This window comes from Jatropha curcas, chromosome 1 (genome assembly GCF_041381405.1).
Source record: "Jatropha curcas cultivar XTBG-Jc1 chromosome 1, XTBG_Jcur_1.0, whole genome shotgun sequence".
NCBI classification, from domain to species: Eukaryota; Viridiplantae; Streptophyta; class Magnoliopsida; order Malpighiales; family Euphorbiaceae; genus Jatropha; species Jatropha curcas.
Window position 1 is genome coordinate 27,373,148 of NC_143151.1, and position 71,557 is coordinate 27,444,704.

A 71,557-nucleotide genomic window follows, 5' to 3' on the forward strand; every position below is an offset into this window, starting at 1 on the left:
ACAATCTCACGCATAGATATTATAGTATACGTCAGATTTTGAAATTTTAATTTAAAAAATGTCTCTTTGATCTAAATTATTAAAATAATATCAGTTGCCTTTTTACTTAATGCGGCTTTTATTTTCTGTTTGGATGCTACTGTTTGTTATTGACCTTTCTTTTTCTTCTTTTTATTCTTCTTGTTTCAATGGTAAGCATTAACTCTGCCTCCGGCGGCAGGACCGGAGTGAAAGTCCTCATCTGAAAATCAATTTTTGTTCTCCGTTATCATTTTTGTTCTTTACTGAAAAATTAATTCTTGTTTTATAATTTCGTTGTCGTTTTCACTTTTGTTCTTCACAGGGAAAATCGATCTCTATTCTATTATTTCGTCTTTGTTTTCATTTTTTTAATCATCTTTTTGTTCTTCTTCTTTTTTATATTTGATTTATATATTTATATAAATGAACGACACTTTGAATTATTCATTTCCATTAGTTCATTGTCCCTCAAAAATAACTTTTTCATTGTGGCAATGTAAGATTATTGGTAGTTAGAAAAATTAAACTATGAAAATTGAAGACATTCAAATATTTTGAAATTTCAACTGAATTGAATTAAATTTAATTTACAAGTTCGGACCTTTAATAACAATTGGATCAAGAATTATATTGATAGTATTTAATAACAAAATGCATTGACTAGGTTACTAAATGAAAATATATAACACGTTTGTGAAAATCAAGTCATTGATATTTTTTATTATTTGTCTCCCACGCATATTAAGCATCATTAAGAAATATATATACTTCGGAATGAAAATAATTTGTGAACTACATGAATAAGAAAAAAAAAGAATTAGTTTAAAATTAATAAATTTTATCAAATTGAAGCTATTTTTTGAGGTAATAACCAGCTAGCCATTAAGAAAATGTTGAACACCTAGAATACAAAACCTGTCACCTAGTGATCAAAAATTGAATTGGAAGTACTAGTAGAAGGGACAATAAGTTTTTAGCTTTTTGTTTTATTTTTGTGTAACTGTAAACTTTGTTGTGATCCAAAGGACAAGGCAAATATCATTTGGAAGGTAAGTCTAAATCCAAAATGATGGGAGGAGATTCAATTTGAGGATTGGGATGGTGATGTCTAATTTTCTATGTCCAGTCCATTATTGTTGTCCGTACATTTGTGAGCCATTTCTTTTGGAGCCTACAAACTGAGGGCTCACTTTCAATTTTTCAAAGACAAGCAGTCATGTATCACGCATGGGCGGCTTAAATTACAGAATTAATCTCAATTATGCAACTTGTTATAAAATTATTATAAAATGATTTTCGTACCTCAAACATTTCTATTTGAAAATCTAAATATATTGATACGCTGATTTAAAAATTAAATCATAAAAAAGACTAAAATAATATTTAGTATACAGACCCACTGATTTACTTTTTTTAACTTAACCTAATGAACTAAAAACTCACGGTTTTGCTCCCTTTTCACCGATAAAAAATCCCTCACTTGCACAATTGCTCAAAAATCCAAAACTCACGCTTGTGAATCTCTCTCTCTCTCCACCAGAATTTAGCTGTTTTTTTCATTAATGGTACAAGAAAAAATAACTAGCAGTTATGACAGAGAGTTAAGTTCATCTTAAAATTTTCTTTTCTAGCAGCAGTTGACCACTTATTGGAATTTATTATTGTTAATAGTGCTTAATGGCTGTCTTCTTGTCAAACCGTTTATCATTCATACGCAAAAGAGATTAGATTTAATTTTATTTTATCTTTTTCTTTTCTTAAAAAAAAAAAATCTATCTTTAAGAGAATGGGTAGGTTAAGAATCTTGTTTGCTTTAAAAATACCATATACTATTTCTGTTTTATAATACTTTTCATATTTGAGAAAATAGTTTGTTCCAAAATACTTATCACATTTGTGGTTTTAAGGAGTAATAAATATTTTTTTCATATTTACCCTTTATATATGACTAATAATTATTACTTTAATTTAAATATTTTTTAAATTAGTATTAAATTAAGGACAATATAATCAATTTACTCAATAATTTATTGCAACTTAGACAAATTTAATGATTTTCTTAAGAGATTTGAAATTTCAAATATGACAAAAATTATGGAACAGAGATAGTAGTTAAAAATTAGTTAAAATGTGATAGAAATTCATGGAGAGAGAGACACACACACAGTAGATAGAGAGTGAGAGTGTTCAAGCCCAATTTAGGATTTCTAGGCGGTTGTTCAAGTGAGGGATTTTTGGATTAGGAGAAAGAGGAGCAAAACAATGAGTTTTAGATTTATTGGATTAAGGCAACCCAAAATAAATCGGTAGGTCCCATAATAAATATCACTTCTATCCTTTTATGGTTTAATTTTCAAACTAGGTTGTTACTATATTTAAGTTTTTAAATAAAAGTGTCTGGGGTATAAAGGTAATTTTAAAGTGATTTCGCAAAAAGTGGCATAAGCTATGGTATATGGATCTCCATGACAGAATGCTATACATGCACTTAACCGACTCGGTTCTAAAAATTATTAACGCTCGATTTTTACCTCTTATGCTCGATTGCATGGTTTATAATTTACATATTAGGCTGCATCTTAGAATTGAATTTTTAAATTGAGTTAAAATCTATTTAAAGTCTAAAAGTAAGTAGTAAAAATCCAAAAATAATTAGTAATTACTTGAGGATAAATTAGAAAAGAGTTAGCATAGGAAAAAAAAATGAAGAGATTAGGATTAAGGAGAGAAGAGAAGTCCAAAAAGAGTAAAAAAGTTAAAGTCATTGAAAATTATTTTTTTTATACAATTGTATATATTTTCATTGAATAAATTAAATTACAATATAAAATTATGATATTTTGATCTTTTTAGTAACTTTTTATTCTATTCTTCATATCCCTATAACAATATAAAAGAATAATTAATAATGATCTGGTATTGGTGGTGGAGTGGTCGTTGAAATGGTGGTAGAGGTTGCAGTGGTGGTGGTGATGGTGATGGAGTGGTGATTGAATTGATGATAGTGGTTGAGAATGGGTATGAGTTTTGAGGAATGTAATGGGTTTACATAGATTTTTTGATGTAATAAATATTTCATCAATTTAAATAATGAATATATACATGTAATCTTAATTACATTACGAGGTTAAAAAAACTTTAAAAGATTTTTTTTTTCTCAAAAAAACTTTATTTGGGGTTTTTTTTTTTTTTTTTTTGCCATTAACGTCGTATCTTAACTTCCGGAAAACAATTTTGGCTATTAATTACATGAGTTTTTGGAATGATATGAATATTATTTATCAGGCATTATGAATTTTAGTCAGATTTGAATTTAGAATTTTAGTATCCATGAACTCAGAAATTCACTTAAAAAATAATATTGACATTTTAGATAAAAAATTAACTTGGGTACTTTTTTCTGCCTCTTTTTATAAATGTAAAAAGAACTTATTTATATTACATCTATATTTCTTTAATTAGAAATTCCTTGCAGCATCAACAACCTGACAAATATAACAAATTAATGGAATTAATATTAGGAAATTGAAGTTTTAATTTAAATTACTCATAGGCTAAGTCAAAAATGAGATCAAGTTACAATCAGAAATTTTGTTTAATGGCCAAATCAACTCAATCAAATAAAAAAAAATGTAACAGTGAGACAATTGAATTATCTGAAATTAAAGGTTTTTTCTTATTTCTTAAATAATAATATCATACATTATTGATATTATTAAAATTCGTTTGGATTGATAGGATTGTAAAAAAAAAACTAATAGAATTTCACATTCATCGTTGGATTAGAAAATAATATAATCCATGGATTTAAAAGATATTTTTGGAATAAAATTAAGTAATTTAAATTACATTATTAATTCCTTAAAAAAATTAAATTATTAATTAGAAAAACAGTGAAATTGAGAAAGTTCCACGTGAAACTTAGAAAATTCCACACGTAATTTGGCTATTGGTTGAAACCGAACCATCACCAGCTACCTACTTTCGTCCTCAACCGCCACGCGATGATATCATATCAAGTTGATGATGTAAAATGAAGAATCATTTCGAAGGACGGAGGATCGTTACTGAAAAGTTGAATGCAGCACGCGACTTCAACGCGATTGGGATAATATTTTCGTTAAAAGTACATAATAAATTAATAATATAAAATTAGAGACCGCCTCATCTAAAATCTAATATCTTTGACAAACCCACAATTCCCGGTTGACCATGTTAAATCACAGTTGGAAATATAATTATTAATTAATCCTTGTGTTTTTTAAAGTATAACTGAATCCTTTTTTATTTGTTTTCTTTTTTGATACTCCCAGCATAGATAATAATAAAGGGCCATACAAGGTAATTAAATCATCATGCCTATTTTGAGTATTTAATTATTATTCTTTTAAAATTAAAGCTTAAAATAGAAATGACAGCTATAAAATAATTGTTTAATTTAAAAAAATAAAAAAGAAGAAATTAATTATTAAATTGATTGGATTTGGAGAAAAATAATAATTATCATTGTCAAAAAAAATTTAATTAAAATTCAAATGCTAAATATTAAAATATATAAAATATAAAAAGTTGGCTGAATTTGAAAAAAGTTATTAAAATATATATATCACGCAACGCTACAACGAGAGAGCATAGCATAGCAGAACGCCACAAGCTTTCTTTTCTTTGTCCACCTTGTCTTTTGGCGTTAAGAGCAGGACAAAGTCACACCGTCCAATAAAAAATAGAATCAAAGGGTTAAAAAACCCACGACCACGACTAACACAAACTCACTCAAAACCTATTAACACCAAATTCTCCAAAAACCTAGAACCACTACAACGGCCTTTTATAAACAAAAACTCCCTCACTGTCTCCCCCCACAGCCTCTCCTTTTCTTCTCCTTTCTCCTCTGTATTTCCATGGCGGCCACCGCTACTAATCTCTCTCCCCTGTCTAAACCCTCTTCTTTCAATTCTAAGCCTCAGATACCTCTAAAAGCCCCTCTTTCTCTCCTCCCCAAAACCCTCCTTAAACCCTCTCTTTTTCATCGTAGACGATTGTTGTGTCAAACCCAGAATAACCATGCCGCTTTTGCCTCTAAATATCCTATATCTGGCGTTATTTCCGCAAATAAAGAATATCCGGATGATTCTTCTTTCGATTCTTTCTTTGATGATGACGATAAGCCTCGTGAAGAGTGTGGTGTTGTGGGTATCTATGGCGACCCTGAAGCCTCTCGTCTTTGTTATTTAGCGCTTCATGCTTTGCAGCATCGCGGCCAAGAAGGGGCTGGTATTGTTGCTGTTAATAATAAGGTTTTGCAATCTGTTACTGGTGTTGGTTTAGTTTCTGAAGTGTTTAGTGAGTCTAAACTTGATAAATTGCCGGGTGATTTAGCTATAGGTCATGTTAGATATTCTACTGCGGGGTCTTCTATGCTAAAAAATGTTCAACCTTTTGTTGCTGGATATAGGTTTGGGTCTGTTGGGGTTGCTCATAATGGGAATTTAGTTAATTATAGGAAATTGAGGGCTATGCTTGAAGATAATGGTTCAATTTTCAATACTAGTTCCGATACTGAGGTTGTTTTGCATCTGATTGCTATTTCAAAGGCTAGGCCTTTCTTTCTAAGGATTGTTGATGCATGTGAGCAGTTAGAAGGGGCTTATTCGATGGTGTTTGTCACAGAGGATAAGTTGGTTGCTGTTAGAGACCCTTATGGCTTTAGGCCTTTGGTTATGGGGAGGAGGAGTAATGGTGCTGTTGTGTTCGCCTCTGAGACTTGTGCTCTTGATTTAATTGAGGCTACATATGAGAGAGAGGTTTATCCTGGTGAGGTTTTAGTTGTGGATAAAGATGGGGTTCAATCACTTTGCCTAATGAAGCACCCTGAACCAAAGCAATGCATCTTTGAACATATTTACTTTGCTTTGCCGAATTCAGTAGTATTTAGTAGGTCTGTTTATGAATCAAGGCGTCTCTTTGGAGAAATTCTTGCCACTGAGGCTCCTGTTGATTGTGATGTTGTAATTGCAGTCCCTGATTCAGGTGTGGTGGCTGCACTTGGTTATGCAGCCAAAGCAGGTGTTCCATTTCAACAAGGATTGATAAGATCACACTACGTTGGAAGGACTTTCATTGAGCCATCACAGAAGATTAGGGATTTTGGTGTTAAACTTAAACTTTCTCCAGTGAGGGGAGTATTGGAAGGGAAAAGAGTTGTAGTTGTGGATGATTCAATTGTGAGAGGAACTACATCATCGAAAATTGTTAGGTTGCTTAAGGAGGCTGGGGCTAAGGAGGTCCATATGAGGATTGCTAGTCCTCCAATTATCGCATCTTGTTATTATGGAGTAGATACACCAAGTTCTGAGGAGTTAATATCTAACAGGATGACTGTTGACGAGGTCAGAGAGTTTATTGGGTGTGATTCACTTGCCTTTCTAGAGTTGGATAGCTTAAAGAATTCGTTGGGTGCTGATTTTCCGTCGTTTTGTTTTGCTTGCTTCTCTGGGGTATACCCTGTTCAGCCAAGGGGAGTTAAAGTGAAACGGGTTGGTGATTTTGTGGATGATGGGTTGAGTGGACCTGTAGGGGCAATTGATGGGGGATGGGTTCAAGGGCCTAATACTCAGAATTTTGAGAAAGTTAGTGATGTCCAGAAGTTGTCATCTTTGTAATGATATATTGTTCCGTGTTACATCCGATTTGCAGAACTCATTGGATTTATGATAAACTAAGAAGTAATTTACTATTGAGGGTATACGCGTGCAATGCAGAGAGCGGCAGACATCTCCAGTTATTCTAATATAACCTTTATACGCTTCCTTGGATTAATTGAGGTTCTGGAACTAGAACTTACACAATTTTGTTGGGTCTTTTAAATTTTGGACCATTTAATTATAAGAAGTACTGGTTCATCTTTCTTCGATGCCTGACAATTTTGTTATAAACCTCAATAAATTTTAGGTTCTTATAATGGTTTCTGTATGCGGTGATAAATGTTGCATCACTTGCTTGGTACAAAGTTTCAAGTGCATATGTAGAAGATTAAATATAGAGAATTGATTCATTCTTTGACTGGCAAGTTGTTCATGATTCATAATTATACATTTGATATTATTTTAAGGGGAGACATTGTTATATTAGAACTTCTGGTTTCATTTATACATGTGGTTGTTTGTCCATGAGTTCATAATTGCACTTGCTTGCTTTGTTTTCTGGAGGGGATTGTGCAATTATTGGATTTTGATTCAGTGAGGTTTGATAATTTTGAATTGTACCCTTTATATTTCCTCTTTTTTTCTTTTTTCTGTTTTTTCTTTTTTTCTGGTAACTTGTACCCTTTTATATTAATGCATTGGTCTCAAGGTGAAGTGCAATGTTCTCGATAAATCCAAGATCATGCTCTTCATGAATCTTCTACAGTATTATTATTTTGGTGCATCATCTGATTTATAACTTCGAACTTTTATCTGATATTGACTGTTTTCTTCCTGTTTAGTAATGAGATCAAAGGTTGTTAGAATAGGAAGATTAGATTGTTGCCAATGGACTGTGAAGGAGTTTGGACAGAGTATACAGTTTCTCTACCATAAATTTTATTCCACAAAATTTCTTTCTTTCTTTTATTATTTTTTTTTTTTTTGTTGGGCAGGGAGGAATTTAGCAGTATGATTTTTCAAAGGAATGCACATATAATTAAATACCAAAAAATTATTATTATAGAAAATGAATTATATAAATTATTTTAACAATGAATTATCAAAATTTTTTCATTGATTTTGCTTTGGAGAAACATAGTTGACAAGGAATGCGAATATTTGTTGTTTATATTTTTTTAAGAATAATTAATGAAATGTTAATGTCTTTTACGATGAGAAAAAAAAAAGAATTTTGATTACTAAGTAAAACTATTGCTTTATTCCCAAAATCTTTTCATATTTTCATTAAAATCAAGACAGTTATATACAATGAATTTCTGCTTTGCATCCATACTGAGATAGAGAAACGTACTACAGCTTCGGTTAACTTGTTTAGTAGCTAATTAACAATTAAAATCTAATGTTACAAAATAATTTCTATATCAATATAGAAAATTAATTATCTTTACCATAATTTCACCCTAAAATTAATTACTAAAATTAAAATTTTAATTTATTAAAAATTTTAAAAAATTAATAATCTTACTTCTTAATCCATTTCAATCTCTCTAAATTTTTCTCATAATTAATCGTATGCCCTGTTATTCAGAATGTGCAATTTGTTATTATTTTTGGGAATTTCTGTTATTCAGAATGTGCAATTTTGTTATTATTTTTGGGAATTCAATTTTGTTGCTTGCTCTTTTATGTTTACATATTAAGGCAACTGAAATGAAAAACGAAAAATATGATATTACAGTTCTATCAATGTCTAAAATAATTAATAATTTGTACTATAATAACATCCAATAGTTCTCTAAAAAATTGTTAAGGATTGAAAGGAATTAAAGAAAGAAAAGATGGATGCTGATAAGAGTTCCTTGTTGGGCTTCAAGGAGACAAATTGCTTAGGCAAATATCTGGGTATCCCTCTTGTTCAAGGAAGAGTTAAGAGCCGATCTTTTGCTTATGCGTTAGAGAATGCTGACAAGAGACTTGGGAATTGGCAGACAAAGCATCTCTCCTTAGCAGGAAGGATTACAATAGCTAATTCGGTGGTAGCTGCTACGCCTCTATATGCCTTGCAGACTATACGAAACTCCCGATTCAGGTCTTTAGAAAAAAGATGCAGAAGCTTTGTCTGGGGATCCACTAATGATCAAAGAAAATTAGCTTTGGTCCCGTGGCCGGATACCCGTAAGCCTAAACAGCTAGGGTCCTGGGCTTTCGCCATTTATCTTCTCTTAACGAAGCTTTTCTTTTTTTATGAAGTTGGCTTGGGGGATTTTGATGGATAGAGATGCTCTTTGGACAGAAGCTGTTAATTAGTAAATGTAAGGTTCCTCTCGACTCTTGGCCTATACTGTTGATAGGAATAATGCCTCAAGGCTTTGAAAAGATATCAGTAGCGTTTGGCAACAGTTTTAGAGAAGGTATTGTTTGGTCTGTTGGTGATGGAAGAAGTGTTAAATTTTGGAAGGATAAATGAGTGAAGAGATGATATCACTCTTGTTGATGTAGCTATTGGTGTTATTCCTCCTCTAATGTCAGATGAGCCGGTTGCTATGTATGTTACTCCAGAAGGGGTGTGAAAACCAGTTATTACCGAATTCTGTTCTAGCGCGTATAGCTTCTATTCTTCCCCCATGTCATGATCGTGATATGGATGCTGCTTTTTGGAATTTGACTAGCTCTGGTTCTTTTTCGGTAAAGTCTGCTTGTAACCTGATTGAAGGTCACAGTGTGTTTTTATGGCTTGCTTTGTATGACAGATTACTTACGGATAAAGAGAGGGTTAGGAAACACTTGTGTATTTCCTCTTCTTGTGAGCTTTGTCTGGGATATGATGAATCTCCTCTGCATGTTCTTGGTAATTCTAGTTTTACAAATCAGGTTTGGAAGAGTTTATCCCCTCCTTCTCCCTCGAATTTTTTTTTTTTTTTTTTATCATCAGCATATTTCTTTAGAGTTACGAATTCTTAATAATCTAAGTTGCAGAGAAGTGCATCAGAGTGGTTCATCTTGGATTCTTAATAATCTAATTTTCCAAATCAATATTAACATTAAAACCAAATTATATTAACATTAATTACGAAATGAAATGAAAATTTAAAAAAAAAAATTATAGTAATTATTTATAAGAAAATTTTTAACAAATTTTATAGTAGTTATCTATAAAAAAAATTTTAAAATAGTAATTATCTAAATATAATTATCTTAAAAATAATAATTAAATAAGATAAAATAATTTAAAATGTTCAAACTCATAATAATAATCTATATATATCTGTTAAGAGAATTATAAATAAACGTTAAAAATATATCTAACTTCCAATCAAATTGGAGAAAAATAAAATAAAATTTTAAAAATTCCAGACGGAAGGAGAAAATATCTAAAATTTTCGCTTGGTCTCAAGCATGGATATCCTTTATTTTCTATTTAATTAACTGGTACTTTAAAAATAAAATTTTCAAAATATAAAAACATAATTATTTTATAATATTAATGTGTTAATTATTTTGTTTCGAGTTTGTATTTGAAAAATAATCAAACTTCAATTTATGTTTGAATTTAATTTGCTTTATTAATGATTGAGCTTTGATTGAGCTTTTATCGATTTGAATTCAAGCCGCAGGAGCTTGAATTGTTTCAGCAATATTTAAACAATATTTCAGTTAAAGGGAAAAACTTGCATGTACCATCAGTGGTGGACTAAGACACATGGACTGAAACATCACGTAGATAGCCATAAGCTATAGCATGCAGTTACTTCAAAATCACAGAAATATTCCTAAAGCACAAGAATCATTATTACTTTTGCCTGTTGCATGATGGCACAAAGCCAAATCTATATGAACCGCTAACTATGTGTGTATTGCCGCTTTTTAAAAAAAACTACTATCAAATAATGACATTATATTGTTTGATTTTATCAAGAAATAGTTGCCCAAAAAGAATGAAATTGACAGTCCTACAGAAATTTAGCTATTAGTTAAGCAAGATGCGGAGAACAGCAAGCCCGATTGTAGATATTGAGACAAGGGTACCAATGCAGTATTTAATCACATCGTACTTTGCTTGATAGTGTATTAACAATTTTAGCTCTCTCAATAAAGCTATCCATAATTGTATAAATTTTTTTCAAATAATTAGTATTAATTTACTCCAATATCTCAAAAATATAATCATATATATGTGCGTTCTTAATTCAGTAATAATGTCAAGTCATGAATATATAATACAAGCTAATTATAGGTAATACATGAGGAGATTAATGTAACATGCATATATATATACAAGCAATGCAAAGCCTTCATTTTGATTATTCACGCGATTAGTTCTTCACGAACTTTTTTACCTGAACAATATTAACATTTGCCATAGTCATGTAAATATTAATCTTATGATGATTTGATAAGACATGTGATTAGTAAAAATACATATTTTTAAATTTTTTTAGTACAGATAAACATTAACAAAGTAAATAGTTTTTACTATATTTTCATATCTAATTATGTTTATACGTAGATAGTATTGGGCAATAGATTTTGTGCTAGCTTAAACTCTATCTCTATTAATTTTTATGTTCGGTAATATAAATATTATAATCTATCTATACTATATATGTGGGAATAGGGTAGGAAATAATGGATTCTGATAATACTCTTAATGAAATTTAAATATTTTAAATAACTTTAATGGTGATCAATTAAAAATTATATTTTATTAATTAATTGGACATAATTTATTAAAATTATTTTTTAATAAATTGTTTATTAGTTAATAAATAAATATAGAAAACTTAGCATTTCAAAATTTTCAGTCTTATTTTTTTAATTTATTTTTTAATAAATATATATGATAACGAGATATTTAAGAATTTTATATTCTTATTTTTTAAAATTTATTTTTAAATATTTGATTCTATTTGTATTATAATTTAAAATAGTTTATTTAGAAGAGATGAAAAAAAATATATCTTTTTATAATATATATATATATATATATATATATATATATATATATATATATATATATATATATATATATGTTTGTGTAATTTGTTTGGATTTATTTTTTTAGAAGGAAAGCAGAAGCTTTATTAATAAGTAAATCGTCTAAAAGACGAGCTCCTACACAGTTGGGAACAATGTCCCAATAATGGAGGCGAGAATAAAAACAAGAGGCCCTTGCCAAGGTATGAACCACCTTCTTGTTGGGTTGCCTACAAGACCAAGATAGTGAACTATCTAATAAATCACCTACCAACACTTTAGGATGGCAAATAATTAAACCAAGACGTGCACCGAAAAAATAAATTTTTAAATAGAATATACATAATTAAGCTTTTTTTAAAATTTTTAAATTTATACTTTTTAAAATTTATTTTTAAATAAAATGAACATGTACGTATGAGATAATAAATAGTTAAAAATTTTAGTTTTAAAAAAATATATAATATTTTATTATTACATCTATGTATCTATATATATTAAAACATATGTATAATTAAACATGTACAATTAAAATGAATTTTAAATAAATAACGCTATAAAAATTGAACTGAAGTGTATATTAATACACAAGGCTGTTTTATTAATTAACCGTTATATTAATATTAGTCTCATATGAGATTTTATTTTAATATTATAAAAATCTAAATAACTTAAGACAAAAATTATAATCAATATTTAATACTATAAAATAAAACGAGTATAATAATAAGTAAAAGTGAGCAATACTTATAAAAAAAGTTGAACGAATACAAATAACGAATATAATCAACATGTAATGTCATCATAAAAAGACTAACAGTTTTAAAAGGTTAAGATAACAACTAATAGCTACTGCAACTTCTAATTTAAGACCTAAAAGGTTAAGATAACAACTAACAGCTACTACAACTTCTAATTTAAGAACAACTTCTAATTTAAGACCTAATCAGCTACCAACTAATGGCTTAAAAACAACTAATTACATGTCAACTAATGGCTTAAAAACAACTAATCACATGTTGATCCTTAACAGAGGAGGGTGTTTAGTTTTAAGTAGTTAAGTATTTGATAAAATTATTAGTTTATGTATTTGGTTAATATGTAATTAAGGATAACTTAATTTGTTAATGTGACAGAAAAAAAAAAAAAAAAAAAAAAAAAACACATTAATTAGCACGAAACATGAGTTTTGCTAAAAATGAAACCACTATTGACAGTTTTAAAAATTATAAAATAATAATCATTTACATTGTCAGATAGTAATTTTAAAATAAATAAATAATCTTATTTATGATTGTTGACTTGTTACTTTCGGGACTCATGATAGGCCAGAAAAATACCCTTACCAAGGGGAAGAAAATACCTATTAAAATTCTGATTTTTTTCGGCTCATTCACCTAATAAATTCTCCTAATTTCAAACGCAAAACATTACGTAAACTATAAAAATATACGTCGTTATATTAATTTTCATATATAAATATATTATCCCAATTATATTTGATCATTTGAATTATTTAACTGACAATGTAGTGTTAATAACAATGCTATACAAAGTTTTTTTAAAAAAATAGAAGAAATGGGTTTTTAGCAACTGTTTTCTAGTAGCTAAGATCAAAATTTTAATTAACTAAATATATACAATGTCTTTAAGCAGTCTTCAATAAATAAGGGAGATGAGACTTGGGAGCATTTATTGACTATAAGAGGATAAAAAAAAAAAAACTGAAAATGCCATTTCTACTCGACGCAATAAGTCCTAATCAGCCTTACCATTACAACGACAAATACAAATTAAATCAAATATACCTATTAAAGAATCAGAAATTTCATTTAAATGGTAATAGATGGAGATTGAACCTGGGAATTATTGTGTGTGAAGCCTCCGCCTTATTAGGTTAGCTTCATAGTTTTCTGTTACTTCAAAACAGGTTAGGTAACCAGATTGCTCCCTCTTAAATAATGATGGAACTAATTAACATTACATATGTCTCTCATAGAACCAGGTGCACAACAGGCCCGAAAGAAACAGATTTGAACTTCTAAAATCAGAATCAATTTCCTTCAGGAAATAGGCTAATGACCTCAATTAGCCATTTTCTGCTCGATCATAAGCGTTGGACTTGTGTTTTGGTGCAAAAGTAAAGCCATCGGGAACCTTGCCAAGCAACATTTCAGAGATTCGAATCTGCAAAAATGGTAAAACAAAGCAAATCATTGAATAATGTTGCTTGGGAGCTTACAATAGCATCAATTAGCAAGATATAAAGCAGTGGCATACCCAGTCAGCAGCAGAATCAGAAGCCATAAGTGTTTCAAGTTCATCACGACCAAAATAAGAGGGTGGGCGCCAGTTAATTCGTTGGGGAATCACATCCAAAAGACCTACAGGTATATATCTACATGTGTAGCTAAGCCATTCCAACAAGAAATTCCTAGTTGTCTCCACTCCTGCACATGGTAAGAAGAAAAGATAACAATCTTCGTTTTTTTTTTTTTTTTTTTTTTTCGCCTTCCAAAGGACTAGCCACTAATTCAACTGAATATTTAAAGTGTCCATACAAATTTCTTTCCCTATCAAAGAACATACAAGTCTTAGGTCTTGTTCAAGTTATGCATGCAACCTGATAAACAAATGTCTTAAAGTTACTCATGATGAAAGCTTTTGAGCAGAACAGAGTGTTCCAGAATTTGTAGTAGAAAATAAATGAAAGAAAACCCAAAAATCCTATACCATCATTACATGCATGGTGAAACGCCAGTATCAGAAGCCATAAGACAGCAGTTTAATACTGCTCAATGCAATGAAACTACAATAACTTAAAAAATATGTTTAGCACATGGGTTGTAACAAAATATCATATAATCCAACTCTCCAAGTAAAATATGATCCAATAAAGTATATCAGTTCATTTAACCAAAAATGCATACCTTTTGCATCAGAACCCCAATGTTCGAGGCCAAAATGTACATAATCTTTCAAAATATCCAATCGTTCTCCAGACGTGATGTCCCAGTGCCTCTGTTCCTTGATTTCAGTAAATATCCAAGGCTGAAAAATGCAATTCATGCTATTTTCAGGAAATAAAAAACTGCCTTAAACAGAAGCGTGCAAGAAATTGAGCTATTTATAAATACCACATACTCATTGAGATGGACAAGTCCAATTGCCAAATTACTAACCTTGATTAGTGCTCCTCTAGCTATCATGGATGAAGAGAGGTCAGGGCAGTCAGACTTGTGATTGTTCCAGTCTGTATATGAAAAGATGTCCCCATTTCCTAACACTTGAAGAGATTCTGGTGCCTTTCTAGCACACTGGTATATGTAGTCCCAATCAGCAAGCTTGCTATACCGTTGCTGGCGTGTTCTGCCATGTACTGTTACAGCATTGGCCCCCCAGTTACCAATATCAGCAATTAACGAGTCAATACGATTTTTTCCTTCAAAGAAACCTGTCCGCACCTAGAGGAACAGAAAAATGAAGAATAACACATCTAGATCAAGCATCGGAAGAGAATTCAAACAGTGAACAAAGATTGAACCACAGGCAGGAAAAAAAATGAAGAAAGAAAATTTTCAGAGTAAAACTGCAAAACAGCAAAACTTAAAAATAAAACTTGACATCATGACAGTATGATTGTGAAAGTGAAGTGGATCAATATATTTGCAGTATCATTTCATTGCCAAAAATTTAATTTACCTTGACAGTTATAGGCCTATCCACTGTACCAGAAGCTGCTTCTATAACATTTTTCATTCTCATTGGTTTTGTAAGAAGAGATGATCCAGCTCCTTTGTTAACAACAATATCAATTGGGCAACCCATATTTATATCAATGAAGTCCACCATACATTCCTTATCTATGAGCTCAACAGTTCGTGCGACAGTATCTGGATATGCGCCACATATTTGTACACCAAACAAATCCTCAGATGAATGACGTCTCAGCAGTGCCCATTCTGAAGCTTGACCCTACCATCATAAGAAAATTTGTTATTCAAAGGTGTTAGGTGCTCACATTTTGTTCATAAGTGTTAGGGGTCACAATGAGAAGCATAATATAAACTACCAAGACCACATAGAGTATTGCAAGAAAGAAGAAATAAAATATAAGACACAAATCATTCAATATGCTTGGTTCTTTGCTAATCTAGACTAAAGATTGTGCCAGGATTGGTCATGTATTCTACAACCTCAGCATGGTTATACCACAATGAGCACATGACAAAGCTAATGAGATATGCCATAAGTGGCGAGCCCAAATTGATGTAGGCCATATCAATCCTGGCAATAATAATGGAAAGTTAAAAGATTGCGCTTCTGGGGAAAGCTAATCATCTTTGGTTGCAGGCTTTGTGTATTTTAGGAGAGCATAGCATCAACACTAGAGAAGTAACATTTTATTCAAATCTGCCCGGCTGAATAAAAAGAAAAATTGCAATTAAGATGAATGAAATGAGTTAATTAACAAAGCAGAATATATACTTGCAAAAGATTTGTGCACATTGCCATTTCACCACAAGTTACATCAGCTCCTAGTACTTTGCAAACCCTTCGGAAAGGAAGATTTCCTACAGTGGTCAAAGGTGCAAGATAAAGCTTTCCTCTGAAGTCAAAGAGCTTCTTCTCACGGGGATGTGTTTTCAAACTCGCATCTGTTTCTGTGAATGCACCATCAGCAACAACTTCTAATTCTGGTATAGAACTGTTCCCACCACCTTTCTCCAGGACACTCAATTCTGTTGTAAATTGAATTCCAAGTCAGTTACACATTCGTAAACACAACTACACAAATAAACAATATATACTTCCAGAAAAGCAATAATAAGGAACAAAAGCCAAGACAACCATTTGCTTCTTTCCCAGTGCAACATTTTTCTTCAACTGACTTGGTTTGCTTCAGGGGCCCAGTCTCATCAGTTGTTATCCCATTTGCTGCATTATCCTCTATTGGCACTTCTGAAGTGCACTGTTCTACTTCTGGTTCTGAACTGTTCTCGGCATGTTTCCCTGGGACACTCAATTCTATTGTAAATTGAATTCCAAGTCAGTTACACATTTGTCTACACAAATAAACAATAAATAATTCCAGCAAAGCAATAATAAGGAACAAAAGCCAAGACAACCATTTGCTTCTCCACTATGGCAACATTTTTCTTCAACTGATTTTTTTTTTTTCAGGGGCCTAGTTTCGTCAGATGTCATTCCATCTGCTGCATTATCCTCTATTGGCATTTCCGAAGAGCATTTCGATTTATCAGACAAATCATTGACCACTTCACAGCCATTCTCAGCAGTAACATGAGACCCATTTGCAAGAGTCTGATCAGCTCCTTCATCATCCCGCCTTTTGACTCGTGAATTGCCAGGTCCCTTAGAGAAAGACAAAAAGACAACAAGACAAGTATTAGACAGTGAGACAAAGTGACACAAATGCAATATCAGCAGAACCAAAACATTTTTCTGAATCCGAGATAAACTGTTTTTAATTATAAAAGGAAAAAAAAAATAAAGCAAATAAATAGTAAAAGCAGTGCTTATGAAAATAACTGTAAACAATAGACTAAGCATACTGAAAGTGAAAACTCAATCAATTCATTCTTTTAAAGAAACTTTCTTCCAGCAGATGAAATCATCACTCTTAAAACACCAAGTTCCTATTCACAACAATCTACATTTTCAAATTAATCCCTCAAACAATATATTTACACGTTCTCACATTTAAAATATTATTCTAAATACTATAAATGTCCAAGGAGATATGAACTAAATATAACCACACTTAGAAAACATAAATTTATTACCATAAGCCCAAGACACTTGAGTTTGGCATCTGCCTTAGGAAACCTCATTTTATTCTTCCACAAAAGCTTTTGAACATCCTTCTTCAGTCCATTAATCTCAAAGCCTTTCTTTTGCACACTTTCACCATTGCCTGCAACAGCCACACTATCTTCATGTGTACCATAAAATCTACAAGCCAAGCCATAAGGACACGGCTCATCACCATCCATAAATGGACATTTCCCCTCCAAATCAGGCGGTTTCTACATTTCACAACATTTTATCAATAACACTTTAAATTGGATGAACAAATTAGCATTTAGGTACTGGTTATTGTCATATTATAATACCTGAGCCTTAAATGCTTCTAAATCATGGCTAAATCTGCATTTATCTCCATAACGACATGAATTAACATCTTGACTCTTTGCTATCTCAGGGCATAGATGCTGTACGGACTTCTGTACAAGTTCAATTCATTCAAATAACTAAAAGTTGATTTGAAAAAAATTAATTAAACAGAATTTAAACAATATTAGTGAGACCTCTCGGCGTTCGCGTTTCATTTGACGTCTGGACTTCTTTTCTTTGGATACTACAGTCCACTTGGCGTTGGCGTCGGCGTCGGCGTCGGAAGCTGCTGTTTCATTTTGGTTAGTTCTGGAAGGTGGAGGACGAAGGAACTCTTTTTTAACTGGAGCTATGGCTTTGGCTACAAGCTCCTCCGGTGTTGACTCGGCCATCTTTGGTCGAGTTAACTCACTCAGAAGTAACTCAGTGGCAATGGCGGTTGGGTTCTCTTCGTACTTGCATTGGGTAGGAGCTTTTTTTTTTTTTTTTTCTCAAAAATATAGAAGACGGTTTAGGGTTTGATTAAAGTGACAACGGAAACGACATAAGATTGTTAACGTTTTCCCATTGCCGCGAGAGTGCATAACTCGAGTGGCCATTCTTTGTGCATCGTGGAGGTTTTTTTTTTAGGATATTAAATTATAAACTTTTTAATATTTTTACTTAAGAAAAAGTAATTTATCAAACATAATTTTTTCACTAATGTCAATATTTTTTTGAGAATTATTTTAATTTGATTATTTTTAAATTTAGTAGTTTCATATTTTCATAAATTAAAATTTTCAAAAATTTTAATAACATGTTTTAATTTTTGATTAAAGTGAAATCATATTTGATGGAGCATATTCTAAAATATAATTAAAATCTAAAACTAGTTTACAATTTACAAATTAATAATATGAATACTTCACTAAAACTGATAAGAAAGCAACTGTTTAAAATAAAAAAGTTGTACATTATTTTTTTATTAATCATATACTCACTATTGAAAATGTTTAACATTTTCATAGCACAAGTTACTTGTATTTATACAAAAGATATAAAAATATAATACTTGTAATTATAATATACAATTTCGGGAATTGTAATTTAATAGACAATTTTATTTAAAAATGATTATAATTATTTTAATGAGCATTAAAATTGGTTTATATATATATATATATATTTTTAAATTCATTAGAGGCACAATGGAATAAAGTAACATTATGCGCTACACAATAAGATTAGCACTACACAATAGTCCTCCTTTAAACTCACCAAATTGGTGAAAATAACTACGTTCGAGAGGACTTAGAATTAAAACCTCTTACTCCTCACATTAGTAAAAAGACCAATCATACCATCATCTGATTAGAATTGGTTTATATTTAACTCATACTCAACTCAACATGTTTATAACTCATTTATACATTTTTTGAGGGTTTGATTGAAATGATTCATATCTAACAGATAAATTGTAAGTATTTGATAAATTTTTAAATCAATCACTGACAGGTGATTAGATTTTAAATTAATCGCTCAGTTGATAAGCTTTTTAAATTAATTATAAGTGTTAATAGAAGTTTTATTCAACTGTTAATTTCATAAATTACGATTTGAAAAGAGTATTTGGTTCACTAGTTCATATGATTCATACATGTAATAATTGATCTATATGAATGTACCCAATAGCTATGTTATAAGTGTATAATAAGCTTTTTAAATCAGAAAGCTATATGTGGAGTTCTTTCGTAACAGCTAGTTATAAGTTATCAACTAGCAACTACTACTATCATTTAAATCAAATAAGTTCAAAATTTTCTCATACAGGCTGTTTTTTCAATGATGTAATATGTGAACTTAATGATACAATATGTGGAGTTCATAAATTGCATGGAAATAATTATTAATAAAAACATATTTTTTCAAAATTTATTATGATCTTTTTATTTATATTAATTTAAAAATACTAATTATTTTTTTAAACACAAAAATACTAATTATTTATTAAATATTATTTAAAATTTTAATTAATATCTTTTGTCTGTGTAATATACTAAAATAAAACTAGCATATTCATTTTAATATTTAAAAAAAAAAAATGCATACATCATGATATATAAAAATAATTGTATCATTACTGGTCATTTTCCATTTTAAATGCAATTGATAACAAAATTTTTATTAAATATCATTTTCCATTTTAAATGCAATTGATAACAAAAATTTTATTAAATACCAATATTTATTAACTAACCACTCTCAATCCTACCAGCAAGCGCAATTGATTAATATAAACAACAACACCAAACGCTCTTAATAGGTTGGATTGAATCAAAAAATCATTAAATGTACTTTAAAGCAATAAATTTTACCCAACTCAACTCGCTAGCAACTCTATTTATATCGTTTCTTGTTGAAATAATGTACGATAAAATTTTAATAATTATTTTTTAAAATTATTTGAATAATATTTATTTACGTATCATTTAATTATTCTAATTAACATAAAATTTTATTTTCCAAAAAATAAATTACTTAAAACAACAGATCAAAAATTTTATTTTAAAATTTACAATCACACTAAAATACAATAAGTTGGTGTGATTTTAAATAATTTTGTAAGTTAAAAATTTCAACACATAAATTATTTAAAATTCAGATATTAAGTTTTAAAATTTCAATTTCAATTTCAATTTTACCAAGCATCATTAATGGTTGGATTATAAATACATTTAAAATTGTAAATTAAATTAAATTTAGATAAATTATAGTTTAATTGAGACTTTAAAGTTATATTTAAACAAGTCAAATTTTAAAATTAATAAATATCAAAACTCCTAATTTAAAGTGATAAATAATATTACTAAAAATCAGTTACACCACCTTCATTTCCATTCTCTCTTCCCTAAAAGGTTTGAATTTCATGGAATGTTTTGTCTCTTCATTTTTTTAAAATCCAAAAATTAATTTTAGTATTTACAGATAAGAAACTTATTTTCTCAAAATAAAATTAAACAATTAAACCAAAAATGGGAAAAAAAAATCACATATCAGTAAAGTCGCAAAGAGCTTTTAACCAAAATTAATTTGCAAAAAAAAATCAAGAATCGCCTTGGTTTTTTATCCCTCTAAACAAATAGAAGTTGTCAAATGCTGTAGGCCAGAAGCAAAGCACAAAGCCTCTCAACTAAATGTATCACAATAATCACTAGGCTTGCTTTCTGCTGGCATCAAATCAGAAAATAGAACATAAGAAACCTAAAACCAGACAGAGCCATGTAAGCAAATACACAAGCAAATTCCATCACTGAAATAAACAAAGAAGAGTTCCAATTCAACCCTTCTAGCATCTCAACAAAACATCAGGTCTAACAAATGTTCTCAATATGATGTGTATATCTACTAGAAATGAATAAAGGCTATGATCATAGACAACTTATGTATTTTACTTTGAATGGTGATCCGAGTTGGATATGCAATGCAGTTCAAATTTGTAACTACAACAACAGAAGGACTTGTAGAAGAAGAAGCTGGAAAACTAATGAATGAATGCACTGAAGAAACAAATATGAAGCACAGGAATTATATGAGATATATATAAATATAAATAAGCAGCAAGCAGCCATCTTATCCTCTTAGCAACCTATTGATTGGACTCGCCATTTGAGGTTGAACTTCCATTCTGTTGTTGTGGCTGTGGCTGGTGCTGCTGCTGCTGCTGCTGCAGCTGGTGAATATTAATTTGGGAGGGTGATTGTTGCTGTTGCTGCTGTAGTTGATGTATATTGAGTTGAGAAGGCTGTTGTTGCTGCAGCTGGAACATTGAAGGGTTTATGGAAAGATGCTGAACCATGCCCTTGGTTGGATCAGAATCCCCACCAAGCTCTGCAGTTGCGAGCTTCAATCGTCGGACTTCAGCAGTAAGTGCTTCATTCAGAGCTGTTTCAATTCAACATAATTAAGCATGGGCTATCGTGCAGACCAGAACATTGCGTAAAGAAAATAAGTGGAAGAATAGAACAGGTACAAAATAACTTCAAAAACAAGCCCCTTCCCTCTCACAAGGGTGCCAACAAAATAGCACACCAAACAAGGAAACACACAAAATTTCAAATGGCTATATGCAGTACAACACTAGTAGTCTATCTAGTAATGTATTACTAAAGTGCAGAAGTAACATGATGTTGAATCTCTGAAGACTTAATTTACAGCCAGCAGCACTTGGATGTGAAATTTGTTCTGATTGCATTTTAGAAATTTCAACCTTCATGTCAGGGTTTTAGGTGTTATTGCCACCACACAACTGACAGAAATGGAGACAGAGGAAGGTAACTTTATATCCCGTTCACTATTACAATTGTTTAGGTAGAATTCGCAACACTCTTATTGTTCTTGCACATATTAGCAGGAAATCATAAACCTGCTGCATCCAAAGTCAAATCAATTGCAATCTTCATCCTTAGAAAAGAGACGGGTATCTCAGAAGTTATTGTAAATGAAAGTTGGTTATTCCCTATTTCTCACTGCCAAAAATAATAAACCTACTGAAATTTACTCTTCACTTCTTATTGAATTGCAATCACCGACCATCCGCGCAGGGGCAGTGTGGGGGAGATCACATAGATTTTGGCAGTAGGATGTGCAATTAATGGCTAAAACACGTGTCGGTCACTTAGTGGTGGTATACCAAAATAATGAGCTTAAATTTCTGGACTTCCTTGATATTATCCAATAACCAAACTTTTAAGCCATTACAACATGTGGCTGTCTAGAGTGGTTTAGTGGATTAAGAAATTCTTAAATCCAACAGTCCTGTCTTTCCAAATAATACATTCATGGTGTTGGCTTACCACTGAATGGGTGGACAACACACAAGACATGCACCGATGTACATTGGATTTGTATGCCACAAAACAATAAACCCAATGGAATATTATTGAACTGAAAATGGAGGGATAAAGTTCTTATACCATCTCGCAGTTGTGCCTGTTGCTCCATTGCTTGGAGACGAAACTTCAACTCATTATTCTGGTTTGTCAGCCCAACAGAATCTCTCTGGATGTAAAGTAGAAGGCAATAACCAAAGAACTTAGAAGGAAGAAAATTAGAGATATAACAAACCAAATTTAAGTATTCCAAATAGCCACCTGCAACAGTGTGAGCTGAGCAGACAGGGTGGTAGCTTCTGTCTGCAGAGTCTGAACCTTATGTTCTAATTCTGAAATATACCTCATCTTCCTTTCCTTGGATCGGGCAGCTGATTGACGATTTGCCAAAATCCTAGAATGGGCCAAACAATACAGAAATAAAAAACCGAAGTGAGGCATTTGGACAAGTCATGTGAATAACTACAGTGAGGCAATAAAGTGCAGGTACCTTTTTGCACGCTTAGGATCAGTTAATGCAATCTCAGCAAGTTTCTCATTTGCCATAATTTTCTTCAGCTCAGCACCACTGAACTCACCATTCCCAAACTCCAAGCTAAACGCATTCCCATCAATGGAATTGCTAGGAGATAATTGTCCTGGGCGTGTTCCTGGTGAAGGTGGCAACTTTGGAGACTCATCACCAAAGTTCAACTTGCCCATGAAACTATCCATCGAAACACTTCTGTAGTGTCTGGTAGTTGGAGCAATATCACCTCCAGCAGACCTTTTGATACCCTCCCTTTTGTCTGTTGAAGAACTCAATCCTGCCCTTGGCAAGCTACTGCCACTTTCATTCACGCTGCTCTCTGCCTCATTATCACTGCTATCACCTCCATTAGTCTTTGTCCCACTAGCTCTACTATCCAAATCCTCACGATTTTCATTACCATTCTTATCATCAGTTCCAGAGGAGTTCAGTGCATCAATATTATCCAGATTCATGTATGCAGAAAATAAATCATCCACAACTTCACCTTCGGATTTTCTCTCACCCATCCCCTCCACACTGTTATCACTACCTCTCTCCCATTCCCTTTTCACCAACTGAGCTGGCTTAGCCACCCCTGAATTCTCCTTCCCAGACACTGACCGCTCCAGAACACCAGAACCCCTCAATGGAATAAGTGGTGGGGAAGATTGCATCACATTAGAAAACCCAAATGGAATATCACTATTAGACCTCCTATGCGCCTTTCGTGGAGGCAAGCTCTCACCAACTCGAGACGTATTACCCCTATTGAAGGGTGAGGGTGGCAATAGAGAATTAGAATTTGCATCCCTTTCTTCCATAGACACATCATTTGATACTGGGTCCGACCCAGAAGTTGAAGATGAATCACGAAAAGGAGCTGGGCTTAAGGGTGGCAGTGCATCAAGAGAGAAAAATGATGATGGTTGTGATAAAGATCGTGAATGGGTGGGTCCTGGGCTAAAGTTCTGAGAACCCAGTTGCTGGTTTGCTGGCCTAGACACCGGGATCTGGGAATAAGGCGAAATGGGTGGGATCTGATTGGGATGGGAAGGTGGTATTCCTACTCTTTTGCTACTATCACTGCTAAAATTCTGTGCAAAGTGTGCAAAATGCCTAGCACGCATTTGGGTCTGGTTCAATTGGGGAATATCAAGTTGGCTAAGCGATGAAAAGGGTTGTTTAGGCATTGAAGATGATGACTGTGTTGTCCCAAATGAAGATTGAAGCCTTTGCATCATTTCACTACTAGCTTCTTCAGTATCACCCATTTTTATTTTAGCTTAAACAAAATCTACTAATCTATATTTCTGTAATGGCCCCTCAAAAATCCTCTATTTATCACTCCAAAACCCTCTAATTATCACTGGAAAACCCCAATTGAAGATTAACCCAGTTCACTTTTTACCAAACCCCAATCAATAAATCAAATGAAACCCCTTAAAAATCTGCACAAAACAATAAACCAATAAGAACAATCTCTAATAAAACAAACAAGATATACTTTTCTCACCAATGGAGTATTTAGGAATACCTTTGTTAGCTTAGAACGGTCATTTCGAGCAAAATGGAAGAAGCGGCAGCTTATAATTCTTTCGATTTTAACCTTTTGTTGATTTTGATGGCGGAAATGGCAAAGAAAGATTGGTAAAAATAAAGAAACAAGAAGAAGCAGCAGCAAGAAACCAAGCAGGCGTATTTCTCTCTCTATCAATCTGTTGTTTTTCCTTCGTATCTCTCCCTCTAGAATTTCACCTTCGCACTCTGTCTGTATTTTCTTCGAGTGTAATAAAAAAAAAATGAAAAGAGAAATGGAAAAGAGTGTATCTGGCTCTGTATTTTTTTTTTTTTTTTTTTTTTTGAGTGAGTTTTTATTTTTATTTTTATTTTTATTACTATGTTTCTAAGAAAGACGAAGACTACGACACGGATTTCATGACGGGAGGAACGCGTGAATTTAATAGGAATTTCATTTAATTGATATTTGAATTTGGGATGAATTTGCATTTCATTCCGACCTCATTTCTCTCCTTTGTCTCCGCAGCTTATTTAGCAAGGAATTTCGATTTTGGATTTTTTGGCCGAATTGGATTTGTCTTTCCTTAATAGCCCACGCGCCCTTACACATATATACATATCCATAGCTACATTTCTTATTTTGTTTTCCAATTCCTTTCAAAAAAGCAAATTTTAGTAATAGCACACTTCCCCTTAATGGAATAATATTGCAAAGAGAAAAAAATAGTTAATATCCACGTAAAGACTAAATTTAAGAAAAAATTTAAAAAAATTGAAAATTTTTAGGGAAAAAACTATTAACTATTAGGTGTACAAAACCCTAAAAATTTTATTACTATAATAAAAAATACACATGAAATTAATACTTTATATATAAAAGAAAAAAATTTAAAAAACGATTATTATATATGAAAAGATGTGTACAATATTATTAAATTTATAATTATAAAAACAGAATATATCGAGAATATCATTTCTGATTAGTTAGAAACTTGCATAAAAAATTCCATTGCATTATTTGCTATTGATTGAAGTTGATTTATTTATAAAATAAATTTTGTGAGGCATGATTCATATATTAATATAAATTATTATTCAAAACAGAGCATATGCATTGTATTTATTTGTTTATTTATTTTGGCAATTGGTAGGTTTTGCTTCACGGATCATGGCGGAGAGTGGGCCTATTCGGTCAAAATTTTAGTTTATAACTTCATATGGTAGTGATGGTCATGGATTTACTTGTTTCCAATTTTATATTTTTGGTTTTTTTTTACATTTCATTCCATTTTTATTTAATTTTTGTTCATGCATTTCAACATAAAAATACTGTTTTTGTTCTTTTGAAATAGAAAGGTCATTATTATTATTATTATTATACTGTAATTCTTGCTATTTTTTATGATTATGTTAGAAAATCATAATTATAATATTTATTATCTTTTTTTTTTCTGTAATTATTATCTATAATTCTCACCCTAGATCATGGCTTCCGCTTCTACAGTTTCTAGAGATAAACACGGTATTGACTTAATTACAGCTTTTCAACTTTCATATAGTTACGAATGACCAAACCATATCCACAGACCGAACCTTAATTTCTCTCACACTAGCATCAGTATTAACCTTCAACACTTCTTTATTAGGTGCTCTGTAAGTCCGGGGATGTTGGAGTATGTACATAATCTCACATCGGATAAATATAAGTAATTAAAAGGGCATATAATGTGAAGGGTGAACCAATCAAAATGGCTTAGGCCATTTTATGTTAAAAGTAAGTCCAACTCATTATAAGCCTATTATTAAATATATAATTGAATTTGATTTGGTTAATTGTTCTATCAGAACCTGGGACCCGAACCTGCATGAGAAAAGTTCCTTCATCAGGGAAGTTCCCGTGTTGGGTTGTACCCTGATGGACCCATGTGTTGGGTCATTGTATGCTTGTCAAGTGGGTAGTCCCACTTAAAGGGGGAGTGTTGGAGTATATTGATAATCCCGTATCGGATAAATACAACTAATTAAAATGACATATAATGTGAAGGGTGAACCAACCTTAGGTCATTTTGTGTTAAAGGTAAGTCCAATTCATTATAAGCCAAATATTAAATATATAATTGAATTTAATTTGATTAATTACTCCTAAGGCTCAAATTCTCAACAGAAAAACTAATATCGTTCTGTGTTGTCGACTGAATTAGGCAACTCGTTGCAATTCTGAAATTCATGTGGCAAAAAAGAACTACGTATTTGATTTATCTACACAATCAATAATTCTTTTTGCTGAAAATATAAATAAATTTCGAACTGTCCAAATATCATAAGAAACAGAGAAAATTGCTCAGCAATAAGAGCACCTGCAGATCCTCTCAACCAATCATCAAAAGATCTATGAGAACTATCGTGACAAAAAAAAATATTTTATTAATTTTTATAAATATATGGAAAAACTTAACATTTTCGTGCATCTATATAAATTCGAGCCACTGAAAATTTTAACTAACAGTCTTTCATTTTTTTATACCTATTCACAGTAAATTTTCAAGTAGCATTTAGTGTTTGATTTGGTTAAAACAATATCTTTATTATTTATAATATTCAGTACTGTAATATTTATACTAGCGTTTAAAGTTTTAGATAAAAAATTGTAAAACTTACTTCCTTTAATGTTTGATGAAATATAAATAACGAACGACTACTAAAAAAAAAAGCTAATTTTACGGAAGATGCTCTTTATCGTTTGATGACTTTTTTGTGTTTAGCTAAAGAAATAATAGTGATTTGCTTTTATAAAAGAGATGACACTATTTTCATTCATTCAAAATTATTGTAGGCTTTAACTCACTTCCCTATTAAGCATGTGACTAACTAAATATAATAGGTATTTGTTTTTATTATATTTTACGGGAGTTTCTTTTTCTTTTCTTTTTTTATCAATTTAATTAGCCTAAGTAAAAAAAAAATATGAAAATATAATAGGTAAATTTTATTGAAAGAACAATAACAATAAGAATGAAACGCATAACTAGTTTCTTGTTTTAATGTTTTAATATCTTTAATTCTTGCTTCTAATTTTTATTTTTTAATTAATTTAAATAAAATTATATTGAAAATTTTACTGTTGTTATCTAAATATTAATATGAAAAAAATAGTTATTTTTAAATGATGAATTTGTCATTGATTTTCATGGTCAAGCTTTTTAAACCAAATCTTTGACTGGTGAAGTCCAAAAATCAAACCAAACAGACACAAATTCTTACCTATCTTGTAAGAAACAATAAGATAGGATTTTGAAATACTGTTTGTTACTGGAAATGAAATTACTTGTGACATGACATGGTTTCCTAATCCTAGGTTAGATGGATTTTAGGTTGAACATTACTGAACTTGCTTTCTAAAATTAGATATTCTAGTATACTCTTCTCCACATTTTGACGCTAACTATATATTCTTTCCTCCTTTTTTCTTTTTTCTAAATATAAACATATTTTACTATTTAGAATTTACCATATAGATTGACTCTTTTTCTCGAATTTACCATTTTCTTTTTGAGATTTTAATTATCATTCATCACAAAAACTTTTTTCATAGATCAAATTTGCGACTTTACATAAATCATCCCTTTAAGTTCAAGTGTAACGCTTATCTTTTTTTTTTTTTCAAAAAAATATATATATACTATTTCGTTTTTTCTTTGTCTCTTCATAGCCCTTAATATTTTCTTCAAATATCTAATAAAAAATTATGTTCAAACTAATAAAATTTAAAAAAGTATATATAATTAGAAAAACTCCGAAAAAGTTTATAAAATTTCTAAATTATTAAGCTTATATATTTAAACATTTAGGTCCGGTTTAGTAAAATTTTAATAGTAATTATTGTTAAAATGTAAAATGATTATCGAGGGTACAATTATTTTTATATATCATGATTTATAATGCATATATTTTTTAAAAAAAATTTAAAGTGAATATATTATTTAAAAAAAATAGTTATTATTTTTCTTAAATAAGTACAAATCAGCTCATATATATATATAATCAATTTCAATATTTTCAAATTTAAACCTAATTTGGCAATATAAATTATTTGTCTTTTAAATGAAAAAGAATCTAGCAAAAGGATTCCAACATTCTCAGGCAACACAAGTAAACTAAACACGTCATATAATCATAAACTATTCATTCATCTCACTTTCCACGTTGCATTATTAAAAGGGATAAGCAGTGAAGTTTGAACACTAGGATAAATATGTTTATCTATATAGTTCACAGCAATGAAATATAATATAATTATAATATTTATATTAAAAATATATTTAATTATCTAAAATTATATTTTAGTGCAGTTTACTGAAAAGATCACAGTATTATCTAAGCAATTAAGTCTATATTCAAACAACTTTACCTTTATTAAAAAGAAAAAAAAAAACAACTTTACTTAATTTTTTTATTTTCAACCAAAATACTTTTGAAATTTTCTAAAAAGAAAAGCTTCCATTGAGAGAGAAGTTATATTACATGGAATCTCAAAGAAGTGTTTCCTCTCACTTTCTTCGATCAAATCATTATTGATCTCAAACTCTAACTGTCAAGCAATCTTTGGATTTAGGATTACAACACAGCTTATTATGCTTTTTTGTCATTTTTCATTTTTAATTTAAAGCTTGAAATATGGAATATATTTCTTGACTTATATTTTGTATAAAATAGAAAATTATTTATTTATTTATTTATTATAAATTTATAAGTAGCTTTCAGGAGCGCTCCTCTCGCTTTTTATCTGTGACTTTTTATCCATCACTAACCTAAAAAGTATGCAAATGGACCCATTTTAGGTTTACGTACGTTCTGGATTTCTTGCTTTGTTTAGTGGGGACTAAGAAAATGTCTGTTCTTTTCTTTTTTTCAAAAAACAATTTCGTCTGATTTAAGCAATCAATGTTTTGAAACAATTAAACATCTAATTTGAAAATTTTTTAGCTAAAAAAGTGAGAATAATTATATTAATTGTCATTAAATTTCACCATTGTGATGTATAAATTATAATTCTTTACTGTTTTATGTTTTTTAATGTAAAAATTCATTTTCTAACAATTAAAACAAAATATAATTGAATTGAAATCATAATTAAAAACTTATCTATCTTAATGAATATAATAATGAATCTTCAAGATAATGGATTAAAGTTAAAAGGAGAAAGTATGAAAATGGTTTATTTATAAATACGCTAAAGTATTTAATATTAAACAATTGGCGAATATAAATATGATATGGAGCATTACATATTCAAAAGATCTTATAACGCTAGGTCAAAATATATATAAAAGCTCGCTCGAGTTATCCGATCGATCATCAAATCTGCTGGGGAGAATAGGTATGTGTCTTTTCTATAACAACTTCACCATTAATCTCTCTATATAAACATTAATCTCTCTATATAAACAACTCAAGCTTTTTATGTGGTGCATTGAAACAAATGGGCAATGGGTCCTAACAGTGTCTGTGTGTCCATCTCGCAATTCACATAAGGATGGACATATTTTGAAGGGTGTTCAATAAATCCCAAAATTGGGTAGGCTTGAAATGGTGCCTTGTCCAAAATGTTGATGTACGATGTTACTAAAAGTGAGACCATGGCACTACCGATCAGATGTACATGGACAATTGGAGGAACTATCCAAGTACTTATCCCTAAAATGTTGCTTTATAAACTCATGCAAAGACAAAATTTGGTATCACCCCACTTGGCAAAAAGGCCAAGCCAAAGGGTAATTCACTGATTTACTTTTTTTTTTTTTATTAGCAATATTAATTTTATTTTATGATTAAGTATCGGAAAAAGCTTATTAAATTTAGAACTACCCTTATATCATAGTCCCTTTTATAAATCTAACCCAATTTACCAGATTTTACAATTAAAAAAATGTGACTGAAATACCTCAAATACAAAGCAAAAACTAGTTTACTGCCATGCAATTTGGCCCTATGTTGGAATTCACCAAACCTAGCATGAGCAATGTTCAAATTTAGACTTGGCCTTTTATTATTTTCGACAATGTAATTTGGCACGCCTAACAACATATTTCCATTTGAAGGGATTAGGAAAATGGAGGCCTATGCTTGCTTAACCCAACTTCTTTTTTTTTTTTTTTTTAATCCAATCTAGTTGTGTTAGTGATAAAAAAAAGGGAGAAATAATGAATAGATAGGTCTTATGAGAAAATACTATAGATTAATTTTTTTTATAGAATAAATCAAATTAAAAATTTCATTAAAAGGAAACTATATTAATATATGAGATACAGATTAATAAATTTTTATATTTTTATCTAGAAAGTTTAATAATAAACCATTTTATATAAAGAATAAAAGCATACAAGCATTCGCATATCGATGTTCAACTATAATTTTACATAAAATAAGAAGACAATACATATATATTAGCAATAAATAAAACTATTACATGTCTACATTACGTGCTAAATTCCAATTCATCCACGTTTTCAAAAGTCTATGTAATAAATTAAACCATGCATGTTTTCAAACCATGATTTTGTTCTAATTTCAAGAAAAGCAAACCAAAAGAGAAAAGGCCCATTGAATCAAATTAAAGAATTTCAAAAAATTCATGAAATTAATAAAAAATATATATATATATGTTGAGCTCTATTCAAAAACACCGGCCATTTTAATAACAGTTAGATATTAGTTACTAAAGACTACAGTTTATACAATGAGTGAGTGGTTTAAAATATTTGATAAAAATAATTATTTAATTAGCTCGTTACTATAAAATAATTTTAAAAAATTCAATTATATCATTGTGGATGCTAATTATTAAGGGTAATATTTGGCAAAGTATTTCCTCAATCTCTAACCTTGACAAACAAGGTCAGGAATAATTCATTACGATTTGCCAACTAAGCTAATATTTAAAATTATTATATAAATTTAATCTTTTTTTTATTAAAACTGGATGATTCATCTAATAAAGTATGATCATAGTTTTCAAAAATTTTAATTTTTAAATTGTTCAGATTCCCGTTCTTAAAAAAATGAAAGTAAAACCGAAATCGAATTATGATTACACAGTTTTAAATCGAAATTAAATATTTGTCAAATTTTTATTTAATTTTAATAAAATATAATTGAGACTTAAAAATTATATCTGCAATTTCTATCTTCATTCTTTTCTTAAAATTAATATAATATTTTTAACTTTTACTTGAATTTACTATCGAATCCTCTAGTCCAAAAATCGACATTTAAACTTTGCCAAAAGAAATAACTCCAAATTTTTAAAATTTATCTTTAATTAAATAAATGAAAATAAATCGAAAGGAGGAGAGGCCATTCATGACGTGGTCACGTTGACATGAAAAACAGGCCCTCAACTGAATTGATACTACCATCCTCTCCAGATAACACGCGGCACCTTTTCAGCGCCTCGAACAAAAAAACAAAACACCAAAACTTATCCACCCTTATCGCAAAATTTATTGACTACGAAAATATATAAAAAAATATATATTGTGGGACCCACTAAAAGTGCGACGTGGCCCCACCCAATATTTTAAAATGAGCAACAAAGTACTGGTTGGGCTATAATTAAATCATACTCTCGCCGGTTAAAAGCTAAATGGTTTCCTGTTGAGTATTTATTTATTTATGAAAATATAATTCTTAATATCTTTTAATAATAAAAAAAAAGAGTGGGAGAGTGTGGAACTATTTATCGACTAATTAAAATCATATACATAATCTAATAATTGGTAAAGTAGATGAGCAAGCTGTGTCCAAGGTGACATTGACCATATAAAATCCACTCAACTATTAGGGCAATTCCTAAGGGGAAGGTGGCAGTGGTGCTGATAACGGGGTGAGTAACAAAAAAAAAAAAATTACTCAAATTGGTAGCCCATAAGAGAGAATTTGGCTTGACTTGGTTCCAAAACAGAAGAAACTATGAGATGGAGAAAATATGACTTGAGGGTAAGTGTTTGAAATTTGAAATTGTCTAGAAGAAAGAATTCCAAAACGGATTTTATTTAATTCAAGAATCAAGATAGAGTAGAGTTGCTGTAAATTAATATCTTCGATGGACAATGATTTCAATTACTGAAGATGTGGATGCATATGTTTTTATTATGAAAATAATCTTATTTCTCTTCTTTCATTCAAAATCCATGCTAGTGCAATTTGAATTAGAATCCTTATTCAGTAATATTGAGGTTTAAAGTTCAATTTGCTCCATGAGCTTGTTACTCAAAAATAAAAAGCTACACTATCCTTTGCCAAAGAAGATGCCGAAGAGGCAGGCCGGTCAATCAGTCATGCAGGAATTCTTCAACCGGGGGAGTCCTTGTGAAGCTATGTCTGCTCCGAACTTGTAGTTCATGCTGAATTTGCCATAGAAAAATCAAAATTCATACTAGAATTTAGATAAATTCCCGAGTTTTTTTTGGTAAATCGCTCGTGAATTATAATTTCATGTAGTAAATTGGATCAAAAAAATTGATCTTGTAGCCTCTTGTTCCTGGCTAAATTTCTAATACTCCGCGACCTGCATAGGACTCGGAGTCGATCTACATTAGACCGAATCTCAAATATGCTCTTTTTCAGACAGCTGAAATTCAGATTCTGTATTAACCAAGGGTGATGAAGATGCCAACCACAATCATTTTCACGGAGAAACCCCAAAAAAAAAAAAAAAAACCAGCTATTAGAGCAGCTTTCTTTCACCTTTCGCAAATAGTATTCTTGTTACGAACAAGAGAATTGGCAAGATGATTATTAGCATTTCCGCAGTGGCATTGGCTGAAGATTGCCGCTGCACGGTAGAGGAAAGTTAATAGATATTGCACGCCACCGTCAGCCTAGAAAATTCCTCTCGATCAAAAAAATCTACTTTGCCAAATAACAGCAGCATATTAAAACCAAGGAGCACGAGAAACAATCTTTCTATCAAGAATCTCCATATTTTGCTACAAATCAGTTTTTAATACTTACTTCATATCACATAAGACAAACATTAAGACCAAAGAGAGGCTCTAGATAAATACATTTACTTTATGGTGATGTAGCGATTTGTCCCATGTCTAGCCCAGTAGTCCTTGAGATCCAGAGGGATGGATAGATCATGCCCCCCTGATGCCAATCGACTAAGCAATTTTGTGAAAACACTGCCGCTCATCTTCCGACCACCAACTCTGGCATGGCGTTTATTCGGCATCTGTGGTAATGGATATGATGACAGGGTGGTGGTGCAGCAGGACGACTGCCACCCGCCATTTCCCCATTTATAGCATTGATGAGGAACTCCTGTGCATGAGCAAACTGGCACTGGCATGGTGGACTCATCAAAATTGACTAGGTTCAAGGCTGCAACATGACTATCCCATTGAGCCTTAAATTTCTTTGCTTCAGGAACGCCTTGTCTATTCAGATCTTCACCTACTTTATTCCCCTTCCTTGATGACTTGGTTGCCTTCATTGAGACTGCTTTGTTCTCCTTTGTGCGTTTTGGTTGGCGTTGTTGCTTAAGAGACTCAGCTGAAATGGTTGTTAAAGGGAAGGCATCAGTGATATGCATTTCTCCAGCATTAAGAGCTTCTACCACCTCATTCGGGTTGTACAACGGGTGCGGAATGCGCTTTGATCCCCGTTGATTCCCGTTGCTCAGAGGAAAATTCATACCATTTTCACGGTATTGAATTGCTGCCAGAGCATTGTCTCGTTCCATCAAAGCCTTGTCCCGCTCAGCAAGGGCTTTTTCTCGCTGCTGGAGTGCCTCGTCCCGTGCAGCCAAGGCTTCCCTTCTTTCTGCTATTGCCATATTCCGTTCTTTAATAGCAGTATCCCTTTCAGCAAGGATGGCCATGATCTTCTTATTCATCACTAAGGCATTAGATTGTTCCTTTATTTGAGCCGGTGGCGGCGGCATCAAACTCCACTATGCACAACATATAGATAATTCTAGTTAGATTGTTCTAAAATCACATGATATAACAATGACAAAATGCACAGCGATTTTTTTTTTTTTTGGGGTTGGGGGGGGGGGGGGGGTTGTGAAGTCTTCTTACTGTAGAATTTGCTGCCTTTAAATATTCCATCTTAAATCTTGCATTATGATGTTGTCCACCATCATCCATCTTATATTCAAATTATTGACAAAGGAAGAATCAGATTCAGGCTGTTCCTTGTCAATGAATGCCAGAGCAGCAGCTAGTTTCGTCTTATGAGAAAACACGTGTTCTGAAAAAGGAAACAATAACAAGCAAAATAAGTTAGGAGCTTCACCAATATCAAGAAATAAGAAAATAATATGAAAGGAGAAAGAAAATAAAAAAAGAAGAATAGCTGATAAAACACTTTCAGAGAACTAAACCTGAACAATCAAACATGATAATCCAAGTTAAAAACTAGAACTTTCAGCCACAAAGGGAATTACACTTCAACAGTAGCTGGTAAACGCACAACACAAACAAAGAAGATACAAGCAAACAAGTCAAAGACCTCCAGTGAATAAAGAAAGTCGAGTGACAGCAAAAGTAGATGAAAACAACCATGACATGAGTAATAATAGGACTCTTCATTTTATGGAGGATATTTAATAAACTGAGTAAAGTAATATATATTACTTATACTCAGGTTATATATAGAAAATGTGATTCTGTTAAGCTTCCTGCATGATTGATGATATATCTTACTTTTTGGCTCCATTTGGGCAAGAATTTTAAAGGGTTGGATATTTCAATTTGACATTACATTGTCGTTTTACAAGCTTTTGCTTGAAAAACAAATTCAAACCCGCCTCTATTTCAAATACACTTATCGGAATGAACACTTTAGACTAATCAAAATAAAGTTTAAAGAGCAGATCGGGCAATGAAAATCAAAGATCCAGATATTATGTGCTAAGCAATAGATCCAGCGCAAAAACTAAAAGCAATCACATAAGCACACATTAAAGCTAAGTTAGGTCTGGAATAGTAAGCTGCTGAAACGACTACTGAATCAAGTAGAAACCGACAGCGAATTATCGCAGACAAAGAGGTGAGATGAATAATTTCAATCTGTTCTACCTCAGCTTCCAAAATACAAAGTGATAAAAATTCAAACTTCTACATGATCACTTTGCAATTTCCAGGTAACCAACAAAAGCCTTAAATGACAGATTTATCAAGTAGTCAAATTTAAGACTACGAAGTTAAAAAAAAAAAATAAATTGAAGTAAAAAATGAGAACCAGACCTTCAGAATCAAAGGTGGTGGCTTTGACCCGAAAAAGCTTCAGATTCAATAAACGGAAATTTCGGTTCTTAGTTTTTTAAGTAGAAGGGAGAGAGAAACATGTCATAGAAGATCTAAGAGGCGAAAAGAGAGAAGGGCGGTGAGACGATGCTGGGGAGTGGCGGAGGCGTATAAAAATGGAGAGAGGAGAGAAGTGAGAGCGAGGCGGCGATCACAAAGAAAAGAAGAGAAGAGAAGAGAAGAAGAAGGAAAGGAGTGATGGTGATTAGGGATTTATTGGCCGACCCGAAACGACGTCATCTTGATAATGAGAAGCTGAAAATAGAAAAAAAGATGATTTTCTTTTGATTGTGAAAACTATTATTTTATTTTGTATGGGAAGTTTTTTGGAAAATAGCTCATTGTGCTTATGCATTCTGAATTTGGTTTTGGTCATTTTGTCCATATTTCAGTTTTATAGCCAACTCACTCCATTAATTTACTTTAAAATATCAAATTGTCCAAAATTTTATAAAGTCTGATTTGAGTACTCCAACACAACAAGTTAGAACAAAGTATACATATATGGAGACGCTTTCAATTTCAATTTAGTCCAAAATAAAAGTCACCAAATGATTTTACCTCCATGAATCTCCAAGACTAGCCAGAATCTTCTACTTGGGTTCTTCTCATTATAAGATACTCAATACGGACCATATTCACAATAGACTGCCTCCTCATACTTATAATCTAGCAGTGAACTTCTATAATTTTGTGAAGTGACTAAAAATGTTGTCAAGAATATGAGCTTATGCTTTCTTACTCCCCAGTTGTATTTTTCTCGATTTGGGATTTGCGATTGACGGTCCTTTTGAAGTCAACGCTCTTCGCCAGCAGCAAAAGATCTCTCTCTACTTTCCACTCTCCATAATCACTTGATTCTTTATTATTAAGTTTTCTATTTGATTAGCTATTAGGATTTTAAAGGATGAGTAAATTATTTAATATTATTGGCATCAAAGCAACCCTCAATCTCTTGCATACTGTACTTCCAGACCAAATCCTTGTTCATTGTCACACACACAGTACGTAGAGTTGCCTAAACCCAGCATCAACGGAAGAATATAAGATAGAAACATCGCAATATGCTTAAGCAAAAAGATTTATTCCCCAAAACTTGGCAGGTTGGTTGGTCCGGTAGCTCCTATCCACGCTTTTGATGAGGTCCATGTCCTCTTTGCTCAGTTCAAAGTCAAAAACTTCAAAATTCTCCTTCAGTCTCTCGATTTTCGATGACTTGGGGATAATGACTGTGTTTCGCTGAATGCCCCACCTGAGAATCAGTTGGGCCACAGTTTTCTTGTATTTCTCGGCCAAACCCTTGCACAAGGAAAATGAGATAAACAAGACCTGTAAGGACACTCTTTGAATCATGTATTTAAGAAAACTTCTTAAGGCTGAACTTACTTTGAGAACAGGATCATCTAAACATGATACGGAGCCGAACCATTCAGTATTAGCTGTAGAACCTCCAAGAGGAGTGTGAGCTGTAACGCAGATGCTGTGCTTCTGACAAAATTTGACAAGAGAATCACGCTGGAAGTATGGGTGCGTTTCTATTTGGTTCACAGCAGGCTTCACTTTTGAATAGGCTAAGCAATCTCTAGTTAGAAAGATGTCATAGTTGCTGCAAATGAACATCTTATCAGAGCACAAATTTAAATCTAAAATCTAAAAGTAGTTTTAGATATGGCAGTACACATAAAAGTCATAATGATAAACAATCTTCATTCTAGTATTTCATGTAAATTCACTAGAAGTATTCATCATGATGTAATTCAATTTTAAGAAAGAATAGGATACTGAAAATGCTTCAGATTTAGACATATCCATCTCAGACACTTTTCCAACACGTGTCATTTGCATAGCCCGTGGTAGCATATCCATGTTATATCAATATCGTGTCCTGCATCTGTAATTCATAGATGCTTTGTAATTTGTCTGCTTCATTCTAGAACAGAAAGTTTAAAAGAAAAAAAATTCTGCTATCATACTATTATAGTTTTCAGTTCACTGTGACAACAAACATCAAATGCTGTTGGACTCTCATTGAACCTGTCATCTTCCTTTGTTAAATTTTCACTCTTCATAAAGGTCATAATTATCGAGGATAAAGTATTTCCCTCATTAGTGCCCATATATAAAAGATAGCATGATTCCAACAGCCTAAACTACAACAAGTGTTATGTAAGTTTCCAGGATATCTGCAAAAGCACGGTAAGAAATGTGAAGCTGTCAGCACACCTGATACCAATACTACGAACTAAACCCAAGGAGACCAGATCTTCCATAGCATGCCAAGTAGTTTCCAAGGATATGGTTGTGTCTATGTCCAACACTCCATCCTCGTCCAAAGCACTGTCAGTTGTACCCACTCCTACATGAGCACACAAATAGATAGAAAAAATTTTCAGAAAAAGAAATCATTCAGGGTCATATATTAATCAATGAAACCAAAGATTTTCAACCCTGTGCCAATTTCACTAGCTGCTGTTCAGATGCACAGGTGGCAGAAGCTAAATGGAAAATGCATGATACACATTTGCAGGATTTGGCAGTGAACTTCCAAATCTCTATTATCTATTATCTACTATCATTGACTAGCATGTCCTGAATGTGCCATTTAGCATCTAGTGTATGTCGACAATAAACCATTCTTGCGATAATTACAACTGTTTATGCTACAAAACCTTCAAAAAAAAAAAAAAAAAAAAATACTTACATTACATTTTCCTTACCATGCCTACCAACTTAAAAGTGAGAAATAGATAACATTCAACAGCTAAACAAGCCATAACTCATAAGACTCGAACAGCAAAAGAGTTCATAATAAAAGAGAGTAGAAGCACCAGTATGCTTAGTGGCTATGGGGAAGTGAACAAGGTAGAGATCTAGATAATCAAGCTGAAGCTTTTTTAAACTATCTTTGCAGGCATCAATAACATGTCCATGGTCCGAATTCCACAGCTGCAAAATTGGGCTGTCATTGTCGGTAAAACATAGAATGACAGTAGTAGTAAACCAAAAAAAGTGAAAGGAAAGGTGAATGAACCAACTTTGGTGGTAACAAAAATATCCTCTCTCTTAACAAGCCCGGTCTGAAAAGCTGCTACAAGTGCTTCCCCTACTTCTGCTTCATTCTGGTAATCGGCTGCAAGAAAGCATCAGTTTGTTCAAAACCATCCACTGTAACCACATAAAGGCATTGCCAAAAGATCAAGAATAAACAGCTAAACTAGTGTGAAAATTTTATATGGAATTATCCATTCCACTTGCCACCTTGTAGTTTTTCAACAAGGTGAAACACACTTCCTTGGAGTAAAATTTCATGGAACAATTAAACAAATTGCCAAAGATTTTATGTTTTTTACTGGTCCTCAACTCTCAAGAATAAGAAACTTAGAACCCATTAGTGTAGCAATATGTTACTATGTGTTGCATATAGAACTGCAGAAGCAACTATTATCAAGACATTTTCCATTTCAAGACCAATTAATCCATTAAAGAAACAAACAAATAACAACAGTAACAGACCTAATGGCCACTACTGGGCTAAAAGAAAGAAAAAAAAAAAAAAAAATCCAAAATCGATATATATAATAATCTTCTGTAGCCCAATATTAATAGGTAAATGGAGCTTCAAAACCATTTCCCTTTCCTCTCCAATCAAAAGGGAATACCATAAATGAGAGATCTATTGACAAGTTACTTCATTTCTGGATTAATGGATCACCAAATACAAATAGATTATTTCACAACAAAAATACAGATGATACTAATATTTTGTTTATATGTCAGGAGATATCTTTATCATAAGCACAAGCAAAGTAAATAGTTCTTAAGCACTAAGCACAAAACACCCATTGCTTGTTATCGAACAGGAACTAAAGATGCTAATTAATAAAGGATTATCACATAAAACCCACAAATAAAATCTAAAAACTAGTTCAAAAAGACGAAGAGAAAGATGCTTGCCAGCGCAGTCAAAATGACGATAACCAATCTTGATAGCGTTAATGATGAGGTCTCTGATATCTTTGCCTTCCATACGCCATACGCCCAGACCAATTATGGGCATTTTGAATCCATTGTTGAGCGTTATTGCCATTTTTTTTTTTTTTGTTGAACCCCTGAATTCTCTCTAGTCTGTAATTTCCTCTTCTTGTTGATACTCAAACAGACACCACTACTTGGTGGTATCTGAGGAAAGGAGAACGGTGCTTGGTTTGTCCTCTTTGCTTGGCTCTTTACTTCTTATCAGAATTGTAACCGTTTGATCTTAGAATTGCTAGATCTCTTTTGCTTTTTTCGTTTTATTTAATTGCGCACAAAAAAATTATTTTTTTATTGAATACAAATAATAACAAAAATCCTAATGAAAATATGAAAATAATTAATTAAATTCAGAAATAAAAAGCTGATATTCATTATTTTTCATAAATTTCGAGTTTCTTTTAATTTTTAATATTTTCGTGATAAATAAACTAGAATTAGTTTAGAAAAAAAAAAAAAAAAAAAAGGAAGACAAATAGCAACAAAATCTCAATGGTAATATTGTAAACCAAAATCAAAAGATTAATAATATGGAAAATCAATGTTCTAAAAACCGAACCGATTATTAAATCGATGAAGATATAAATTTATTAAATTAGAAAGGTTCAATGCAGTTTAACTATAAAAGAGAGAAACATATTTGTGAAACCAACCATGGATATTTTTTGTTATTTTTTTATAAAATACAGCAAAAATTAATTGAAGACGTATAGTAAAGAATGGGAACAGCGGTGGAGCTAAGTGGAGAAAGGTGAAACAATGCCAATGTGGTTTTTTTTCTTTTATTTGACACGCCATCAGCATGTGTTTTCATTTTTTTTTTTCTCCGCAAGGTGCATAATTGATATTAAAAAGTACAATTCCAAGAACATAATAGGTACTTCATAAATTTAAAAGTGTTATAAGATTAAATGTATAAACTTCAAAGATAAATTTATACATTCGACCGTATGAATAATCTTATTTTAATTTTGATATAATCAAAATAAATAAAACATTATTTCAATTAATATATATTATATGTTTGTGTGAAGTGGATAACTCCTACTATAAAAATAAAAAAAAAAAAAACTTCGATTTAAGACTCTATATAAGGAGAAATATGAATAAACATTAAATTGATTCAATTTAAATCAAATTAGATCGAACAAATAAAATTTTTTGAAATAAAATCAGACCGAATAGCATAAATACCAAACCAAATTAATTTGGTTAATTCACTTAATCAATTCAGTTTTTTTTTTAGCTTTTGTTTAATTATTTTTGAGACTTCATGAAATATGAACATAATTGAAAAGATTTAATTTTTTTAATGAAAAGTGAAACTAAATTACATGTATTAAAAATTAAATCAAATCAAATCAATTTGATTAATTCGGTCGAATTAACCAAAACATTACAAACCCTAAAGAGAAAAGCTAATGAGAATTTAATTTTCGTATAAGAGAATATTAGAATTAAATTGAATTTTACATTTTTTTTTTAAAATTAAAGTCATGTGTGCTAAGATTAGGTCTGTTGTGGTTAGTTGAATCAATTGTTCCTAATTTAATGGATAGACTGATATTAGTCTCTAAAAGTTATAGTTTCAATTTTGATTTAGTCTATTTTGGATCGGTTTCAAGCTCGACAAAGAACTTGTCACTTGTGGTTCCTCCCGATTCGATTTGATTTAAAATTTTAAATTGATCTTGATTCCATTTTTCAATGAATCAATCCCAGTCCGGAGTTTTTTCGATATAATTCTGGTCCGAACCAGACCATTTGCCATCCTAGCAAAGAACTGAATTGGGTGACAAAAGTACGGCCCAAGCCCAACCCATTTGCCCGGTAATGAAAATGTCGATCGAGACCCATAAATTCGGATTGGCATTTCATTTATAAAAATTAACAGAGAATCATTACCTTCCACACGTTCTTTCCTTTAACGACAACACAGAATAATACACAGGGAGAAAGGAGAGAGATCGAAACTCCAAAACCTCTCTGCGATCTCAGATCTAAACGGCACCGTAATCAAATCGACTCGTCAAACATGTCTTCTGTATTCAGCGGCGATGAAACTGCTCCTTTCTTTGGCTTTCTCGGCGCCGCTGCTGCCCTCGTCTTCTCCTGTAACTATCAATTCTACAGTTTCTCTTTGCTTGCATTTAATTATACATCTTTTGTTTTAATTATGCATTTTTTGTTTTAGATCTTTCTGTGCAAATTTTTGAATTTTAAGTTTTGATCTGTTTGGTATATGAGAAACTAATGGATGATGAAATTATTGGAGTTGCTGCTTGTTAGATCCATCTGATGCAAATATATGTCTCAATTGTTTCATTTTGTTTTAATTCCAATGAGAAAAAATAGTGAGATATGATGATTCAATATTTCTTGATGTCAATTCCTAGTTCTGTTTTGTCTGTGATTAGTGTAGGTTTACTGGTGTCAGGATCTGTTTTATTGTTGATTAGTGCATATTAGTGTTGTTAAACTTATTTGTTTTAGATCATTGCATTGGCTTACTTAATTTATGATATGCATTGATAGGAACTGATCATTGAGATTGAGATCAGGAACTGATTATTTGCTTAAACTTAGTTCTATTCAATTGGGAGTTAACAATCAAAATCTTGCTTATGAATCGTGTCCTTGGAATAAATATTAAATTTGATTGGTTGTTTAGGTATGGGAGCTGCATATGGAACAGCCAAGAGTGGCGTTGGTGTGGCATCAATGGGAGTTATGAGGCCTGAGCTTGTGATGAAGTCTATTGTACCAGTTGTTATGGCTGGTGTGTTGGGTATATATGGCTTGATTATTGCTGTTATTATCAGTACTGGAATTAACCCCAAGGCTAAGTCATATTACCTTTTTGATGGGTATGCACATCTCTCATCTGGTCTTGCCTGTGGCCTTGCTGGGCTTTCTGCTGGAATGGCCATTGGAATTGTTGGTGATGCAGGTGTTAGGTATGTGCATCTACTGTCCTTTTTATTTAGAAAATAACTTAGATCTTGATACGCTGCCATTTAGGGATCTATTTCTGTTATGGATTTGTATTGATAGCATGCCTCAACCAACATTCATTTTCAGTTTCTTGATTTCAAAAGTGAATCTGGTACCTGGCTCCAATTTTCACATTTGTTATTCTGGACTTACTATATTGGATAAGTGAAAACTCTTAACTGTAGCTGGTGGTTCCAACATATGGTGGAAATTAGTAAACTATATTATGATGTCATTAACACTAATAGTAAACTGAGTTGGGTCTCTGGTGTATCATCTGAATATGCTTCTCAACTATGATTGAATGGTAGGATAGTAGTAGGTACTAGGTAGTAGTGTGCACTACTCTTGAATGTTGACGTACGTTAAAATGGTAACCATTCACATCAGCCCTTTGACACGTAATTCTTCAGTTATGTAGAATGCTTTTTTGTGGGATATAAGTTCTTGATGTCCGTAATGAAAATAAGGCCAGAAAAGTGAAACTTTTATGTAGTGAAATGGTTTTGACTTTGAATTTTATTATAGTGAAATAAAAATGATTCCGAAGTAGGGCTTGCCTTTTAGCCACAAAAGCATGCTTGAAATCAGCCTACCGAATATGAAATAAGAGAGTTATGTGATAGATAATTGCAAGCAATAATTACTTTGCCTTACTGAAGTTTGTAAGAGGATTATGAAATAGATACTTGGAACAATATTATGTTAGTCCAACTTAATCATAAATGAATTTGTCATTTTGTTTGATCACATGAACTTCTGCTTGTGATTCCCTTTCACTTGTTGTTTTGCTTACTTAAGAAGTTAATTAGGGTTTTAAAGAAAAAGCTTTTGATAGAGAGAAATTATCTTTTCTTATTCATAGAAAATATGGTCTCATTCTCTGCATTGTTATTGCATTCTCTATTCTTTTTACTCTTGCAAGTATTTTAGCTTATGTAGATCCTCTGAGATTTGAGTCACTCTGCATGTGTGGATAAACCAATAAGTTCTCTTGTTTATATTAACTATAAAATTAATAATCGTTCATTACTGATAAATATTCAGAGTGTGAAAGTGACTCTGTGGTTGTGCTGAGCACATGTTGCCATTCAGTTTGTATGTGTCTTTAGACCTGTGGTTTATGGTTTTTTATATTTGGTATGTTGTTTTGTAGCATAAACATTTTGTCCAATGTATTAGCATAAATTTGAAGAGTGCGAGAATGCCTTTGGGAGGACATTTTACCATATTCTACGCTCTACCTGATCAAATCTCTAGTATATTGTGCTTCACATTCATATGCTGATCTATCTTTTTGCAGAGCTAATGCACAACAGCCCAAACTTTTTGTTGGAATGATCCTCATCCTCATCTTTGCTGAAGCATTGGCATTGTATGGGCTTATTGTTGGGATTATCTTGTCTTCGCGAGCTGGCCAGTCTAGGGCAGAATGAGCCAGGAGATTAGTACCAATTGTTATTCTTTAATGACTTAGCGGTTTGACTGCAGAGAAAATTTTAATGATTGTCCACAGATTATTGATGGTTGAAGCTCTTGCAAGATTTTGAAAAATTCTTGTTATGAAAAGTCTGTTCTGCCAGGCATTTAGTGGTTTATTTGTGCTGTAGTAGAGTTTTATCTACAGAATAAAAATGCTTGTGAATGAAGCTGTTATATATGTTTGGTTTCATTTCATGTATCAATGTATTTTGTTAAACTTAAAACTGCGATAGAAACTTCAATTTCATGGCTAATTTTTTATTCATTGATCCTATCTTTCATAGTCAAAATGTTGTCCTTTGGATATGAAGGATTATGGTAATTTAGAGCTACATTCGTCTCAGTGATTGCAAGATTTTCTTATCTTTAATTTTTGGCTACATGGAAGCCGTTGGGTTTGGTCGAGTTGTCTCCTTGGTTTTGCCAGTGTTGCTGCTTGTGAGCTTAGGAACATAAATTTGCACAAGTGTGGCCTTTTGGCTATTAATGTTCTTTTTGCTCTTTGCTTTTCATTTAAAATAAAGTTATATTATTCAATTATACTCTCTCTACCATAAAATTAAAGATTTGAGTTTTCTTTTTAGGTGTTTCAAAATAATAATGCCATTTGCATTTTTAGAAATTTCTTTTTCCATTTTTCTATGGTACCTTTATACAATAATCTGTGTGAATAATTAATATTAGTTGGATTTGCTAGATAGTGAAGAAAAGAAACTATGAAAATTTTGATATATTAATGATGTATTTTATTTTGACAATCTTAAGATATCATTGATTTATAATTTTTGAAATCTTTAACCGAGTACATAAAATAAAAAATATATATAAAAACTAATTTAATGAACTAATTAAATTATGTGAAACCAATCAGATGGTGATTTGGTTGGTCTTGTCACTTATGTGAGGAATGAGAGGCCTCGAATTCGAATCCTTTACATGTATTTTCACAAATTTGATGAGTTAAGGAGAGGGCTACCCACTGTTATATAGCCTGAAAGCTTATTTTGACCCATAAAAGCCTACAATGAATTTTTTTAAAAAAAATCAAGATATTTATTTTCATTATTTGTTATCTAAAAAAAAAAATTATTACGAGAAGTGAAAACCAGAAAGCGATTGTCGTTCTTTTCCTTATTACTTGCATTTTAGAATAAATGACTGCTCAACATAATTCTAAACAATACGTTATTCCTTCCATTGCCACACCAACTAAATTGAAAATTATGCTTCCGTGGAAAAGTAATTATAGTTTTATTAATTAATTAATTTATCTTAGCAACAAAGTAGCTCAACAAACAATTAGATACGAAAAAGCGTTTTTTTTTTCCTTTTTAAATAAAGAGAAAGGTATTAAACCCAAATTACACCATGTCAGCCTCCAGCAAATAAAATTTCTAATTATAGGAATTTTCACTAATTTAATAAAAGCTATTAACCATGTTATATAATTCATGATATATGGTAAGAAATGACAGGTGTAATTTATCGGAAAAAAGAAAATAGCATAATACACAAAAGAGATAGTTGCACTAAAAGATGACTTATCTTCATATTGTTCACTTAAAATACCAAAATTTATAAAAACATATTCTATGTTCTAGTTTCAGTTACCATACCCATATAGCTAGCCATTTCATTTTGGTTATATTATATCAACAAAAATGTGTCAATGGCTAAATGCTTATTAAAAATAGACATTTCATTTATTAAAAATTAAATTGAAAACTTTTAAGCTATCCTTAAATCTTATAAGCTTATAATAAACCTTTTAGAAATTGGAAAATAGAAATTTAAAATATGTCAGTTGTTATAAAAAGCACTACGTGTCTCTTAAAAAAATGGCACTTTTACAAGTATTTCTTTTAGTTAGGTTTTTTTTTTTTTTTAAATTTTTTGTGTGGCTAATAAGTGCAACCATCAGCAAGTATATATTCTCCAAGTTGCTACCATCATCAACTTGCTTCATCACAGACCAATTAATATATAGAGAGACACAGAAAAAGGTAACATAAAATAAAAGACCTCACCATAAAAATGGGGAACAACATCTATCATGAACTGATTTTAGAGTAGGTTACCAGAAAAAATTAGGTCTTGTTCTTGGAAGCTTATACATTTAATTTAGTAGGTCACATTATCTTCTTCCTTTCCCTTCTTCATTTTTCATAAAATTACCAAACTTTTCTCAATCCCTTTTCAAATTTAGTGGTTACTATTGCTCAACAAAAAAGAGATATGGTGAAATTTTTTAATACAGTTAAAGATTTTACTTTTTTTTATTTTTTTAAATTATCTTTGTTTTATTAATTTAGAAGTTCCAATGTGTCATATATTTATAGAAGGAGAGACTTCAATCAACATCCAAGGAGTGTCACAGTCTTAGGTCATTGTGCAATACTTCTTCTAATTTTAGTTAGGTTACATGTATATTTTTTCATATATGAATTACTTAATCTGCATTAATCTATAAAAATAAAATTAATTTATTTAAAGAAATCTTTGGCGATCAATATGCAATTTGTTTTTATCTTAAAAAAAGAAATAATATTTTATATTTACGGTTATAGTGATAGCATATCTTACTTCGAAAAGAAATTGAAATGATTATCGGAAAAGAAATTGAAATGATTTTTATTGCAAAGGGAGTTTGAGTGCTCATTCTTATGTCGCTTATTGCTCTATGTGCCAGCAAGAAGTGCAATTTCCAAAGGGATTGTGGCCTAAAATCATGAGATCAAGCTTATGTCATTATAAAGCTTACATCATCCTAAAGAAGATATATTAAATTTCATTTTTTGTTAAATTAATTAATGGTCCTTCACCCTCTTTGTTTTATATAATCATAAATCAATCCTTTAACTAAGATTAATTTATTTATTCCATTTGATCTAATCCCTAATGTAAAGCTTCTTTCTCAAATATTTAAATATGTATGCACTTTGAAATCATAGTGAATAGAACTAAATCAAATTGATAATTGAATAAGCTGAATAGCAATTTTATAATTAAAATATATCTTAATTGAAATAAATGTTTTAAATATAAGAAAATTATTTTGAAGTATATTAAATTCATGACTGAATTGTACAGTTGGATTACAAGGCTTGATTTATTTCCGAAAAACATTTTATTAAAAGTATTTTAAAAAATTTTTAATGCTTAGTTCATTCATGTATGTTTCTCCATTAAAATTTGGTATATTAGACTATTTTGCGGAGTCAATTGTAATATTAAAATTAGTTAAAAATATTAAAAATTTTCACTCATAAGACTATAAAATATTATTAATAATAGAATTTCATATTTTAAAAACTTTATTGTTAAATATGAGAAAAATGTAAAAAAAAAAATTATGAAATTCGTCGGTGACCGGTGGTGGTGGTTGACAGTGGTAGCCAGTGGTGAATAGTAACTGATGGTAGTGACTACCGATGATTAATAAATTAAAAAATATGAATTTATAAAATTATATTCTCTCTGTCCCAAAAAGATAGATCATCTTTCTCTTTTGGTTTGACTTAAAATATAGTCTTTTTTTGCATATATTTAATCCTTAAATTTATTATATTCTTATTAAATTTTATCTTATTTTCAATAATTCCCCGTTAATTCTTAATAATTTTTAAGAGTATTCAAATTTGAAATTTTCCACCATATGTATATTCTATTAAACAAATTGAAATAATATTATGAGATACATAAATAATATTATTTTTCAAATAATTATTTTAAATTAATTAAAAATTTTTGTGATTAAGAATATTCAAAATCGTTACTTCTTTCACTTGTGTCATGATTTTGAAAAATGAAAAAAAATGAAATCATTGATTAAAACAAATAAAAATAATATTGAAATTAAAAATTACTTGATCCCAAGACATATAAATAAATAAATATATGATTTATTTTTAATTTGTGAGAATAATATGAAACTTGTGCACTGAATCTGCCACAAGATTTTGCTCTGGACTTTTCTTTTCTTTTTTTTTCTTTTTTTTTTGAATGAACTTTTCGAGACTCAAAAAAGGCAAAGAAAGAATATTCAGGAGTGGTGGATTATTCATTTCTTTGTCAAAGAATCTTGATGATGGTCAGCGCAAGGTCGGATCCTATTTTGTGGAAATTGTCCCCTTCTATTTTCAAATAGTAAATTTAAATAAAAATAATTTTAAATTAACTGATTCAATTAAAAATACAACCAAATATTACTATGTTAGTAAGGCCCAAGTATTAATAAAATAAGTACTAATATATATATTAATTTTTTTTAATGTTAATGATATTTAAATTTTTAGGATTATTTTTTTTTTACAAAAGTCTCTTTTATACATAAGAACTTATATGCATCGAATCGTATAAGCAAATGGGTGTTGATATAAACCGCTGAATATATAATTTAATCTCTAACTTTGATAAAAAAAAATTTTATGTCACTTTAAACTGTAAAATCGATGTTATACCACCATGAATTTCATTCTTTGTAATAATTTTGTACCTTCTTACACTAAAAACAATCATCTGAATCTTACGACATCCTAAATAATAAAATATTAGATTTGATATATGGTTAATATAATTTTTAAAATAATAATTTTTAAATTTTTTAACTATCTCATAAGTGTTTAATCGATTTAATTTTATAAATAGAGAAAAATATTTTTAATTTTATAAATTAATATATTTAATGATCAATATTAAAATTGAGAGTGTCAGTAAAATTTTTCATAAAAAATACATACATGTCAAGCTGATGTAGAACTAATTAGGTCCAACACATTTTATTATACATCATTTAATTATTTTATTATATTATTCCACGTGGGACCATCTAACACTTTTAAAGTGGTCTTATTTTAACTCTTGAGGATTATTTTATAATATCAAATAGGTAGTGCACCTAAAAAATAAAGAGTGAATGTTGCAATTCCGATGTCTCTTTTTTTCTTTCAAAATTATATATTTAAAGAGTAGTGATATCATTGATTATTATCTTTTCAAAAAATAGATCATTTAATAAATTGTAATTAATAACTATATATATATATAAAATTTCTTTTCAGACATGTCACGTGATTAACCTTTGGATTCGGATTCAAAAATGAAATAGAATAGAGTGGGTATAATGTTGATGTCATATTTTGCCTCCATAGTCCATAACCAATCTAAACTTAGTTAAATGTAATACGTAACAATTAAATTAAAAGAAAGAATTTATTATTTTGCCTATTTTATCCTTCAATTTATTATCTTTCTATCCTTGTTAGAAATTAAATAACAGCTACAACGACAGTGCCAAAAGAATATCCATACTTGTTTCGTTGTCCTACAAAGTGTGACCTCGAAGTCATTATATTTTAATCTTAAAATTGGTTTAATTTTAAAATCAAAGACGCAATCTTGATTTCTTATATCTACTATATGAATACTTGGGTTTGATTTTATTATTTATTATTTAAATACTTGAATTGGTTATGGTGTCTATTTTTTACACTGTTTTAATCAAAATTCTAACCTTAGTTTACTTTTAGGATGTAATTGCAACAAATTGGCAACTTCATGGGTGCTGTAACTCACTTTTAGGGTGCAAATTGCAACCTAAAACTTCTGAGTGCCCAGAGCATAAATGTCAATTCTGGGAGGTAACAATATTTTAAGGAAAAACAATTAGAATTTTTTTAGACAGCACTCTCCTTTTAAGGACATTCACCAAATTGGCGATACATTTTATAGGAAAGATAAATTGAACTCAACGCCTCTCACTCCCTATATTTTACAAAAAGTAAGAAGACCAACAAAATCACCTTTACATTGAGATTGAGATGTTCACCTTATCATTTAATTATCACTAATATTTATTTTGTATTCTGAAAGTTTAGGACTTCATTGTTGCTATATCATCATTTTATTCATAATTGAATTCATTGGCTTATAGTTTAGGATGCAATAGTTGAATTCATTGGCTTCAAAAATTAAATTTTCAAAAAAATACACTATAATTTTATTGCATTTGTAGTTAACAATATTTTGTACAAATCAAAATTTCATGGTGGCGTTTGGTTGCCAGAATTCAATTTTCCTATGAAATATTACTGTCTATTTTTGTTTTAAAGTAATGAAATATTATTTTCTCAGTAAAGTATTATTAATGAAAATTTTGAAATTTAAAATGTCTTATTTTATATAAGAATCCAATTTTCAAACAAGAATAAGAATACATGAAAAATTAGGGACAGAGTTTATATATTCAGAAATTTAATTTTTCGTACGAAAATACAATTAAACTTCAGAATCCAACTTCTCATCCTACTTTTCTACAAGATTCTCCCATAACCAAACATCTCCTATACATATCCTCAAATGTAACTTGTAATTAGTTGATTGTTTGTTTGAAAAAATATGATTTTATCCTTATGTTTGCTATAATTAACTACATTGTTCTTAAATTTTAAAAATTGCACTATTTTATTCTTGTAGTTTGTCTCCGTTAAATGAAATTATCCTTCCGTTTATTATTTTAAATTTAAGTTGTTAACGAATCCAAACTACATGGATAAAACATTATAATTTTTAAAATGTAAAGACAAAGTAGTGAATTATGTCAATATAAAAGGACAAATTTAATTTTTTTTTTCTCTTTTAATTCATATATAATGTATGGTTAGTCCTATAATTTGAGTAGCACTTAAGAGTCTAAATCTCAAGTACTGAATGGAATGATAATTTGATTTATCGGATCTAAACTACAATGATAAAATAATATAATTTTTAAATTACATAGACAAAGTGACTAATTATGTAAAAATATATGGATAAAAAATATATAATTTCCCCCTTTTTTTTAATCCAGCATTTTAACTTTTAGATTTTTAATCAACCAAAAGTGACTAATTTATACCTTGGCAAAAATGCAAACAACAATAAAAGCAAATTTACCAATTCTAAAATTCAAACACATTTAAAATATGATCAAGTTAGATATATATACTTATCGTTAAGACATATTTTAGTGTATTATACGGTGTAAATTAAATTCGCCTTTTTTTATAACTACTTTAGACATAATCTAAAGACGAAGGAATGGCGCCCATGTTACATTTTACCATCTTCCCAACTTATTTTTTGGACCACCATCACTTCATACAAATTTAAAATTTTAGGGGTCCATTTATATTTTATAAGGTAAATTTATATTTTTATCTCATTTGAAATCTTTTTTACTCATTATAATATTATAAACTATACAAAATTGAGATAATTGAACTCCAAAAATTCCCACTCTCACATTCTTACAAAAAAATAAAATCCAATTAAATTATATACTTAACAAGCATTTTATTTCAAAAAAAAAAAAAAAAAAATTCCCCATTCTCACCATCCTACTGCTGCTCTCTCCATTTAAAACATCGTACCAATCCTGCCGACTACTTTTGATGTAAAAATCAAATGTGAAACACGTTTTTGAGATCAATCAATCCGCCTCTGGTCACGCATTCCACAATTTTAGTACAATGAAATTATTTTTTTTTTCAACAATTTGGTGTCTGAAATTTATTTGCCCAATTAATTTAAATTTATGTCGAATAAATCTATGAAGGAGTACAAAATGCTTTCTTTCAAGTGTTTAAAAGACTTGATATCTATAAATTTCTGTTATCTCATTTCACTCAATGAGAATAGATTAGTTAAATTAATACATATTTAACGATATTTTTAAATCAATTAGGACATAAAAGAGTGTTTTTTACAACCACCAAGTAAAAATATTTTGTATTTGTGGCCTTAAATATCATTTATATTGATGCTGTAAGTTTTGCTCTAGATACTGCCTACCCACTAGCATTTCATAAAATTACTCTTGAGTCGGATTGCCTACCACTTGTTTGACAGTATGCCTCTAAGAAGTTTCCCCGGGGTACTAGTACTAGATTAAATAGAATTAACGATTTAGCTTCTAATTTATAGTTATTTTCTTTTAATTATGTTCTTAGAACTTGCAACAAGATTGCAAATTAGTTCGTTTCTTTAGCCTTGTCTATTTACTCATAGAATATTTAGATCGAGAGTGACCCGAGTTCTACTTATGTTCTGATGCTTTATATGTCACCATATTGATATAATATTATTTTTTCTAATTAAATTCTATTTATTAAATATTAGTATAATCTAATTATTTTATGTTTATCCAATCAAAATCACAAAATCATCTAAAAAATTCATAATAGAATTATATTCCTTAAAATAATAGGTTTTGTTGCCTTATAAATTTAATAAGAATAATAAATTACAAAGTCATCTAAAAAATTCATAATAGAATTGTATTCCATAAAAAAATATGATTGTTGCCTTATAAGATTAAGTATTATATTATTATAATATTAAATTAAATATATTAATAATCCAATCAAAACTTGTCAAAACAATTTAAATATATAGGACTTCTTGCTCTATTATAATTTAATTTATCAGCAACCAATATTGTTAGATTATTACAAGCAATCTAATGCGATAACCATAATCTTATCAATAAATTAAATATTACAATTTAAAAATCAAATTAATTAATATTTACTTAATTTTTCTATATAGCATTAATTAATAATTATGCAAATAACAATCCTCATATAATAGTAGGAAACTAAACAAATCAACTAAAATTTAGATTTTTAAATTATTTTATTTTATTTTTTCTTTTTCTTTTTTATTTCATTGATTTGTAAAAGACAGTAACTCTAGGCTACATCCTATAGGTTCATGAATGGAAAAAGTCAAATTAAAGAATAAATAAATAATAAAAAAGCTGACCCTCCATTTCTAAGTAAAATGCTAATATTAGGCCCGCTAATGATAAGGGTTAGGTGTTGAAACGTCAAAATTGAAATATTTAACTAATTAAAATTAAACTATTATCCGAATCTTAATCCCTAGTCCCAATATCACGGGGTCTGTTACAGTCTCTAAAAGACAAACATGTGAACCTAGCACCACCAAGTGACCTATGGTCTATGGGACTATGGGAGATGTGTGTGTGGGCCTATCCACGCATGTGTGATGTGTCTAAAATACTTTTTTCTGCAGATCCTATGCTGCCCAGGTGGGTCCATAGTCAGAAATAGGCGAAATTACATTATTACTTCAATATATGCTATTATTATTATGGAAGTGTACTTCCAATGATTTCAAAATCAAATAACAGAAATTTATAAATACTATTGAAAAAATAAAATTTCTCTTATGTTCTAATAACAAGAATTGTAGCATGACTCAGAAAATAATTTATTCTTTAAAAAAAAGAAAATAACTTCAGCAAAATATTTTAAAATTAGTTAGTAATATTAGGAGAAGCTCTCGTCACTAAATTTTAATAATACAAATTTTAATATTATAAAATTATTTTATATATATATAAATGGTTTATGAATAGATTTTTTTTTATAAGAATATAAAAACTCTTGTATGTTGTTTAAATTTCAAATTTTGATATACACCGAGACATCACTTAGTAGTAAGATCATAACCCGAAAATAGATTCGGTTTTAAATCCTCATTCCCGATACGAAAAAAATTTGAAGTCTTGATTTCTACTTAAAAAATTTATCAAAGTAAAATTAATTAAAAATTCAAAAAATCCAAAATTTGTATAGTTTGATGGTTCTGATTTCCATTTCGATTTTGATTTCTTTATTTCAATAGTTGAAATTTTCATTAGAATTGACCCATGAACTAATAGTTCTGATCCAGTTGGTTAATTTTTTTAGAGCGATGAAAAATCTAGATTGATTTGGATCATGAGCGGAACGGTGGCCAAGCTTTTGCTCCACTGATTGATAATGAAAAAACTAAATAATTATAAATAAATAATTTATGTGATAAAAAAAATACACATAATTGGGATAAAGAAAACAATTTTGAGTGTAAGATGGGTCCATACCGAGTCATTGAGTCAGGAATAAGCTTTGCTTTGGTATCATTGGAATAGTACTATGGTCCCGAGTCCCAACGGTAATCGAGGTTGAATTTGCTAAGACAAGATTCTTGTTGCCCTATGAGAGACTGCCACCTCAGAAACCACCGCTTGCTACGCTCTATAAACTACTATTTCTTTTTCTCATTTTGTCCCGTCAAACTTTCGTCAAAATACCAAGATGCTCCCTCTGTTTGTCTTAATGTAATTTAGGCAGATAGGCAGATTAAAATAACACCGCACAATTTTGAATTTACTCAAATGGGCAAAAGAGAGAATAAAAAAAAGAAAGATTTATTAATTATTTGACTTATTTTTTTTTAAAATTTATGTTAACGCGCAAAAAATAATTTTCAAGATCCGCGACTTATTTTAGGTCACCAACTTTGTTGGGAAAATTTAAAGTTTTAGCTAGATTGTTTAATGCAGTATTTTTTTTTTTTTTTTTCATTTTGCAAAAAATTCCAAGTTTCAACTACTCAACTTGTTTGATTTGAATACAAGTCTTAAGTTGAAGTTTTCAAGTTCAAATTACAGGTGCTCTAAAGAAAAAGAGCAAAAAAGTGATAAATACAACAAATATTTACATAAGCAATTGCAATTAGGAGTAAGCAATAGGCTGTCATTGACCAAAAATTATAGATCGAATCAATTTTTTTCGATTTGATTCGATCAATTATTCTATAAATTCGGTCATTAATTAATTTGGTTAAAGAAAAATATTTAGTTCTCGATTCTACTTCAATTACCATTTATACTAATCAATTTTATTTTTACGTTCAAAATAACTAATTTAGTTCGTGAATTAATAAATTAAATCCAAATCGAAATGGTCCAATTTGATTTTATTGGATTTTTATTATATTCGGTTTTGGATTTGGATATCATAAAAAGACATTAGGTTACACTGATGGTCTGTTTAGAAAAATAAACTGTTTTAATAGTTGTTAGTTGTCTCAGTAGCTATCAGTTGTTTAATGGAGGAGTTACTGTTTCACAATCCGCTCCCTTCAAATTTAGAGACTAATATATGCTTTACGCTATCAAATACTATAAATAATAAAAGTAACGTTTTCAATTAATCAAAATATTAAAAATTACATAAAAAGTTGTTATCAAACATGATCCACAATCGAAGTAGTTGGATTTATTTCCGTCCGTGAACCGAATGCTTATAATTACCAATGCTATCTTTGAGATATTGAGAAAAGAAATTAAGGGAAAGAGAGATATTACATAATTTTGTCTTTGAGTAAGTAAGACATCATTAATTAGTTGATCGCTTTAAATAGCATGCCTAACAGGAAAGAAAAATGCGTTTGAAAGATAATGTCAAACAGCCACTCACAATCAAGAAAGGGTTCAAACTTCAAACATGCCTCTGCCTATGACAACAATCTTTGCTGATTCAGTAATTTTGAATATTAACAGGGTAAAAAGATTCCATTCAAGAGAAAAACAAGCACATAGAAAAATAATATGACATGACAATTAATTAACTTAATCAATATTATAAGTATTATGTGGTTGCATTAAAATTAGTCTAATTTGAATTAAATATAAATTAAAATATATAATTAATATAGTAATTATAATTTTTCCTAAACTAAAAATGTGAAAAGTGTATATTTCTATTAGTAATGTATTTCAAAATTTGATTAGTAATAATAGTTATATTTGTTTATAACAGTACATAGTTATAAGGGCCTAATAGAAAATTATGGTAAATATTATTCTCCTCCAGAAAAGAAATAAGACTATGATTTGAAGCAAATAAAAAAAAAAAAAAAGAATCTATTTTATGGAATAAAAGGAGTATATATAACATGGTATATGAATAACTAATAAATATCTAATGTGTAATAATTATGATTTCTATTTTTTAAATTTAAATAGATAAATTATTAAATAAATTAAATGAAATTATCTTATTGGTTACATCATTAGTAACTAAATAACAATTTAAATCAACTTAAATATCTATATTAACTATAATTTAATAATTATTGACAAATTCTACAATAGGTTTCTATGTTGTAGAGTTGGCTGTAAAATTCAAATTGAAATTGGTTTGAAAATTTCGATTTTAAAATCGGATAGAAAGAGCTCAAATTTTAGTTTTTTTTTTTTCTAAAAAATTAAAATTGATTGAAAAAGGCCAGAATTGTTTGCTTTCCACAATGATTTCGCCGAAAAAATAACAAAAAAAAAAAAAAAAGTTGTTGGACCGACCCTCATTAAAACGAAACTGAAATTGAAATCAAAAGTGTAATTGAAAAGAATAATTTCCAATCTCAATTTCAAAACCTTACTATTCTTTTTTTGAATTCACTGAGAAAGTTCAACGGATCGAAATGACACTTATTGTCGTAAACACTCAAATTCAAGATTTATCTTTTTTTATATAAATAAAAAAACCAATCACACTATATCCTATGGAAGAAAAAGAAAAAGAAATTTTGCTATCCGTGCAGTTGCAGTTAACTTGCCATCTCCATTAGGCTGGGCTAGCATTGGATAGTCTTGCGCGTGAAAAATCAACATCAGTACCACCCACCCGAAACGCCAAAAAATCAAAATTGAAACCAAGCATGTGAGATGCCAAAACAAGAGAAGTTTTGGTAGGGAAAACATGAATTGGCGCTGGCCACTTCAATTCCAAGTCAACGAGGGTTGCGGGTAAAAGAGGAACTATATGTATGTCTCTTCTACATGTTTAGTCTTTGCACATGATACAAAACCCCACTCGTTGTCTTTGCACATGATACAAACGTCCATCCGTTGTTCCAGAATCGATAGTTCCGTTTGCAAAATGTTAAAGTGAAATTAAAATCAAATCGTTTTTAGGCAATATTTAAGAGAGGTTTTAAACTATTGGTTTTAGTTGTATTTCTTAAAAAAAGTTAGATAACTTATTTTAAGTTTTTTAAAATTTCTTTTAGATTTGTAGTTTAAATAAATAATAATAATAATAATACATGTTATTATTATTGAAAAAACTAAAAAATTTTAACATGTTTATGAGTTATGACCAAGGCAGAACCAAGTTGAGGACATGTAGAGCCCCCATAACCCTTGAGAACTCAAGTAAACGGAGTGAACTTTACGGATAAAGGACAGTTTAGTAATTAGAAGCCGAGGATAATACGCAAGCTTTGGCGTCGTTTTTAACGCGCTTTTTGAGGCTCCATCTAGTAGCGTTGGTATCTGAATCAACCTTTCCCAGGTAAGGTAACATCTATCTAGCATTCTTCTTCAAGTTTATTTGAGTCCAGAAAGAACATGTACATTCTTAGTTAGTATATTTTATTATTTATAGCAATTATAATTTTTAAATGATTTTTTATATGACCAATAGCAAGTTAACCAATTCATTTTTGAAAATAAATGATTAAATATTTGATAGAAGTAAAAAATGAATGAGAAGATAAGTAGAATGTATTGATAGAATTATTTTTCTCCCTCTTCTAATAGCATATATTAAGGTAGACAAAGTATTTGTTGTCCCATTATGAATGAGAGACAAAATTATTAAATACTGAATGGATATCTTACAAATGCTTTTACACTAATTCAATAGAAAGAGGGGAAATCTTCATTCTATTATTAGACGTTACAGGTCCGGGTCACGATCTGATTGAACCGGTTTTTCTTTTTCCATTGATCTGACGGATGACGAATCCCCTTTTTTCTGAAAGAGGAAGGGAACGGATTGGATTCAGCCTAAATTCATTCTTTTACATTGATGGGGAAACAAGGATTTCGGGAGTCCCTGACGCAGACTAGAGGGCTGATACGTACTGTTGACGACTAAGCAAACCTCTCCTTTTCAGTCGAGATCTTCAAACCTCTCCCGCTTGTCTATATTAAAAATATTTAATATCTTTGATTTATTTGTTAGTCTATCAAAAGTCCCCCGATAAGTTTCGATCATTTATGTTCGAGCTCTTTTAGTCTTTTTAAATTTTTAACTTTGAGCTTTTTAAGCCTTAATAGTTAATTCTAAGTTTCTTAGGCTCAGAATATTATGAGCGTGGAATTTTTTTTCTGAATTTTTAACTTTGAGCTTCTTAAGCCTCAATAGTTAGTTTTGAGTTTCTTAGGCTCAGAATATTATGAGCTCAGAATTTTCTTTCTGGATTTTTAACTTTGAGCTTTTTAAGCCTCAATAGTTAATTATAAGCTTCTCACACTTGGAATAGTTTGTTGAGTGCATTTAGACTTAGTCTGAATGATGAGAGTTAGAGTTGGTTGAAAAATGAGCGCCAAGGCTCGGAGCTGTTTAAGCTTAATAATGGTGAGTGCTCGAGCTCGAAACTATTTAAGCTTGATCACAACTATTTCAGCATGAACTAGGCCTCTTTAGGACTCCATATGGCAAACTATTTTTGCTTTGCTTTCTTTATCTAAAATACTTTTGATTTGGCTCAACGCCTCTTTATCCTTTTTGGACTTACTTGTGCATCATCAATTCATGATTTTTTTTTTTTTTTGAAAGAGAAAAAGTATCATATATTATCTCAAGGAAAAATAATCCATCAAACAGTCAGGCACTGAGTCCCAAACATGAACACGATTAAAACGATAGGACGCTCTAGCTAGACAATGAGCACCTATATTATCGTGTCTTCTAATCCAACGAACTTTGACTAGTGGAATGGAGGCTAATAACAATATACAATTAGAAATAACAATACCCAACTCACTCATATCTCTAGTCTTAGACAAAAGAGCATTAAAAATACTTTGAGAATCTATGAGGATAGTACCCGCACTCTGAATATGCCGAGTTATAAACTGTAAAGTGAAACACAGAGCCAAACCTTCTGCCATAAGTGGAGAGGGTAGACCTTCATAGAAACTGGAAATAGCATGCAAAAAATGGCATTCATTGTCTTCAAAAACAGCCCCCATACCCGTCGATCGTATATTAGAAAAAATAGCTGCATCCACATGGCAAGTCCACTTTCCCAGATCGGTAATAGCAGGTGTTACGTGCAAAATTTGTGCCTGGGGTATTTGCGGCTTCACCAAGGCATTCTTGAAGTCTTGAAAAAGAATAGAAGCAGTAGCACTAACATTCAAGGGAGTCCAATCCATTTGTTGCCAAAGAAATTTGTTCCGAGCATCCCACACACTCCATGCGACATAAGAGATAAAAAGCTAACTTTTCGTTATTGTTTTGCTTCAAGACCTGCAAATAAAGAGATTTAAAAGAAAGGTTAGTAAAAGCTTCCTCCACCCTACACACCCTCCAAACCTCCAACACCTTTGTGCACAATAATAATGCATGATTAATATCCTCCTCCAAATCACAATAAGGGCATGTAGTGTCCACATTCACACCCCGCCTGCTCAATCCCCAACGAGTAGGCAATAAGTTACGCAAGGTTCTCCAAATGAAATCTCTAACTTTTGGTGCAACATTAAACTTCCAGATACTCCCCCACCCCTCACCTTCTATGCTCTCATCACCCCTTCCCAACACCCTCAAGGCAAGATAATAACAAGATTTAATACTAAAATTACCCTTCTTATCGTAATGCCAAATCAGCTCATCCTCCAAATCTCTTACACTAAGGGGAATATCAAGAATAGTGTGGATATCCATCAAAGAAAAAAGATTAATAATCTTTGCCACATCCCATTGCCTCTCCCCCTCCACCAAAAGATCTTTCACCAGGAGAGTATTATCAATAAAAAGACTATCATCCTCCACATAAAATGCTCCATCAATGGATAACCAAGGGTCCTTCACAACAGAAATACGCCTACCATTGCCAACCCTCCACCTAACTCCATGTTTCAAGACCATGTTAAAAGACATTATAACCCTCGAGACAAAACTAGGGTGATGACCCGTTTGTGCATCAAGCAACCTCCTGTCACGGAAATATTTAGATTTGAAAACTCTATAAAGGAGAGTATTAGGCGAAGTCAAAAGACGCTACCCCTGTTTCGCTAACATAGCCATATTGAAACAATGAAGATCCCTAAAACCCATGCCCCCATCTTTTTTACTCCCGCACATTCGATTCCAAGCTAACCAATGGAGCTTCTTCTCACTACCCTTCGAACCCCACCAAAAACTATTCATCATTTTTTCCAACTCATCACATAGACATAGAGGCAATTCAAAGACACTCATGCAATAAGCCGGCAATGCTTGAATCACGGACTTAATAAGTATCTCTCTCCCCGCTTTGGAAAGAAACCTGTTAGACCAGCTATTTATATGCTTCCACATTCTTTCTTTGAGAAAACCAAGAACTTGTCTTTTATTCATGATTTAAATCCATAGTAAACACATGTAAGTTATTGGAGACAATGGTATCAAATATATATGATTCTCTAATAAATTATATAATTATATGACTCGAATAAATAAATACTTATTTCACGAATAATATAATTATTATAAAATAATTTAGACAATAATGAAGATTAAATTATCAATCAATATTTCATGTCAAATTAAATTTAGCTCATCTTGTAAAGGAGGAATATGTGAACAAAATAATAAAAGTTATATTGTGAGAAAACTTCACTTTTTCCTTTTTTTGATGACACCATTATTTTATATAATTTGAATTTTTGTTGTACCATTTATAGCTTCACCAAGCAATGAAGAAAATCTTTTTCATCTTCTTTTTTTGTATTTCAAAGTATGTATTTTTGGTGCGTTCTACAATGCTCATACCAATGAAATAAAATGTTGCATGTTCAGCATATTCAAAAAGTTTGGCATATTTATTAGTTCCTATCAAAAGTTCCCCAACATTATGTTGATCATTTATGTTCAGCTTTGAGAACACTACCAAATGAAGCATTCTCTTAGGAAAGAAAATAAACATTAATACATACATTAATCAACTTTTTTTTTTCACTTTATTTTTCTCATGCTCTCAGTTGTCAACAATGAGATTGCTACAAACAGCTATTAGTATAAATTCATGTATGATGTTGGTATTTGAAAAGATAAAATATCATGTGAGAATTGCTAATTATATATGGAAACCCATTTACATAAACCCATTCATATGAGTTTTCCAAAATGAAGGATTATTTCATAAAATAAATTATAAATTATCAAAAAGCTAATAAGATATAAATTATTATACAATATTTATGCAGATTATAATATCATAATTCTCTAAAGCAAATTGAAGAACATTATTTTACATGATGTGTTAATGTAAAATTTTGATGTGTATGATTCAAGTATATAGAATAAAATCAATATAAGTTTATCTTTTATTTGCGAGGCAATTAGGTACTTCTTGCATATCCTTGAACTCTTAATTGGTGCAAAGTAATTTGCATTTCCAACAGACAACATTAATTGATGGATTTCATTAGAAGATGGATCAATGATTCTATATTATTGTTGTAGAAGGGGTGTTTCATGCTCACCACACTAATTTGATAGAAGCAAAAAATGAATGAGAAGATAAGTAGAATGCATTGATAGAATTATTTTTCTCCTTTTTCTAATAGCATATATTAAGGTAGACAAAGTAGCTATTGTCCCATTATGAGCGGGAGCCAAAACTATTAAATATTTAATGAATATCTTATAAATGCTTTCTTTGACCCGAGCGTTACAAATTTTTTATTGATTTATAATGCTCGATATAATTGTTACAACACTCGATATCATTGTCTATATTAAATATATTTAATATCTTTTATTTATTTATTAGTCTATCAAATATTATCGATGACTTGTTTACTAGTCACTTCATAATACTCTTTTTTTTTTATCTATCAATAACTTTTTTTTTTTTTTTTATATGGGAGTGGTGTCTAACCCTTAAGACAGACTAATGGACATACGTAATCCTTATTCTTCACCTTGGTTCCATGCAAATGCCCCCTCTGCATGGAGGTTAATAACTATTTCCAAGGAAGATATTACAATCTGCACAATTTAAAGCAAATCAAATTCAATAAGGGGCAGAATAACAATTATAAGGTATTTTTTTTTTGTATAACCATGACGTGTAATCTCTTTTACACCATAGAGTGTAAAAGTTTTTTGTGCTCCTAGTAAAGTATACTTCTCGGATATTGAACTTGTGTTTGTATCTTTATGCGGATTGAGATCGCTTAACACCCTAATCAATACCTTATTGGTAACCCATGACCAACTTTCATACTTATGTTAAATACACTTGCAACTTATATAAATAGGAATTATGATAATGTTAGACATGTTTATAAATTTATTAAGTGTGAAATTATAAATTATTTTATTTTTCTACAATGTAATTGTTGACTACAGCTTAAATATGTTAATTGATAGCTCAAACATGTTTATAAATTTATTACAATGGTAGCTTTCTCTGTTTATAGGTTTTAGGCCCAAGCGACCATCTTGACACTCTCTATGCAATATATTCACGTCCAAACCAAACTCTTCTCAATTCAAATCTCTGATTTGGGCCTAATTTTTAGGCGGCAGTCAATAAAATGATTATAAATAATTATGTAATGAAATATATATTCAAATGGAAAACTAAAATAAATAATTATATAAAGGACTAGAATGCACAATTATAATATTATTATTTAGTTGTTAGAATGATGGCAATATGTTAAATAAATCAAACAATCATCACTGGCATTTCCTATTTAGCATTTAAGTACATGCATAAAAGAAAATTATATTATCTTCTTTTTCTTTTAGTTATGTCTATTTGGTATAAATCTTAAGTTTAATTAATATTTTCTTTATTTATTTCTTTATTTTATGCAGACCATGTGTTTTCTTTTTTTAGACTAGTGTAAAAAATATGGATTACTTGTTTTATAAAAAATCTAATTATTTAGGATTTTTTTTTTTTTTTGTTAATGTGACTATGACAACTTTGTTCATGTCTAGTATAAATATAATTAATCACTTAATTATTAAAATTTTGTTTAAAAATAAGAGGAAAGAAAATAATGGGAGAAATAAAATATTATATGATATAATTATTTAATGCTTTTCATAACCTTTCTAAATAAAAAAAAAATTTCTATTCATATTTTCCTTGCATATATTTTTCCTTTTAAAGAATAATCCTTTCCTTGCAAAGAATAAAAGTGAAAAGGAAATATTTGTAATTTTTTTAATATTTAAAATTAGATGATAAAATTGAAAACTACCGTTTTGTTATCTGAAACTCAAAAGATTGATGCGTGTGGGTTGCGCGTCAACAAATAACGTTTTGAAAAAATAAAAAGAAAATTGAGCGTCAAACTTACTTGCAGTCGCAGAATCTTTCTCTCCATCCCATCTCAGATAAGGTTAAAAAAGGGTTAGCTATTGGCTAACCTCACCACCACCGCTTTCGTTTACCATTGTGGAATCTCGATTCTCTTTTAAGTTTTATATCTCGTGATATTTTCAATTTCTCTTTCAGTTTCATCATTCTATTCTTTACCTCTAAAAAGAGAAACACAAATCATTTCGCCTTTCATAATCAAATCCTTCTTCTTTTCCCCTTTTCTACTTGTGACTCTCACTCATTCACTATTTTATATATTTTTTTATATTTTAGAATTTCATCAACAAAATTATGCGATTTAAAAAATTTACAGCGTCAATTTAAAATAAATAATATCATGATATATTTATATGATTTTAAAATATATAAAAATATATACATCAAGAATAACTTAATAATAAATGTAAATACAGTCTGATAATAGATTCAGATTTAAATTTTTACTCTTTAATAATAAAAAAAATCGATATACACGATGTGTTTATATGTTAAGTGATGTGATAATCAATTTTATTCTCCTTGTCAATAATAACAATGATAATGTTTTTCAAATTATTAATCTCTAATATTTCAATCATTAATTATCAATCATAAAACGGCTCTAAATTCATATCATACACTAACATAAAAAACATGCATGTCCTGTGTTTAAAAAAAAAAACTTCAAAAGTCCATTATAAAAAAAAATGTAATTTATAACTAAATCAAATAAGCTTTAAGTTCTGTTTTAAAATATATTATTTTTTCATAATATATATATATATATATATATATATTTAATTTTTATTTTATCTTCCCATACTATTTTTATAATTCTTTTTTTAACTTTTTATATTGTTTATATAACATGTCGAATATTTTTAAATTTCAAATTTAAAGTAAGTGATTTCGTAGACAAAAATAAATTAAAAATTTATATTCCTTTGGCAATTATCTAATTGCTAAATTACTTTCTGCCCTATATAGATTGCCTTTAATAAGCCTTAGTGTATTAATATATTGACTAATAAGATTGAGTTAAAAAAAGTTGCGAATTCAAAAATAGGAAAATATCAAAAGAATATCTATGTGCTGTATTTAAAAAAGCAGAAATACATATATAAAATATAAATAAATATTAAATAAATATATATTTAGTAGGACGATTTTCAATTTTCAAGGGTATGCATACTTTAAAAAAAAAGAAAGGCAGGAGAAGTTCACTAGTTTTGATCCTGAATTCCTGGCTGACTCGTATGCGGTACCCTGCACCTGTAGCCTCCTAACTGAAACCAATGTGAGTATTACACGAGAGAGGCCAGAAAGCACGTGACATGCACGTGGATAATAATTTCCTTTACATTCAAAGAAAATGCCAACTAAACGCCCCACCTGTGCACCAGAAATCTCAACGGCAAATAAGGAAGCTGCAACTAACCATTTCTTTTACGTGGCAATATCACATTGCCATCAAGAAGCTTCCTCCTCCTTTCCTCTTCAAATATCACACGACACGATAACATTTTTCTCACTACGATATTTTATCTTAACCTCAGACCTAACCTACCCCCCTTCCCATTTATCGCCACGAGAGAATTACTACAACCGAAAATAAGGGTCCCACATCCCTCCTTTAGGCCACGCGGCAATCCGACGCTGATTCATCCTTATCAAGGGAATCTCACTCCCCAAAAATGTAAAATTCCCTAAAACCCAAAATAAAGGAGAAAAAATAATTTTAATATAAAAAAATTATAAAAACGAGAAAATGAAAAAGATATTTGCATAATGGCCCAGACCCGGGCCCACAAGCCCAACTAGCATCCCTTCATCTTCCTATATAAAGAAGCTTCGCCATTCATGCAATTCTCGCCAAGTTCTACCTTCGTTAACGTCTTCTCTGTAGACAATACCAAACCCTAGCTCTTTCTGTGCTTATCATTTCCATTGCTGCCCTTCATTTTCTTTTCCTTTCCGGGAAATCTTCATTTCTCTTTCTTTCCATTTTTATCTTTCTTTTAGTTGTTAGATCTGCGTGGTGTGGGGTTATTTCGGTGCATAAGTTTTGTTTGATTTCTGCTTTGAAGCTTTTGATCTAGGACTTGTTTATTTTGGTTAATTTTCTTCTGAGCGGTAGTTGTGGGGATTAGAGAGAGAAGTAGGGTAAAAAGAGGGGGTTGGTCCGGTTCCGATTGATCTTCTTCTGCTTCTTTTGAGGGGGTAGCCGGGGCCTCGGCCTCGGCGGGTTTTAAAGCCCCCACCTGCACAAACTGAGAAGAAAATCATAATAATAACCCTAACTTCTTTTTAACCCAAAACAGATCGTCGCGGAAGAGGATGCCGGCCCTGGCTTGTTGCGTAGATGCTGCCCTTGCGCCTCCCGGCTACGCTAATCATGCAGGGGATAGCTCCCTTCAGTCGTCGATCCTATTTTCCGGCGTACCTCCGGCACCTACCACCACCACCGCATCCGCCATTGATAACTCTCCTTTCTCTCATTGGTCACCTTCCCTCTCTGCCGCTCTCTATAAGATCGACGGATGGGGTGCTCCTTACTTTTCTGTCAACTCCTCCGGCAATATTGCCGTCCATCCTTATGGGACTGATACGCTGGCTCACCAGGAAATTGATCTCATGAAAATCATGAGGAAAGTTTCGGATCCGAAGTCCATGGGCGGGCTTGGATTGCAGCTGCCTCTTATTGTTCGCTTGCCTGATATCCTCAAAAACAGGATTGAGTCCCTGCAGTCAGCTTTCAATTATGCAATCCATTCTCAGGGCTTTGAGGCTCATTACCAAGGTGTTTATCCTGTGAAATGTAACCAGGATCGTTTTGTTGTTGAAGATATCGTGAGATTTGGATCTCCATTCCGGTTCGGGTTGGAGGCCGGGTCTAAACCGGAACTCCTTTTGGCTATGAGCTGTTTGTGCAAGGGAAATCCAGATTCTTTCCTTGTTTGTAACGGTTTCAAGGATGCAGAGTACATTTCTCTGGCGTTGCTTGCCAGGAAACTCGCCTTGAATACAGTGATTGTGCTTGAACAAGAAGAAGAGCTCGATTTGGTTCTTGAAATGAGCAAGAAATTATCTATTAGGCCCGTGATTGGTGTTCGAGCTAAGCTGAGAACTAAGCATTCAGGTCATTTCGGATCTACTTCAGGTGAGAAAGGTAAATTTGGGTTAACCACAACCCAGATTTTACGGGTTGTGAAGAAGCTTGAGGGAGCAGGAATGCTTGATTGCCTCCAGTTGCTGCATTTCCATATAGGGTCTCAGATTCCTTCCACTGCGTTGCTTGCTGATGGTGTAGGTGAGGCTGCACAGATCTACTGCGAGTTAGTCCGTCTTGGTGCTCAAATGCAAGTGCTTGATATTGGAGGCGGGTTGGGAATTGATTATGATGGATCCAAATCTGGTGATTCGGATATATCTGTTGCTTATGGACTCGAAGAATATGCTCATGCTGTTGTGCAAGCTGTTAAGTTTGTTTGCGATAGGAAGAACATTAAACATCCGGTGCTTTGCAGCGAAAGTGGTCGGGCTATCGTTTCTCATCACTCCATTTTGATTTTTGAAGCTGTCTCCGCAAGCATGTCAAGTGCAGCTGCATCAATGACTTCTGCAGGGTTTCAGTATTTTGTGGATGGACTTACGGAGGATGCAATTTCTGATTACAGAAACTTAACATCTGCAGCTATGAGAGGTGAGAACGATACCTGCTTGCTCTATGCTGACCAATTGAAACAAAGATGTGTTGATCAGTTCAAAGAAGGTAGTATCGGTATGGAACAATTAGCTGCTGTTGATAGTTTATGTGAATTGGTTGGTAAAGCTGTTGGATTATCGGATCCTATTCGGACATACCATGTGAATCTATCAGTTTTTACTTCAATCCCTGATTTCTGGGGTATTGGGCAGTTGTTTCCTATAGTCCCTATCCATCGACTAGATCAGAGGCCGGCCGTGAGAGGGATTTTGTCTGATTTAACATGTGACAGTGATGGAAAGATTGATAAGTTCATTGGCGGTGAGTCTAGCTTGCCGTTGCATGAAATTGAAGGTGGACGGTACTACTTGGGGATGTTCTTGGGCGGGGCTTATGAGGAGGCCCTCGGTGGAGTTCACAACTTGTTTGGTGGCCCGAGCGTTGTGCGGGTTTCGCAGAGCGATGGACCCCATAGCTTTGCAGTGACTCGCGCTGTGCCCGGACCATCTTGTGGTGATGTCCTCCGGGTTATGCAGCATGAGCCCGAGCTCATGTTCGAGACTCTCAAGCACCGTGCTGAAGAATATTGCCACCATGACGAAGACAGTGATGATAGCGATGGTGATCATCACATGGGCAATGCTACTTTGGCTAGCAGTCTTGCTCGCTCTTTCCATAACATGCCTTATCTTGTGGCTTCTTGTTCATTGACTGCTTTGAATAATGGTGGTTTCTACTACTGCAATGAGGATGCTGCTGATTCTGCTACTGGGGATGAAGACCAGTGGTCCTATTGCTGTGCTTGAGATTAGCATCCCCCCACCAACTTTGTTAAAACATATTGTTGGTTTGTGTGTGTGCTAGAGGTCGTCGTGTTGTTTAACTCTTTTATTTAATTTTTCTGTCTATTCTTAATTTCCATATTTATCCTTTTTATCTATGGCAAAAGATGGAAGATGCAGTACAACCTTTTGCATTTTGTGATGAAAGAGGGATTGGGAAACCGAATAATCTATCCTTTTGTAAATTCGGGATCTTCGTCCCTCTTTTTATTGTACCTTTCGGTAGATTTTTTAAAGTTTTTGGTTCAATATTGCCTTTCATCTCTCTGCGCATATTCCTTTCAGTTTGATATATGCATGTTACTTGCAATACAATGCTCAGTCACTGCACGGCTACATGGAATGGCATAGTCATTTTTTATTGGTGGCTTTTTTGAATTAGTTGCTTTCTTTTCCTGACTTCTGATCTTGTGTAGGGCCTTCCGTTGGAGGTCAGATTGTGTTAAAAATAATAATAATAATAATAATCATTATATGGAGATATGTCTTTTGTGAAAAGGGCTTAACAAATGGATTCTGAAATCGTGTTCTGTGGGGTCTAATTGTTTTTAATTTTCGGTCGCGGTTATAACAGTGTTTGGTATGTAACTTAGACTTTGGTGTCATAAATTGACCTCTCAATTGCTCGAATCAGTCAGTAATTGTTGACCATTTCTCCTAAGAAGAGATGAGGTTATTTTGCAACAGCAGGGTTTTTATTGCGTGGAGTATGGTTGCCTTTTTGTGCATTCTTCGAGTGGTTTCTCTCTTGCTGTTGTGTTTTGTTGACCACAACTTTGTGGCTCCTAGCTAGCCTCGTGACATCTTGTGGTCAAAAATTGGATGTGGTGCGATGCTATTTGTGGGATACAAAACTTGAAGAGGCTAGTGATTGGTTGTGAGACGCAAATTATGCCTTTAGAATGTTAGTGGAATAACAATTGAATTACAATTTGAAAAACAAAATTAATTATAAGGTCAAAATGTATCTTAATTAGAAAAGTTAAATGAAACTGATTCCTCTATGAAACAACTTGACCGAAAGAAATAAAAATAGGAGGCTTGAAGGTTGCAAATTGGTATTGATGCATGGCCTTTGCTTTACAAGTTACAAAATATTTTGTGGAATGAAACTCAAAGATCCACTTTAATTAATACTTCATCCTGATTAAAGACATTCGTAAATCTCGTTCACAGGTATGACAGTGTACTGCATAAACCTGTAACATGCTTTTTTTTTTTTTTTTTTTTTTTTTTTGGAGAAAACCTGTAACATGCATATTAAAACTTCTTTCGGGTTTATTTCAGTAGTCTTTGTATTAGTATTTGCTTAGTTCTGCTTTGCTTTGACTTGGTTTTCTGATCTTCATATACGGGGTCTTGAAAAGAGTAGTACTTTACGACATCCTAAGCTGTTTTGCCCTGAGGTGCCTGAACCTGGCTGGTATGAGTTAACCCAAAAAAAAAAAAAAAAAAATGGAAAGAGCAACAGAACTTTTTCTATAAGCAAGATGTTCATGCTTTACTTGTGCTTGTTCTATTGGCAGTGAGTTGTTTGCTGGTATTATGAAAATTCTTGTGAAGAAATCGAGAAGGGCAAGTTCGATGTACATGGGCATAAAAGAACCGTCTAGTTTCTCTGTTCTAGTTCCCAATTTTAATAGTCTTGCCAAGAAGCATCTCTTGCTATTGCATTAATGTGTTTCTTTGTTTAAGCAGGGAATTGGCCTAGTACGAAAGCCTTCTAGCTGTATGGGCAAAGGAAAAAATGATTAAAAAATCGTTTTTTGACTTGCTGATCAAAAAGTTTAAACAAATTAGTATAGCTATTTTACTATTAATGTCAAGGGACGAGAGTCCATAGATGCTCAATAAAATTTAGTTCTTAATAGAAGAGTTTCTCCTTTCTTTACTCTACACTAAGCATGACAGGCTCTGGAGACCTGAGGTATCTAATTATTTATTTCTCAAATTACTAAATTAATTTGTACTGAGGATGGTACAAATACTGTAATTTTTAATATGGCATTATTAGCATTTGGTTTAAAAGTCAAACTCTCGAAGGTTATGCATGCTGTCTACTATATCCACGCCCACAACTCTTGATTTCTAGAAAGGAATAGATCACCATTTTATCCTTCCACTCTGCTTACTTTTGACGGAATAGACTTCATGTTACATGTGCTGTCTCATGCATCCGAATTGTTACAATCAGGTTTGGCTTATAATAGTTTCTAAGTGGTGAGTTCGAACCTCAGTCAGACCCAATTAATTTTTCAAAACAAGATAATGCAAGAAAATTCATCGCTATAAAAGCAAAACAGATCTTTTGAAATGATTTCTTGATTTGCAGGTTTACGAAAGATTTTAGTGTGGATTCTTATTCTTTTATTTTCTGGCAACAAAATCATCTATGAAATGCCTTAAAATGCATGAGCAGAGAGTGCATGTGAACTGATTGAGAAATTTAACCTGTAGAGCCAATGGCCTTTTTTCAGGGAAATCATTGACAGCTGATATGTTTCTTTCACCAATTATCGGTATAAAAGTATTTCAAGTTTCTGATAATGTTTCTTTAAATATTTCATGTTAATCACATGCAGCTGATTATCTGTCTATGGCCCTACGTCTTAAGGAAGCCGTTGTCAAGTGGCAATCTTTGAAACTTTCATTGCTGGATTTATGCTTAAAGCATAAGCTTTATCTATTCAATGGAGGACAAGTCAGAGGTTCCATCAATTTCACTTGCACTCTGGTTGGAGAATAAAGAGCATTATGGTATGACTTGTAATTCTTATCTGTGTGAAGCTCGATTTTGATTTTTACCCATTGTTAAGCTATTAGGCATGATAAATTTATCATTTGGCTAGAGCTTAAGCTTTCTCTATATTTTTTCAGCTATAAAGCAAGCAGCTATTTTTAGATGCATGGAAGAACAATAGTCAACCATTTCCAATCTTATTCCTGAAAACTCTGATGATGATTTCCAGGTCCACTTCTTTTATTTAATATCAAAGATGGCTCTATTTAGAAAAAATTACGAATCTTGTTTGATGATCATACTGGTGAACGGCAGCCTACATTATAACCATACAAAGCAATCTGAAATGCTGGCATTGAAATGGCATTCGAGTTTTCAGCTAAGCAAAACTTGTTAAATAAGACTTATTTCCAACAGAAACTAATAGTCACATTTTGAATGCTTTTACTGTGTTTAAACTTTTGTTTTGTGGTGGTATATCAACTTCCAGTTGGTCAATTCATCTGTCTTGAGGATACAATCTCTTTGAAATATAAGTAGCTGGGATGTTGAAA

The 71,557-nt window shown here is 31.1% G+C and overlaps 7 protein-coding genes and 1 long non-coding RNA gene across 12 annotated transcripts in view; 4 read left to right on the forward strand and 4 right to left on the reverse strand.

The window, feature by feature from the left end:
- Window positions 1-4,752: 4,752 nt before the first annotated feature.
- On the forward strand, window positions 4,753-7,131 carry ASE2 (GLN phosphoribosyl pyrophosphate amidotransferase 2). The gene has a single exon (XM_012229033.4). It carries the CDS (start codon window positions 4,923-4,925, stop codon window positions 6,681-6,683), a length of 1,761 nt encoding a protein of 586 aa, XP_012084423.1. The 5' UTR covers window positions 4,753-4,922; the 3' UTR covers window positions 6,684-7,131.
- A 6,316-nt stretch (window positions 7,132-13,447) lies between these two features.
- Window positions 13,448-18,308, reverse strand: LOC105643823 (FMN-linked oxidoreductases superfamily protein). The gene is made up of 11 exons (XM_012229034.4): window positions 17,975-18,308; window positions 17,780-17,890; window positions 17,450-17,692; window positions 16,772-17,018; window positions 16,494-16,670; window positions 16,131-16,384; window positions 15,345-15,617; window positions 14,825-15,106; window positions 14,573-14,693; window positions 13,923-14,092; window positions 13,448-13,829 (listed from the first exon to the last, which is right to left on the reverse strand). Exons 1-11 carry the CDS (start codon window positions 18,170-18,172, stop codon window positions 13,731-13,733), a joined length of 2,175 nt encoding a protein of 724 aa, XP_012084424.1. The 5' UTR covers window positions 18,173-18,308; the 3' UTR covers window positions 13,448-13,730.
- Window positions 18,309-21,044: 2,736 nt separating this feature from the next.
- On the reverse strand, window positions 21,045-25,029 carry LOC105643824 (bZIP transcription factor 29). Its single transcript, XM_012229037.4, has 5 exons — window positions 24,697-25,029; window positions 23,142-24,610; window positions 22,913-23,045; window positions 22,736-22,820; window positions 21,045-21,704 (listed from the first exon to the last, which is right to left on the reverse strand). Exons 2-5 carry the CDS (start codon window positions 24,431-24,433, stop codon window positions 21,409-21,411), a joined length of 1,806 nt encoding a protein of 601 aa, XP_012084427.1. The 5' UTR covers window positions 24,434-24,610; window positions 24,697-25,029; the 3' UTR covers window positions 21,045-21,408.
- Window positions 25,030-33,613: 8,584 nt separating this feature from the next.
- Window positions 33,614-36,277, reverse strand: BPC4 (basic pentacysteine 4). 2 transcript variants are annotated; one of them, XM_089723045.1, is made up of 4 exons: window positions 35,936-36,277; window positions 34,766-34,937; window positions 34,380-34,635; window positions 33,614-34,235 (listed from the first exon to the last, which is right to left on the reverse strand). In XM_089723045.1, exons 2-4 carry the CDS (start codon window positions 34,832-34,834, stop codon window positions 33,748-33,750), a joined length of 813 nt encoding a protein of 270 aa, XP_089579171.1. In that variant the 5' UTR covers window positions 34,835-34,937; window positions 35,936-36,277; the 3' UTR covers window positions 33,614-33,747. The 2 variants fall into 2 exon arrangements, with proteins under 2 accessions (XP_089579171.1, XP_089579168.1); XM_089723042.1 differs by having other exon boundaries at window positions 33,614-34,635; window positions 35,936-36,265.
- A 626-nt stretch (window positions 36,278-36,903) lies between these two features.
- On the reverse strand, window positions 36,904-40,258 carry LOC149499275 (NAD(P)-linked oxidoreductase superfamily protein). The gene is made up of 6 exons (XM_089723047.1): window positions 39,950-40,258; window positions 39,031-39,125; window positions 38,824-38,941; window positions 38,219-38,351; window positions 37,382-37,601; window positions 36,904-37,294 (listed from the first exon to the last, which is right to left on the reverse strand). Exons 1-6 carry the CDS (start codon window positions 40,080-40,082, stop codon window positions 37,064-37,066), a joined length of 930 nt encoding a protein of 309 aa, XP_089579173.1. The 5' UTR covers window positions 40,083-40,258; the 3' UTR covers window positions 36,904-37,063.
- A 1,664-nt stretch (window positions 40,259-41,922) lies between these two features.
- LOC149499276 (V-type proton ATPase 16 kDa proteolipid subunit) lies at window positions 41,923-44,768 on the forward strand. Its single transcript, XM_089725837.1, has 3 exons — window positions 41,923-42,141; window positions 42,699-42,984; window positions 44,325-44,768. The coding sequence occupies exons 1-3, from the start codon at window positions 42,063-42,065 to the stop codon at window positions 44,455-44,457; spliced, it is 498 nt and encodes a 165-aa protein (XP_089581963.1). The 5' UTR covers window positions 41,923-42,062; the 3' UTR covers window positions 44,458-44,768.
- A 20,804-nt stretch (window positions 44,769-65,572) lies between these two features.
- Window positions 65,573-68,524, forward strand: ADC2 (arginine decarboxylase 2). The gene has a single exon (XM_012229042.3). It carries the CDS (start codon window positions 66,053-66,055, stop codon window positions 68,225-68,227), a length of 2,175 nt encoding a protein of 724 aa, XP_012084432.1. The 5' UTR covers window positions 65,573-66,052; the 3' UTR covers window positions 68,228-68,524.
- Window positions 68,525-70,367: 1,843 nt separating this feature from the next.
- Window positions 70,368-71,557, forward strand: part of LOC110010498 (uncharacterized) — a 2,780-nt gene continuing 1,590 nt past the window's right edge. The window contains exons 1-3 of one of the 4 annotated variants that reach the window (XR_016320536.1): window positions 70,368-70,782; window positions 70,878-71,020; window positions 71,141-71,557. The exon at window positions 71,141-71,557 is cut by the window's right edge and continues 331 nt beyond it. This is a non-coding gene — a long non-coding RNA (uncharacterized LOC110010498). The remainder of the gene's footprint in view (window positions 70,783-70,877; window positions 71,021-71,140) is intronic. The other 3 variants (XR_016320535.1, XR_016320537.1, XR_002285493.3) reach the window with 3 other exon arrangements.

Excerpts from the sequence above, each read along its gene's own strand:
- ADC2 (XM_012229042.3), top strand. The coding sequence starts at position 66,053 with ATGCCGGCCCTGGCTTGTTGCGTAGATGCTGCCCTTGCGCCTCCCGGC.
- ASE2 (XM_012229033.4), top strand. The coding sequence starts at position 4,923 with ATGGCGGCCACCGCTACTAATCTCTCTCCCCTGTCTAAACCCTCTTCT.
- LOC149499275 (XM_089723047.1), bottom strand. The coding sequence starts at position 40,082 with ATGGCAATAACGCTCAACAATGGATTCAAAATGCCCATAATTGGTCTG. Across the intron at positions 37,602-38,218 it reads GTTCGTAGTATTGGTATCAG|CAACTATGACATCTTTCTAA; the intron begins GTGTGCTGACAG and ends GTTCATTTGCAG. Across the intron at positions 37,295-37,381 it reads TAGATGATCCTGTTCTCAAA|GGTTTGGCCGAGAAATACAA; the intron begins GTAAGTTCAGCC and ends TCCTTGTGCAAG.
- LOC105643824 (XM_012229037.4), bottom strand. The coding sequence starts at position 24,433 with ATGGGTGATACTGAAGAAGCTAGTAGTGAAATGATGCAAAGGCTTCAA. Across the intron at positions 23,046-23,141 it reads GATCCTAAGCGTGCAAAAAG|GATTTTGGCAAATCGTCAAT; the intron begins GTACCTGCACTT and ends GGCCCATTCTAG. Across the intron at positions 21,705-22,735 it reads ACAGGCACAACTGCGAGATG|CTCTGAATGAAGCACTTACT; the intron begins GTATAAGAACTT and ends GAATTGAAACAG.
- LOC105643823 (XM_012229034.4), bottom strand. The coding sequence starts at position 18,172 with ATGGCCGAGTCAACACCGGAGGAGCTTGTAGCCAAAGCCATAGCTCCA. Across the intron at positions 15,618-16,130 it reads TGTGCACAAATCTTTTGCAA|GGTCAAGCTTCAGAATGGGC; the intron begins GTATATATTCTG and ends TTATGATGGTAG. Across the intron at positions 14,694-14,824 it reads CTAGAGGAGCACTAATCAAG|CCTTGGATATTTACTGAAAT; the intron begins GTTAGTAATTTG and ends TGCATTTTTCAG.
- LOC149499276 (XM_089725837.1), top strand. The coding sequence starts at position 42,063 with ATGTCTTCTGTATTCAGCGGCGATGAAACTGCTCCTTTCTTTGGCTTT. Across the intron at positions 42,142-42,698 it reads TGCTGCCCTCGTCTTCTCCT|GTATGGGAGCTGCATATGGA; the intron begins GTAACTATCAAT and ends TTGGTTGTTTAG. Across the intron at positions 42,985-44,324 it reads GTTGGTGATGCAGGTGTTAG|AGCTAATGCACAACAGCCCA; the intron begins GTATGTGCATCT and ends ATCTTTTTGCAG.
- BPC4 (XM_089723042.1), bottom strand. The coding sequence starts at position 34,834 with ATGGATGATGGTGGACAACATCATAATGCAAGATTTAAGATGGAATAT. Across the intron at positions 34,636-34,765 it reads TAAAGGCAGCAAATTCTACA|TGGAGTTTGATGCCGCCGCC; the intron begins GTAAGAAGACTT and ends TGTTGTGCATAG.